Raw genomic sequence first — 72,089 nt, 5'->3', positions numbered from 1 at the left:
GATTAGTGTAGTTCAGTTGCTCAGTCTGGCAGTCAGTTGCTTGAAAATTGGTATTAACTTTAAGGACACTACAGAACTTTAAAACTTTTTTTTCTCTGAACAATTCACAGTGGAACCAAATAAAGTGTACTGAAGGCCATCAAATGTTTCTTATTGAGATGATGTATGATTTCACGAAACTGGTGATGATTTCAGCCAGGTAACAGTTAGTGTAAGATTACTGTGGTTTACATTTTGGAACCTGTGATTTGTTCATCCCAAGAGAATAGTTATTAGTAGATTAGGTAACATTTTAGTCAAAATATTAGTAGCCATAAGCTTAACAGTCAGGAATTCCTTACAGCCTAGTGACACATCCAGGCATTTCTGCAGTTGCATCCTAGTGACATCTCTAATCATAAATATTCTTGTTCATATTTGCATTAATAATTTGAAAACAATATGGCATGCACGGTATTAAAAGATTTCATCTTAAAGCTTGTACAGTGGCAAAGACAACTGTATTGATGTCTTACTTCTGTCTAGTGCAGATAAAGAGCTGTTAAATATTATTTGTATACTATTTATTTGCATTGCAATAATTTTCATATTTGTCTAAATATCACAACAATCAAGTGACACAGACAGAATTACTTTGCCTCATATGAAAGATCTCAGCTGTATGAGAAAAATGCTGCTGTCAGTCTGTGTGTTACTTGAATGGTTGTTGAGATTTTTGTAAGCTGTTCATACAACATCTTACAAAATTCCTATGAGGTGAGGTTATTTTCATTGGCAGATGGTAACCTCAAAGCAAGGAGAGGAGGCTGCAAAAAGCAGCTGAATTGAGAGATGGCTGACTAGAATGGGGTGGGACTCTATTACAGCAGGTCAATGACCATTACGTATGATAAAACAACATAGGAATATAGGATGATAGGAAGTTACTAGGCTATTGACCGTGAGGCCCTTACAAGCCTAGCCAAGAATTTAGCCCATGTTCTGACAAGTCAGCACCTGATGCCCCTGTCCAGCAGGAACACAAGTGGAATCCCAGGGGTGTATTTTCTGATCCCCATCCAGTTATCCAGGGTGCACTTAAAAAGGGTTAATGAGATACTCTGCTTGACATGGAGTGGGAGTCTATTCCACAGAAGAAAGAGTCTCTGGGACACAAATCTGTCCCGCCAACAAGACCTGTTGATGTCACAGACCAAGTTGAGGTCGCGAGTACACATTACTCGAGTAGAGCTTGACTTACGAATATGCAGCAGTCCCATCAAGGCAGGGTCTGAGATTGCTTTCTATGCCAGACAGATGTCACCTCTGAGGCGTCTGTAGGAGACTGAGTAGAGGGACAGGTCATTTAGCCTATGTAGGGTAGATGTTTGAGGCCCTGGATGACATACATGCTGAAAGGGGCATTGTACTCAATAATCGGTCTTATAAGGGAAGAATACAGGAATGTTATGACCTCCATGTCCCTGGATGAGATATCCTTACTAATGAGGTGGGTCATGTAGAAAGCTTTTTGTACAATGGAGGCAACATGGTGGTTAAAAGTCAGTTTGCTATCAATCTGGTTGCCCAAGTCCTTCAAAACTGACCACATGCTTAGGACCTTGTTATTAATGTGATAATTTGTATGGATGTTACTCTCCCCAAAGGGGATGATGATGATTTTTGGCATTCAGTTTCAGGCCATGTTTCTGGCACCAGTCATTTGTTTGGATGAGACCTCTTGGAGGATGCCCACATCACTAGGGCAATTGATGACAGCACCCAGCTTGCAATCATCTGCAAATCTGGTCAGCCATAGCTCACTGGATTTGGTATGCACCTCAGAAAAGTATATCTCAAACAAAAGAGGCCCTAAGACCGATCTCTGGGGTGTACCACTCATTACGAGTCTACTGCTTGAGGTGGCTTCCCATATTTTGGCAGCAGTTTGCTAGCCATCTGGTAACATACGGATTGATACCTAGATGAGAGAGTTTGTCTATTATACCCGAGTGGGGAATAGTATTGAAGGCTTTGGCCAGTCAAGGTAGTTGGTGTGCACCACTTTCCCCTCGTCCAAGGCTTTGGTGACTGTCTCAAAGAAGTTGACTAAGTTTAACAGGCATGACCTCCTTAGGTCCGCAGATTGTGGCCAACAGCGGTTTATGTTGGGGGCTGACCATTTCGCCAAGGATGACTCTGAAATCTCCAGTTTGATCTCACTGCTCTTTCACTACTAGCATAAAGTCTAGTTGAGTTACATATTGACCAGTCTTCTATATGATCTTGTGAACATTATCTTGGTGAACCATGTGCTGTTTTTTCTTAAACCATTTAATTAAGCCATTTGCCAGACAGAAGTCTAGAATGGTGAATGGTGTCCGCTTCATTTGACCTGTTGGCCCAATCATGTGGTTCCTGCTAATCCTCATATCCTGTTCTGTTTACCCCAGTCTGAGTATTCATATCCCCCATTATCAAGAACAGCTCATTTTCTTTCACTTTGCTGCCTGAATTCTTTCTTTTCCTTACCATTGAAACCTAGCTATGGACTGGTCTATGTTTATAATTTACTCATTAAATGTTTTAAAAATATTGAGTGGAGTTATTTTGTTGTTGTACAATATGGCAATATTTATAATTTATGTATATAAGCTTTGTTTGACAGAGCAAGGATTCGTACCCATCATAAGACAAGTATAAATGAAGTAAAGATGAAAAAAGAATGAAACATCAAATGAATTTAATCACAGCTGAAGGAAATACTTCTGAAATATTTAAAATCTAGTGTGGCACTAAGTATTCTGTTGGATGCAGTTGTTACAGTGATGTGTCATGAATTAAGTATAATTCCTGGAGGAGTTAAGTGGAGTTCTAGACTAAGAAAAAACTGTGGTAGTAGGTATTAACAAGACATTGCAAGTGGCACTGCATAACAGGTTAGTGACTAGAGTAGAAATCTTTGCAACTGGACTTTAATATTCATAGGTTAGGAGGGTGGAATAATGGTTAAGGTGTTTGACTTACAAACCCAAGGTGCAGCGTTTGAGTCTCACAAGGGATAATTTGCTAGGCTTAAAATGGCTCGCAAGGGCAGTTAGCCTAGTACTAACCTATGAACCTATGAACCTAAATATTAGCTAGGCAATGAAACATACAGTGAAAATAAAAAGGGTCACATGAATGAAACGATAATGACAAGTGGAGTGTCAGTGGGGCAGCAGTGGTGGCAGATTCTTCAGTATCTTTGTAAGAAACATTGCAGATGGTCTGGAAGGCAACATTTTTCTTTTGCTAGGAACACAAGTTTATTCATCATTTTCTATGGGCAAGAAGAAACAGAAAATTGAGAAAAGCCATGGCAACTTTCTATTGAAGGTTTTTACCACAGCATTTTACATTCAGCTAAAATACAAAAACAAAAAGAAAAAAAAAACAATACAAATGAAAGAAAAAAATCTTCATCTTGTGATTCCTAATCTAAACATTTTTAGTCTGTAGTAAAAAAACAAAAACCTTGACATGAAGCATATTCTTGAGCTAGGTAAGAAGTGGCGTTTGTAGTAGAAAGTAACTTTAGCAACCTGAAAAGACAGCTGAAGACTCACCATCAGGACACAGAAATAATTGAAAGGATAAAAACAAACATAAAGCATATCTGCAGTAGAAGACATGAAAAGATGAATTAAAAGCTTACCATGACAGAAATGGAAACAATAGAAATGTTTAGTAACTTACGAGAATCCTTAATAATCAGCGAGGGTGCCATTTAAAAGAAAATGGTGCTTGACATCACTGTACTATCGGAAGTTGCTGTGTAGATAACTTTGTAATGATAAGTGTAATCATTATTTTGCAGAGAAGTGTATGGCTGGAGCAGTCTTTTAGAAAAGGCTATAAAGATAAAACAGTAATATCACACAAGAATACATAGTCCAGGTAAAAGACAATTGTTGTGGGGGAGCAACACAAAAAGAAGTAAGCTGGTCAGTAGGTGAACTTTTATATTGAAATTCCAGGTGCATATATTTCAAATATCAAAATACTAACTGGAAAAGAATAAACCCAGCAATAGTAATGCCAAAATTGATAAATATGGATCAATGTGATTTTATGGAGGGGAAGCAAACATTCAACTACATTAACAGAATGTTAATGAGCCAGAGGGGAGCAGGATACAATAAAATATCACCGTTGTTGGTAGGTATTGATGCTGAGAAAGCATTTGACTGAGTAAGCTGGGACTTTATGAGCAGGGCAATGGAAGCATTTGCATTTACTAAAAAAAATTATAAGGATGATTAGGAGGATATATGAGGGATCGGAGGCAAAAATTAAAGTGGGTGGGGTCCTCTCTGATAATTTTTGCTTGAGCAGAGGAACCAGGCAGGGGTGTCTTCTTTCCCCCTTTGTTATTTGCATTATATTTGGAACCACTGGCAAAGAAAATAAGGGACTCAGAAATTCAAGAATATAATTGGTATGGTAGTCAAGAAAGCTGGCTCTGTTTGCAGCTGATATTATTTTATACCTGACAAAACCACAACGTGATATTTCAGTGTTGTGAAACATTTTGAGACAGTTTCATATCTTTTCAGGATACAACATTCATTTAGCTAAAACAAAGGCAATTGCTGTAAATTATGTACCCACACATGAATTGGTTCAGCAATATCCATATTTATGGGGACATAATAAAATGACGTATTTAGGAGTATGGATTACAATTATTCTGGTGTGGCAGCTAATGATATGTTTATCAGAGACTAAACAAAAGATAATACAAAAACTGAGAAAATGGAAACTTTATTATATGGATATGGATAGTAAGATACAGGCAGTCAAAATGTTTTTAGTCCCTTTAGTCTTATACACAGGTCAGGCATATTTTTATCACCAAGAGGAGAAGTTGTGGAGAGAAATTAATAAAGAGCTGAATGACTTCATTTGCGGGGAGAAGATGGCAAGAGTCAAGTGGAATAAGCTGATTCTTAAAGTACAACAAGCAGATTCAGATTATCCAATTTGAAGGCGAATTTCAGAGTTAAACAGTTAAGGCTCCTATACATAGCACAAGCAGAAAACTATAATTCAAAGTGGAAAGGGATGATGTTGAAACAGGGGGAAGCTCAAGAAATAAGGAGAGACTGGTATTCTGGATGCAGGCCTTTAAGGAGAATAACAATAATCATACAGAATATTATATGCATAAAGTAGCAGAAAGTATTCTAAGAACTAAGCCAACACGGGAATGGAGAAAGGAGATTCTACCAACAGGGATGACTGCAATTAGGGATATAGACAATACGCAAGAGCAGGCTGGAAGTTATTGGAGAAAACTGGAAAAGGAACCAAGGTATTGGGAGCAAATAACTAGAGAGGGAAATGTAATAGAATGGGAAGAGGCCAAGAATTTATTTGGACTGCAGGTTAGAGATTGTCTTCCCTATCAAGGATTGATATCAGAGTATAGGCAAACAGAAAGAAATAGGGGGGTCCTAAATGAAAGACCAGCACTAGAAGAGTTTTTAGTAGAATTTAGAACAGAAGTTGCCATTTAAAAAAGGAATAATTAGTAGAGCATATCAAATATTGTATGATAACTACAAGAATCAATCAGAGGAGGTTAGAAAGGATTGGGAAGCGAGATTGGATAAGGAATTCACAATGAAACAATGGGAGGATATATGTATGTCTCTCAAATATGCAACAGCATCTAAAAGATTTAGGATTTTTGCTTGGAAATGTTTTCATAGATATTTTTATACTCCATGTAGATGCTAGACAATTTTTCCTCAGGTAGACAACAAATGTTGGAGGTGTGACGTGGAAGAAAGCAATACGTGGGAACATATTAGAAACAACCTATCTTACTATCTAGCCTTCCAATGGTACAAAAATAGAACCAGTTAATCAAATTAAACTTCTAGGTGTGACAATAGATGACTGTCTAAAATTTGACATACACATATCACTAACAATCAAAAAAGTTCACATTAAACTCAGCTCACTCTATAGAGCCAAACCTTTCCTAATTATGCCAGACTTTCCCCTGCCAGATCCCACCTACTTTTCACCCTTCTTTATTGCTCACAAATCTTCACCAATGTGTGTAAGACTGACCTAAACAACCTTTAGAGCTGTTATAACAAAATAGGCAAGTTTGCCATAAACCAGCCCCATAAATCACACCAATGTACTGCACTTCGCCAACTCAACTGGCTTGAACTACCCAACCTACTAACTCTAAACCAAGTTGCCATAGCATATAATATCATCCACAAACCCTCTTGTTAACCTAGTTGAACCAAATACTAACCTCAGGTGCCTGAGATCTTTTGATAAAGTACTTCTTGAGGTAAAAAACTCCCAAAACTGCTATGGTGATTGTCTTTATACTAATAAAATATCCAAATCCTGGAACCTACTGCCCCAGCAAATACATACAAATCTTGACAATTGTAAATTTAAACTACCCTTAAAAGAAAACCTTACGAACCACTGGCTATACTCCTGCACACACCCAGGCTAAATCCTTCAGCCTAACTTACTTCTACTCTAACATTCCAACTATCCCAACCCCAACTTTATACTTCTCTTCTCCTTTCTATCATATCAACCATTTGAGAACTTTCATCATGTAATATACCTATTCTGTTATCCCTTACCTCTTACCCATTACAAAAAAAAAGAATGAGAAAACAGTATATTTTCACATCACCTACCTATACTCAGATATTGTATTTTACCTCTTTTACTTGTACATTTCTACTTCACTTATCTGCACTCTGAATTTGTATCTTACCTCTTTCATGTATGTAATTTGTTTATCTTTTTTATTCCTATGTTTTTTGTTAGCCACTAGTCTTGGAGCTTTTCTTCCCGGGTCTCTGCTGAAAATAGGCCCCTGGCCCAGTCGGATACTACCCAGTAAACAAATGTAAATAAATAAATAAATAAATATTTTCTGAGCATGCAGTGGGTTGGTGGACTTTAAGGATTCCCTGCAGGATGCACTGTTGGATATGCTGGGTGGCTGGATTGATGGGATGAGGGAGATGATTTTTCAGAGCTGTGATACAGAATTGGAATTGCCTAGACATGGTAACTTGCTGTATCCAATTATGCTGGCTGCCAAAGAAAGCAATTTCTAGAAAATGGAAGTCAAAATCTAAATTAACTATATTAGAAGTAGTGAATATAGTGACAGAGGTAAAATAACTGTAATTGAGATCTTTAGAAATAAGTAAGAACAAATTACATAGGAAAAAATGGGAATTGTGGGAACAATACATATAGCAGAGGAATGAGGTTTAAAAGAAGGCAGGACTTAAATGAGCTATGTAATGTTTGACTGAAAATGATTGGGTAGATTATAAGTGATATATAGTGTTTGCAGCTTGGAGTGTGTCAGTATGGTTTGTGATGTAAAATGCTTGCAACTAGTATTGTGTCAGTATGGTTTGTTTTCATTTATATAAATGTATGAATGCTTATGTTGTAAGTGATGGTTTAATAAAGTAGTTTTTTGTTTAAACAAAACAAAAAAAGAATAAAACCAGCAGTGATCAAATGCAACTAATCCAGAAGCTCAAAATACCACCCATATTGTATACTCCATCAGTATTGTTGTTATGCGGTTTATATCACACCCCTCTCTCTCTATATGTATATATATCTATATATATATAGTATACTCACTTTTTTAAGTTACCCTTAAATTGACCATCCAAGCACTGATGGCAAGTGCTCAACAAACTGAATGTCGACACACTACCATGCATGAGCCTATAAACTCAGCACATGCAATTTTTTGCACTAAATATAAAAAAAAAATTTGTTTTATGCGGGGGTGGGGGCAAGGCACACTTCACCCCACACCCCCTGCTAATTCTCTGTACTAATTCCGAGATCACACAATATCGAGGAAAGGGCATATTCACCAACCCTGAAGAGTTGTGTGATCTTGCACACCTGTCGAGCATCTGTTTATTCAGCCAACTGCAACTGACTAAGCAGATGTCACATAAAGATAATTTAGATCAAAGTGAGTCCACCTATTAAATATTCTGTCACCAACCTCATAATATGTTTGAAGTAAGCGATTTGTGTTATCACCTCACAGCAAGAGATTTTCTGGTTTGATTCTTGGCTGGTGTGCCTTCTCTGTGGAGTCTGGATGTCCTCCCTGCATTCATGTGGTTTTCTCTGGGTGCTCTGGTTTCCTAACATGTTATAAAGACATGCACCTGGAGCATTTCTCCCCAGGCATCCTCTGAAAATTGGCAGTAAACAAATGTTAAATAAATAAACATTTTTAGATTTGGGTTTTGTTTCTTTCGGGAGATATTATTTATTTAACAGTTGTTAACCAGGAAAATCCAACTTTGAACACAGCCAGTGTTCAGCAGAGGCCCAGGGAGAAGCACTCCAGTTACATGTCTTTGTAACATAGGAGAAAACTGGAGCACCAGAGAAAACTCACATGAACACAGGGAGGACATCCAGACTCCATAAAGAAGGCACCCCAGCCAAGAATCAAACCAGGCAATAACACTACCGCTGCATCACTGTGCCATCCAATTTACTGTTTCCTTTTAATATTTTGTTATTAAACATTTATTTTCAATTTTGTCTTTGTAGCATGACCTAAGTTCTACCTATAGCCACAGCATTCTCAACCTCTAAGCTCAAGAATCAAGGACAAAGCCTACAACTAAATAGGGACAAAGGCTAAAAAATCAGGAACAGATTTTTAACATTACTTTAGTATACTTAGGATTTTTTTACTACAGAAAATACAGACGTTTAATGAAGAAAATAAAGTATCTTTACTTAATGACATAATCCTTAACAATTTGCCAAAAATCACCTCTGGTTTCTTGAGGGATAGACCAAAGATATGAGGCAAAATCAAGAACATTTTACAAAATTGAAGAATGCTGTGAGGTATGCCTACAACTTTCTCAGTCAATAAAGAAATGAAAAATATGGTGAATTAGTCCTGTTTTGTTCTTATATTCTATGTACATCTGTAATTTTTTTTAATATGAGAGGTGAGACAATGAGGCATCTCAGAAAACTCACTACATGGCAGAGATAAGTGGAATCCCAAACAAAAAGAACCATAAATTCTGCCCATAAAGTATAATCAAACCATGGGAGTCATGAATTTCACAGATAATCACAAACAACCTAAGCAGATTTTAAACTAGTGGAAAAACAAGAAACAGGCTGGCAGCAATGAAGAACTCACTTTATTACAGGATTAGATTAATCTCTTTCATCTACAAATGTCAGAGACCTCACCAAAATAACCAAAATATACACCAACACCTCCTTTTATACACAGAAACACTTCCCCTTTCCCCAATCATGTGACTAATTAATTAACTGATAATTTTTTAACAAGATAACACTCACTTTAAAACTATGTTCTAGAATTGTAAAAACACCACAAGTCCCACTGTCAGCCCATCAACTGAATTAATTTTCACACAACTTACAGCATTGAATAACATGTTTTTTTAAAAACAAAAAAATAGCACACACTTTTTTATAACATGAACATAGTTTTTAACCTTAGGGCACTACTGATAGAAATAACATCATTAAGAGCCAGGAATTCAGATGCTTGGCACCTTAATTGCCATTTCATTTCTTTGAATTCCAAAAAGGCAAAAAGGTGTCAGAAGGTTCACCCCTAGGTCCCAGATCCTCATGACCAATAATACAAAATTGAAAAGTGTGGGACACATTCTCGCTAATGTGCTTACACAGGGCATTGTTTCCATCATTTTCTTGATACTATATATATATATGTTGATAGATTCTCTTCCTAAAACTCCTATTGGTCTTGCCAGTATAAAATCCTTCACATGACTGACACTTCGCAACGTAAACTACTCCTTTTGTACCACAATGATATTTACATGTGAACTTAATGTTAACCTCCTGGTTCACCCTAATACTGGTACTCTCCATTATAAATTTACACTGCCCACAGTGCCCACATTTCACCATGCAACCTACAACATGTTTAACTATTGGTCTTTCTATACAAGTGTTAAGTCATATGTCCTTCTTGTAAACTATAGTGGGTATCCCCCCCCCCATCTTTTTGTAATTTTCCTTGTTGACCACAAATATAATCCAATGTCTTTTGATGCCTATTCTAATTTGCTCAAAATGTAAATTGTAGGGCAACACCATGGCCTTATTGTACAAGGTAGGTTTCTCCCTCATCTGATGGTTCCCATTGTTCACAGGTGCATTGTTTATAGTTCCTAACAAAGGGATAAAATTCCTTGCTTTCTTTTGTTTCTAACGTCGCAGAAACACTCCTCTTTTTCCCCAAGTCATGTGACCAGTTAATTAATTGATAAAAATTTGGTCACAAGATTGGAGGAAAAAAGGGGAGTGTTTCTGTGCATAAAAGGAGTGTTGGTGTACATTTTGGTTATTCTGATGAAGTCTCTGACATTTGTAGATGAAAGCGCTTAATCTAATTATGTAATAAAGTGAGTTCTTCATTGCTGACAGCCTGTTTCTTGTTTTTCCATTAGTTTGTGGAGTTTGCGCTTTTGCTAATGTGTTTTTGATATGGAAACAGGTGCCGGACTTGAGCATTAAGTTCACATGTAAATATCATTGTGGTACAAAAGGAGTAGTTTACATTGTGAAGTGTCAGTCATATGAAGGATTTTATACTGGCAAGACCACTAGGAGTTTTAGGGAGACAATCTATCAACATATATATAGTATCAAGAAAAATTATGAAAACAATACCCTGTGTAGGCACATTAGAGAGAATGTGTCCCACACATTTAAGTTTAGTATTATTGATCACGTGGACCTGGGACTTAGGGGTGGACCTTCTGACACCTTTTTGGAATTCAAAGAAATGAAATGGTAATTAAGGTGCCAGGAATCTGAGTTACCGGCTCTTAATGATGTCATTTCTATCAGTAGTGCCCTAAGTTTAAAAGCTATGTTCATGTTATAAAACAGTGCATGCTATTTTTCTGTTTTTTAAAAAAAATATTTTATCCAATGCTATAAGTTGTGTGGAAATTAATTGAATTGATGGGCTGAGAGTGGGACTTGTGGTGTTTTTACAATTCTAGAACACAGTTTTAAAGTGGGTGTTATCTTGTTAAAAAAATATCAATTAACTGGTCACGTGATTGTGGGAACAAAGGGGAGTGTTTCTTTGTATAAAAAGAGTGTTGGTGTACATTTGGTTATTCTGATGAAGTCTCTAACATTTGTAGATGAAAGTGCTTAATGTAATCCTGTAATAGGTTCATAGGTTTATAGGCAAGTACTAGGCTATCTGCCAGAGGGCATCTATAAGCCTAGCCAGAATATGTTCACTTTCGCCACCCCCTTATATTAGTTCCCTGTGCCTCTGTCCAGCAGAGCCACTGCAGTGATCCCCGGGGTAAATTTTCTGTTTCCCATCCACTCATCAAGGTGTCTCTTGAAGAGTGTTAGTTTGGTTCTCTGCCTAATGTAGATTGTAATCCTGTTCCAAAGCATAGGGGAGTCTCTGGGACAGGAATCTATCCCTCCAGCATGTCCTATTTATCGTTGTGGTGAGGTTTAGATCCCTAGAGTGTGTGGCTCTTGGGGATTTGTTTTTTTTTAGGTGGAGCATGTCCATCAGTTCTGGGTTGGACATGGCCTTGTATGTCAGGCAGAGATCACCTCTGAGTAAGCAGTATACAACCAAGTACAGCTGGAGTTTCTTCATTCGGGATGCATAGGGCATCTGTTTGAGGCCATTAATCCTCTTGGTGAGGTATTTCTGTGGTCTTTCCAGCTGTTGCAGGTGTCTTGTAAGGTATATCCCAAATGGGGCATTGTACTCTATGATGGGTCTGATGAGTGATGAGTAGAGGGGCACAATAACCTCTTTTGTTCTAGATGTGAACCCTTTTGTGATTAGGTGGGCCATATAGAAGGATTTTCCAACCACCTTGGCAATATGATTATCAAAGGAGATATTACTATCTACTTGCATCCCCAGATCCCTTATTACATTTTCTGTATTTAGGGGACTACCACGTATATGGTAGTTCATGGGTACTTTGCTTTTTCCAAAGGGGATGACTATGCACTTTTTGGCATTTAGCTTGAGGCCATGATTTTGACACCAGGTATCCGTCTCAGTGAGACCCTTCTGGAGGATGTCTGTGTCAGCCAGAGGGTCAATTATGGCCCCCAGTTTGCAGTCATCTATGAACTTGGTCAGCCATAGTCCGCCTGTGCTTGCCTGTACCACTGAGTATATACCAAACAGGAAGGGTCCCAGGACTGAGCCCTGGAGGACGCCACTTGTAAACGGTTTAAGAATTGGACCTAGAGCCTGCAACTCTCACCATGTGGGTTCTATTTGTGAGCCAATTGGCAACCCATCTCGTGACATAGGGGGTTATGTTCAGGCTGGTGAGTTTGTGTATAATACCAGAATGGGGAATAGTGTCGAAAGACTTTGCGAGGTCTAGGTAGGCTGTGTGGACCTCCATTCCCTCATCTAAAGCCTTGGTAACTGTCTCAAAGAAGTCCATCAGGTTTAGGAGGCATGATCTGCCCTTAACAAAGCCAAACTGGGTAGGGTCCAATGTTTGGAGGTTCCCAGTGTCTCTGTTAATGAGTTCCATGATGATGCGCTCCATAGCCTTGCAGACCAGGCTAGTCAGGCTTATAGGGCAATAGCTCCCGGGTCTGTTGTGGCTCCACCTTTGTGGAGCAGGATTAACTGTTGCTGTGCACCACTCTATGGGTATGTAGGCTGTAGAGAGGCTGAGTTTGAACAGTGTGTTTAGATGAGGGCTTAGTTCATTTTGGAGCTCATGTAAGACACAGCCTGGAACACTGTCCGCTCCCATTGAAGCTGTGTTTTTGGCTTTGGATAGGGCTGTTTTAACCTGTGTGTCAGTGATTGCCGGGGCTCTACATTCTTCTGGTATGGTTATGGGCCCTTTAGGGGGTGAGAGGGGGATGAAGTTTGCACTAAACCTGTCTGACAAAATGTTGGCAATATCAGTCGGTTTAGTGTATTTTGTGCCATTCTGCACTAACTCAGAGCAGATCTGAGAGTTTACACTTAGGTTCTTGACATAGATAAAGAACACTTTGTGGTTATTTTTGGAGTCCTTGGCAATTTTTCTTTCGAAGCTAGCCTTGGATGATTTTATGAAAGATCATAGTTTCTTGCTGATACTGATCAGGGATTTCTTTCTTTTTTGGGATTTTACTCTTTTCTGTACTAGGTTCCTCCTTCTATTGTATAGCTTGTTTATGACAGGGGTCCACCAGACTGGTTTTCTTTTCTTGGAAGAGTGAGTCTTGATTTTGCTTGGGATAGCATGATCCATGCATTCTTGCAGGTGCTCATAGAGTGCCTTTGTAAGGGATTCAGCAGCTTGGACAGCATTGTCCTTTAGCATGGGGGCTGTGAACCTTTCCATCTCAGTCTTAAGTAATGTGAAGTTTGCTTTTGAAAAGTTTTTCATGGTGGTTTCCTTGATTGGGGGTGAGGGAGGGATATCCAGAGTGATTAGTCTATCGTCTGATCTAACCAGCATGGGGTTGACCTCCAGTGTGAACACCGGTCGCCCATGTGGTGATGACCAGGTCCAATATGTTGTCACCTCTGGTAAGGGTGTTGATCAGTTGATCCAGGGCATTCAAGTTTATAAATTCTTGGAAGCATTGGGCAAGGGAGTTAGTACTTGAGTAGTTCTCCCAGTTAACGTTTGGATAACTGAAATCACCCAATATTAAGGTGTTTGGTAGGACCTTCATATATTGAGTTCTTTGTTGCTGGCAGCCTGTTTCTTTTTTTTTCATTAGTTTGTGGAGTTTGTCCTTTTACATTTTACACTACTATTGGTATTTCTTAGTCAGGGATACATTGCCATCATCTGAATTGTTCTACATACCTTCACAGGCCTTGAAAAATGCAACAGATAACATATCATGGGCAATTATTAGCCCAGAGAAGTGAAAGCAGCAGGTATTACACATTTTCTGATAGCAACTGCACATTACATATCAGCAGTATTACCCTTAATGCCTTTGCATTTCTAGCTGCCTGAATAAATATCAGTAATTAGAAATTAATATTAGAGACACTATTCATAGTGCTGTTACTTCCATAAAGCAGTTTGTTTGATGGGCAGTAATCCAACTGTCATCATCTAGTGCTGTGTCGGCATTTGTTTAATATCTGTGTGACTTAAGGACTCCTCAGAGAATAAGACCTAAGTTAAGAGTAATACATTTTGACATAAGTAGTCAAAACAGGGAATAATGTTGCTATTACAGCTGAAGTGAAACACCACTGGATTGGAATCTGTCATCATTGCCTGTTTTATTTTCATCAGTGTATTAATAGTCCTGCATTACCTTTGATGTTTACAAGTTATGCATTTAGTTACTATGAGGCAAAGGCATTGCTTATGCCTGCATAAAATCACTAGGGTAATATGAGTGACATATACACTTCTAACAAGGACTGTAAGAGGTAACAAAACATTCTGTCTTACCCTTTGACATCCATGTACTTCCACTCAATAACTGTTCTATCTAATTCAAAAAATATCACATGCATTAAATCAAATAATGTATTACAATAAAGAATGGAATTGGCTCAGGAGGGGTTACAGGCCAAGCTAAAGTATATGAAGTGTGTCCATGACCACAGCTACTTTGATATTTGATTCACACATGCATGTGACAAAAAGAGTATGCATGAGATTTATTCAGTGATACTGCATTTTGCTTCTTGATTTTATTTCCTCTAAATTATTGTAAAGCATTAGTGCATCATGCAAAACTGACAATGATTTCACAGCATATAGAGCAGACTTTTTCATTAATAGCTATTATGATATGCAGTCTATAACAACATAATGCCAACTGTTTAAATTATAAGGCTGAACTTTAAAGATTATTGTGTGCTCACTGACTTGTCTTGCATAGATTAAGGTGGGTAATGGACTACATAATTAAATTGAATTTCTCATAGATGGTGAGGGCGGTGGATAAAAAAATATCTCAGGATATTGCCTGTAGAAGCAATGAAAGCACCCTAACAGGGATACTAAGTATGTAATAAAGCATGAGATGGTATGTACGCCAAAATATATATTACCACATGCTAAGGGATTATAAGGCATTCACCCAATAATCCCTGGTCATACAGTAATATATGTAAGATAAACACTCCCAAGTATATTTCTGTATTAGGAAAATGGGCAATTATATTTTTGTGTACCATAAATTTTACATTTAGCAGTTTATGTATGATGATTATATATTTGGTAATGTATTTTAAAGTAAAATGTCTGCTCTGCCTGTTTTAACTAATTGATTACTGTGTATGTTATAACTTTTTTAATTGTGTGGAATTTTAGTATGGAATTTTTACCTACTTATTTAAAGGACACATTGGCAAAATGTTGCATGCAATTGCATAGTTCTTTTCATAAACAGGTGCCAGTTCTACACAACACTCCAGCAGCAGATTGTCTTGTACTACTAAAACACTAAACATTTTGGAGTAAACCTTAACTCATCATGATATCATTCACCATTCATTTTCAGTATAACATGATGTTTGCTGTGCAAAGTAGTCACAGAAGCCCTATATCTATAAATCATTGTGTCTTTGCTAGAAGAATTCATGCATATAATTTGGATCTAAGCACGGCACTTAAAGTTACTGTGACCAATCTGTGTAACTGAGTGCTGCCTGGTGAATGAGTCCAGATGAGGAGGCTTAGCTCAATGCTTCAGAACCATGTATACTGTGATTTAGAAAACACAGCCTCAAATACTACACCAAAATGACCTTAAAAATGGAAAAGCTAACTAGGATATCTAGCAATAACACTAAATCTACATATTTGATGCAAAAACACGTTATCATCTCTAGCAAACCTAAAAGTTGCAGGAAAGAAATAAAGCAAGTATGACAGACAGGACAGAGACACTTACAAATTCTGCTCTATCAGTGAAACACTGTTATCAAAATCTCAACTTAAGCGAAGACTCCAGGTTCTTCCTTATCTCTGTAATACAACAATTAACTGACAAGGTTCCTTCCTCTGCAGATATGCAGTAACTATTACTCTCTAACAGCTACACACACTGGATGAATATTCCATGGAATTCCATTTTCCAAAATTGCTAGTCAAAGAAACCAAAGTTCTATTGAAAAGCCTAATTTCCTCATTTGCCAAGTACATCAAGTTACTTCCCACTTTCTTTAAAAATGCAGCTAAATAAAATTGCAACACCTCTTATACAAATATTTAACTTGTCCCACACATCTAGAATCTGACACTTGCCTTCAAACAATGCATTATTATCCTACTCCCAAAGTACCCTCTCTCACTAAGTTCAAGGACAACAGACATATCTTAATTTCAGTCTTACTGCAAAAATCTTCAAAATAAAATTGTAAAAGAGTTATTTGAGAACATGAATAAAAATGGCCTACATTCTGGAGGTTGGTATGGCTTTGGTAATGTCTTCACCACTACAACAGCCTAATTGACTGATGTAGATGCAGTTTACATTGATATCAATGAATACCACATTACCAATGATTCATTTGCAGACATGACAAAAGCATTTCGGACAATTAATAACAATATACTTCCCAGCATATTACTAAAATTTTAATTTTGAAAATTACAAAATCAAATGGTTTCAATACATCTTCAAAAATAAACCTTCCAAGTTAACACCAATAACTCTTTTTCAAAAACTATGACCCTCAATACTGGAGACCTTGTCTTAGGCACACTTCTATTTTATCCCTTTATTAATGCCTTTACTTCTGAGTTATATTCACTTGATGTTATCATATATGCAGATGAAGTATTGCTAACTGACTTTGGTAAATCTGATTCAGTAGTACAAGCAAACTTACAAAAAAGCTTCATCAATCTCTGCCTATGGCCTTTGTCCAAGAGACATTAATCAACCATTCAAAAAATGAAAATAATGCCATTATCTATAACACTTGAAGTAGCAAACCTACTATGCCTGCTCATTGAAGACACCCAGGAGAATATCATTCTTAATGTCACTGAATGCAATTACATGCAACCTTCTTTAATATACACCATCCATACTAACAGTGTAACTAGCAAAATTATATGCCAGCTAAAACTTTGCTACCAGATTTCTCACATTCTTTCTCCTATTGCTCAGACAACTAAAGAAAAATTCAAAGAGCGCAAATAGATGTAAATTAAATGCACAGATTCATGATAGCAGTCACTGCAAGCATCACCACTGTGATCTCAAAAAGAGCCTTAAATTGTTTCCAGTTTCACCATTTTTTTGGAATCTCATGCTAGTCTGGCTTCATTTCATCAGAGAAAAAGTGTCTCTAGGATAGGGCCCGCAACATGCAACCAGCCCTCGAATGAAGCAAGAAAACAACACTTACAGAATACCTTCATGATAATGGCTCAAAAGGCAAACATGTGTGTGTGTGTGTGTGTGTGTGTGTGTGTGTGTGTGTGTGTGTGTGTGTGTGTGTGTACATGCATGCATACCAAGCTTAGAGTTGCAGACTTTCTGTTTTCTGTTGTTATGGGGGCTGCTAGTCTTAGCTTCACATTATTCAATTTCTATCAGTTCCTATACTTCATTTCCTGTTTGTTGGATACTGCTTTTGTCATTTCTTTGATTAATTTTTTTCTGTTCCCAATTAGGTTATATGCTCAAAGTTGAGTTTTTTGGTGTTTTCATTCATTATATGTATTTTATTACTAACAAAATTAGGCTACTTAGATCTCACTTTCAGTCAGATAGCCCCTCCATTGCAGATTTCAAATGCAAACAAAATGCTGCCATTTCAAATATCCATTTAGCAGGAACAACAACTGAACATAGAAATACAAAATGGACAAGGAGCATTGACTAATCAGAGTGCTAGGTGCCTGTGCATCAGATTTGTGCTGTTATATGGAAGAACATCTTTTTTCCGTTTAATTAAACCATTTTGTTGAAGAGGTAACTAACAAGTTGATTGTTTAATGCTCCTTGCCCATATTTAAATGTTATTAAATATATTTTGTTATTATTAATGTAGGAATGGCATCATCTAATATATGTAAGATATATATATATATATATATATATATATATATATATATATATATATATATATATATATATATATATATATATATATATATATATATATATATATATAAACATAGATATAGATAGATAACAAGGATCTACTTCATAACACTGAAATTTCATAACATTGAATTTCATTACATTGAGAACATAACATAAAAAATTTAAAACATTGAAAACTCAGAACATTGAAAGTGTGCTTCATAAAAATTGAAAACTACATTGAACAAGTAAATAATATCATAATAATATAATATCATCAACAATACCTACCTACCTAACAAACACACTTTCTACTACTTTCTACTAGTTTTCTGCAGGGGGGGCAAGCCCCCCCTGCACCTTTCATGGGGCCCCAAGCACCCTCATTATGGGAGGCTCTGCCCCCCACACCCCCATAAATTAAATAATACCAACTCCAAGATCGCACTACAGTGGAAAAAAGTTAATTTCCTAACCTCAGTGTATGATACAGTGAGGTTAGGAAATTTACTTTTTCCACTGTAGTGCGATCTTGGAGATGGTATATTTAATTTACAAGAGTGTGGGGGAGTGCAGAGAGGCTTGCCCCCCTGCAGAAACATAGTAGAAAGTGTGTTTGTTAGTTAGGTGTTGTAGGAGGAGAGGATGTTATTTACATATGCATTGTAGTTTTCACTGTTATGAAGCACACTTTCAGTGTTCTGAGTTTTCAATGTGATGGGTTTTCAATGTTTTGGGGATTTGGATGTTATGGTCTCAATGTTTTGAAATTTAACGTTATGAAATTTCAATGTTATGAAGTAGACCTATATATATAATATATATATAGATATATATATATATCTATATATATATATATATATATATATATATATATATATATATATATATATATATAAAAGATAAAGATAGATGGATTTACTTAATAAAGTCACAACATCAATATGATGACAAGTAAAAGGATACATAGAGTAAGCTAGGTAGTAAGAAAGCGCATGTTGTAATTATGTGTCTATGGTGGATAAGGTAGGGTTTTTCTCTGTATGAAAGTCTTTCTTATAGTTATTTATGTACTGCACATATACATGATAATGAAACATTAAGTTTTGATGAATCTACTTGTGAATAGTCATTCTCTAAACATACTTCAGCTTGGTGGAACTCTCTTCCTGAACCTATCAAGCCAGCTGAAAATCTTATCACTTTCAAGAAGATTCTTTATTCACATTTGCTAGAGGATGACAAAGGTAGGCACTTCAGAGATTCTGGCTAATGCAGGTCTTCTATATTACATATAACACCCCTCATATCTATTTATCCTCCTCTTTTTATAACTGTGAATTACAATTGAGCATACTTATACTCATGCAAGCACAATGTAACAAGTGTCATGGCTACATAATTACGACACAACAGTCCTGCACATATGTGGCAAGGGACACTAAACAAATGAATGTGCAGAAAGAAGGTCACATGATACAGTGACAAAGGTCATGTGGCACACATATTGCATTATGTTGTCTTAAAGTGGCCTGGCCTACACAATATTGTCTGAAAAAAACTGAATGTGTCCTGCAACTTTATGCAGTGGTAAATCCAATAACTTTTTTCAGCTGGTACAAGCGGTACATATCCAAATGTAACACTGCAACTCATGCATAAGCCAGGGTGCATGGACCCTAATGAGACTCCATAAAGATGATGAGTGCAGCAGTGTTGAGCAATGATACAATTGCTACCCATGTGGTCACTAGGCCTACACACAGACATGACTATGTGTCTACTACATGCAGTTGTTACATAAAACTGTGAACAAGAAAGCTGAATCTGAATATATGATCAAGTACACCAGAGTCACAAGCATGCACATAAAGTACAGGAGAGTAGGACAGATGCACATAAAATGGTGGACATGTCACTCATACACAGCATATGCTTAGTACTACAGCAGTACCATCTGATGTCCATGTGATACATTTGTTTATTTATGTGTTTTTCTTTTGTTAATCAGGTGGGTCAGGTGGTCTACTAACCCCTTTCATTCATGACTTGGGTGGAAATACAAGTAATAAACAGTGAATTCATTACAATTAAAATTATGTATAATAATATACAGAATAAATGTGCACTTGAATAAAGTGACATTTGAATGTTGACAATATAGAAATTACTTCAAAGACTACGTAGTACTAACCACATGGAGAGATAGCATTTACAACAGATATAAATAGGGTGAGAGTTCAAGCTGCCCACAATATTAAACGTTTCCATATTGCCAGCCAAAACAACAATTGATGCTAGCAAATCTGACAGTGTCTTAAAAGCAGCTACACACAGCTTCTTTTTGCAGGAGTGCTTTTAAAGCTTTTTTGAATTGCAAGAATGACTGACTTTTTTATATCAGTGGTGAGGTAATTCCATGTGGCTGGTTCTGTTTGTGAAAAAGACTTTTCACCAATTACTGTCTTAAATCTTGAAACAAGGTCTTATTAACATGATAGTTTCCACATGGGAATGTGAAAGACAGTAATTTGGCTCTTTGATGAGTAATGTGCACTTTAAGTGTGGACAATAACCTGAGCTTAGAATTTTAAGAGAACCAAGAAGGAGAGAGTCATGAATGGGAATAGGTAGCCATCTGAATTTCTGTAGAACAAGATAGTGATGCATGCATTGGTCTGCTAGAAGTACAAATCAGCCTGTTTTACTTTCAGTTCTTTGAAGGTTGTGAGTATTAAGGAATGGCAACATATAATCAGGAACCCATATTCTAGCTTGGGAGTAAGGATATTTATAGTAATAGCTGCCACAGCTATGGGAGGAAGGAGGTGGGATATCCTGTTCCAGAGGATAAGATGGGGTAACACTTTTTTGGTGACTAGGTCTGTGTGAATATGAAAGTTTAGGGATGGGTCAAGGATGAGCCCTAAATATTTTTGTTTGATTATATTAGGGATGAGAGTGTTATTGTTATCTTTTAAAATAAATTGTTGCAGAAAGAGAATTTTGCATGGGGAGGAAAACAGTACGAAACTTGTTTTATTAGAGATAATTAAAAGTTTATCAGTGAACCATGTACATATATGAGAGAAATTTATTTTAGGATTTATCTCTAGGTTGGCTGCTGTTTTAGTGCTTTCTTTGAGGAGAATGTCATCTCCATACATGATTAAATTAAGGTTGGTAAGGTATAAAGTGATATGGTTTATGAACAGAGAGAAAAGAGCAGATGATCCTTGTGGAACTCATTCTCTGCACAAAATGAAGATACTCATCAAACATGGACCATTCAGAGCATCACAGCTGCACAGGGTAGATTGAGATTAACAAACTGAAGGTGAATACACCTGCACAGATTGTGTTATATAAGCTGTGATTAAAGGAGATCCTTCCAGCACAGCTAACTGGAATTTTGTAAACAATTATATGTCATTTGTAAATATCAAACTAATTTATAGAAAGTGCTAGTGTTGCAAATGTATTAGAACTGTATGCCATGTGTATATCAAACTGCTTTGTACAGATGTGTGTGTGTGTGTTGAAAAGGAATTTGTAAAGTACTTTGTTTGAAATGTAACCAAAGTGTGCCCTACTGGAAGAGAACAGAAATGTACATGCACTATTTTAACTGTTTAAATGCATATATTTTAACAGTTGAAACTGGAATACAGAAGGTTAACCTCAGTCCAGCAAATGTTAGAAAATTATCTGAAATTAAATTACTTCATTGGCTAGGCCACAAAAGATGGTATCTTTCAGTTTTCAGTGCAGATAGAGATACAAAGTCTGTACCAGGAAGCTTTCTGTATTGTATTGAGAGTGAATTAATTGCTACTTTTGAAGCATGAAGGAATGCAATTGTTTTATGAGTTCCAGCATCAGCCAAAGATCTGAGCAAGCCCTTGTCTGTATATTTTTACAGATAGATGCTAAATGCTGCCAGTTTCTAGTAATGGGGGTTTCACCTTTGAACTGGAAGTCAGATGAAAAGAAAATATGTCATTCTGCAAGATATCCCAGCAGTAATACTTTAGATATTAATTTCAGAAGTCTCTTAGTGAGACAGAGCATTCTGTATTCTGTCTCGGACCTGACAATAAGCAGACCCATTGACCACATCTGCCTTGCTCTAATTAAGTAAGTTGCTAGAACAGTATAATTCTCTTAGATATAGTAAGGAATATAGCAAAGCTTAGTTTAGATATTTTTCTTTATTTATTTGAGACTGTCCTGCAATGTTATTTTAAATATTTCCTGTGATTTTGAACTCTGATGTCACTGTGAATATATATTTACTGTTGTCTTGTTCTTTTATTATTTATTATTAAATATATCTAAACCTTTTATTGTGGCTGATGTAGAGATATTTAAGTTTTGAGAGTACTTGCATATTTATTTGGTGACACTCTGTGAGCCACTCCTAATAACCTTGCTCTTGGTCAAACTACCATTTGTGTTAATATTAATATTACACAGTAAGACTGAACATCCTTTGTTAAGGGCCCTAAAGTAGCTGATAAGGAGTGACTGGTGAAAGTGAAAACTACCTTATAGTCTGAGTGGAAGGGGCATAGCAATTAAACTGTGCCAGTCTTTGTGTGTGTGTGTGTGTGTGTGTGTGTGTGTGTGTGTGTGTGTGTGTGTGTGTGTGTGTGTGTGTGTGTGTGTGTGTGTGTGTGTGTGTGTGTGTGTGTGTGTGTGTGTGTGTGTGTGTAAATCAAACCTCAAAGAGTGTGTGTGTCAGCTACTTGGGCAGGGACACAAAGCACTGACTGGACAGAGAGGGTGCTGGAGGTCTTGGCTTGGTCACTCAGCTGAGATCTCAACTCTATAGATCTGACAGTGGGGAGTCTTAATGAGGATCTCGAGAAAGAGTGAGAAAGCTGCTCCAGACTGACTATGGTCTCTGAGTGCTCTTAAGAGAAACTGCACTTGATGCAGACAGCTGCATCTGGAAATACTGTATGTGTACCTGTAATCCTGTCAGTGAATGCCCCCTACTGTTGCCAGTGATGAGGACTGAGGATCCTTGATTACTGGTCCAGTGGAGGTCATCACATTTAGTGGGCAGAGGTGGTATATCCACATCACATTTGGTGGGCAATGCTGAGATATCCACATCACATTTTGTGAACAGTGGTGGGATCACCACATCACATATTTGTATTCAGTGGTGTGGATATTGAACTCCTGTATCCTGTATACAGTGGTCACTAAAGAAGGTATATAACTCTCAAGCAGCCACATGGTAGACATTCAGAGTTTCATATCACAATAGTTTTATTTATTTTTTGTTAATTTAGTTAGTCAAGGAGACCAGGCAAGGATTTCAGCAGAGGATTATGGCAACCTGACAAGGAGCCAGTTGGCTGAGATGTGCCTAGCCAGAGGACTGGTGCATGCCATCCTGACTAAAGTGGAAATGGTTGCATCCTTAATCACAGCTGTATCACAGACCATCAACCAGGAAGACAACCAGACTGGTCTTGGGATGTGCAACTCTCAGAAAATGGACAGTTCAACTTTGCCTCAGAGAACTTAAAAATCCATCTGGAGTTAAAAAGGCTTGAACTGGAACCATAACATTTGAAACTAGAATCAGCAGATAGACTGCAGCATTTGGAGGTCAAAGCAGAATCAGCAGAGGGACTGCACCATTTGGAATTAGAATCAGCAGAGAGACGGAGACATCTGGAAGCCAAAGAAAATGAGAGGCAGAGGTAACATGAAAAGGAGATGCTGACTCTTTTCCAGGGTCATGGAGGTAATAGGGAAGGGAATAACTGAACCACTGAAGCAATAAAGGTAAGTAAATTTCTTCCACAATTTCCAGAGGGTGATAATTTCTATAGTTGTATTCATATGTTTGAAAGGATTTGTAAAATAGTATAATGTTGCCCAAGGGCTCTAGGTACGGTTCCTGACCACCTTACTCCATGGTAAAGCTGTTACTGTAGTTTCTAAATTGACTGATACTGATTGCTTAAATTATAATGCCATTAAAAATTGTTTATTAAAGTGCTTTAAGCTAACACCTGAAGCTTATAGAAAAAACTTTTGTGAGCATAGATGCAAGGCAGATGAAAGTGTGTGTGAATATATAGCTGAGTTAAGGACTTATTTTCATAAGTGGGTGAGTGGGTGTTAAGTCACCACTTTTGAAGGGCTGGAAGACCTTTTGGTGAAGGAACAAGCCCTTAGCACTTTGCCTGAGGACATGAGAATCTGGTTGGCAGATAGAGAATGCAACACCGCTGATGAGTTGGGGCAAAAAGGAGACCTATACCTGGCAAGCAGAGCATCACTGCACAAGAAAGGGATACCCAGTGTTGCTAATGGGTCTAAGGGAACCCGTGGTGGGCAGCCTAAATTGCCCCAACAAAGTATGCCATTAACAGGGCATGCCACTAGCATAGGTGCATGGCCAGGATCAGGGAGAAATGTTTTAAATGTAACTAGAAGGGCCCTGTAGTATATAGATGTTCATGGAGGCAAAATGGGGAACAAAAGGTGGGGTAGCCAGTAAGTAGGAATGACAAAATGCCAGTGGGTAAGTTATCTGGAGACAACAAGGATACCAAACTACCACAAGAGGTTATATCCAATCTTAGTAGATGAGAAAAAGGCCACTGCTAAGAGAGACACAGCCTCTGACCTAACCATTGTGAGACTGCAGTGGTTAAAGATGAGCACTACTTGCTTGGGGAGTCTACTCCAGGCAGAGATTTAGGAGGGACCCTATTCCAAATATCTTTGACTAGGGTTCTCCTTGACTGGGATAGTGGAAAAGGAAGTAAGCAAGTAGGTGTGTTTGAGGATATCCCCTGCAGATGTCCTGACAGGGAATGATTTTGGTAATGCAGTACCTTGTGTCTATGCAGTTACATGCAGTCAGGCTTGGAGACAAGGATGTCAGTCTGGTAATCTTGAAGGGGCCCAGATAGACCTCACACATGAAGCCAGGACTGGTGATGTGGCTACTTCAGTGAGGGAGCTACCCTGTCACAGTGAGACTGAAGCTGAGCCACAGCTGCTGGTGGGTACTGATGTTCCCTTGGACAAAGTAACTGCAAGAGCAGAGGCGAGTAGTAGTACCCAGGCTGACAGTGAGGCACTGCTGTCAGAGGATACCAGACTTCCTATGGAAGGGGAGCTGGGAAAGGTTTCAAAGAGAGTTGCAACAGGTTCATCTCTCAGACCCTACATTACAAGGCTTGAGGGAGGCAGCTAGGGAGGCACCTGATTCTCAAAGAAAGGGGGAATCTGTATATTGGGACAGAGGGTTAATGTATAGAGAGTGGACCCCTGAGAGAGGTCAAGAGGGTGACAGAATACAACAGTTGGTAGCTCCCAGAGCCTACCATCTGGTACTTCTCATCATAGCCCATGACATTTCCTTTGCAGGATATATGGGTATAAAGCATACAACAAGATGTATTATGCAGAACTTTTATTAGCCTGGGATTTCCAGGGCTGCAACAGGGTACTGCAGGACTTGTGAGCAGTGCCAAAATGTAGACAAGGCAGGAGACCAGGTCAAAGCTCCCTTAATGCCTTTGCCTGTGATCGAGGAGCCATTTCAGAGGGTAGATATGGATATTATGGGGCCTCTGAGTACCCTAAGTTCTACAGGGAAGAATATATATATATATATATATATATATATATATATATATATATATATATATATATATATATATATATATCCTAGTATTAGTAGATTATGCTGCCAGATACACTGAGGCAGTGGTTCTGTCCTCTATTGAGACAGAAAAGGTGGCAAATGCTTTGTTAGAGATTTTCAGGAGGGTAGCTTTACAAAAAGAAATACTGATTGACAGAAGTACCAGTTTCATGGGAAACATAAAGGTCCTACCAAACACTCTGATATTGGGTGATTTCAATTACCAAAATGTTAACTGGGAGAACTACTCAAGTACAAACTCCCTTGCCCAACATTTCTTAGAATTTATAAACTCAAACACCCTGGATCAATTGTTCAACACCCCCACCAGAGGTGATAACATATTGGATCTGGTTATCACCAACATCGGCAACTGGTGTTCCACACCGGAGGTCACCCCCTTGCTAGTTAGATATGACCATAAACTAATCACTCTGGATATCCTCATTCATCCACCACCCCCAGTAAGAAGAAACCACTGTGAAAAACTTTTCAAAAGCAAACTTCACATTACTTAAGACCAAGGTGGGAAGTTTCAAACCACCATGCTAAAGGATAATGCTGTCCAAGCTGCAAAATCCTTTACTAATACACTCTATGGGCACCTATAAGAATGCATGGATTGTGCTATCCCAAACAAAACCAAGACTCACTCCTCCAAGAAAAGGAAACCAGTCTGGTGGACCCCTGCCATAAACAAGCTATACAATAGAAAGAGGAAACTAGTACAGAAAAGAGTAAAATCCCAAGAAGGGAAGACATCCCTGATCAGTATCAGCAAGAAACTACATTCCCTCATAAAATCATCCAAGGCTAGCTTCGAAAGAAAAATTGCCATGGACTCCAATAACCACAAGGCATTCCTTAACTAGGTCATGAATCTAAGTGGCAATTCTCAGATCTGCTTGGAGTTAGAGCAGAATGGCACAAAATTCAGTGAACTGACCAATATAGCCAACATCCTGGTGGACAGGTTCAGTGCAAATTCACCCCCTCTCACCCCCAAAAGGGCACATAACCATACCAGAAGAATGCAGTGCCCCTGAAATCACAGACACTCAGGTTAAAACAGCCCTCTTCAAAGCCAAAAACGCAGCATCAATGGGACCGGATGGTGTCCCAGGCTGCATCCTACATGAGCTCAAAGATGAACTAACCCCTCACCTAAACACACTGTTTAAACTCAGGTTCTCCACAGGCTACATGCCCACAGAGTGGCGCACAGCAACGGTTATTCCACTCCACAAAGGTGGAGCCACAACGGACTCCAGGAACTATTGCCCTATAAGCCTGACTAGCTTGGTCTGCAAAGCAATGGAATGCATTATCATGGATCTCATTAACAGAGACACTGGGAACCTCCAAACACTGGACCCTACCCAGTTTGGCTTTGTTAAGGGTAGATCATGCCTCCTAAACCTGGTGGACTTCTTTGGGACAGTTACCAAGGCTATAGATGAGGGAAAGGTGGTCCACACTGCCTACCTAGACCTCGCAAAGGCCTTCGACAACATTCCCCACTCAGGTATTATAGACAAGCTCACCAGCCTGAACATAAACCCCTACATCATGAGATGGGCTGCCATCTGGCTCACGGATAGAACCCACATGGTAAGAGTTGCGAGAGCTAGGTCTGACTATAAACCAGTTACAAGTGGCATTCCCCAGGGCTCAGTTCTAGGACCCCTCCTTTTTGGAATATACTTCTCAGAGATACAAGCAAGCACAGGAGGACTATGGCTGACCAAGTTCGCAGATAACTGCAAACTACGGGCTATAACTGACTCTCTGGCTGACACAGACATCCTCCAAAAGGGTCTCATTGAGACAGATACCTGGTGTCAAAACCATGGCTTCAAGCTAAATGCCAAAAAGTGCATAGTCATCCCCTTTGGAAAAAACAAAGTACCCACAAACTACCACATTGGTGGTAGCCCCCTAAATACGGAAGACGTAATGAGAGATTTGGGGACCCAAGTAGATAGTAACCTTTCCTTTGATAATCACATTGCCAAAGTGGTTAGAAAATCCTTCTATGTGGCCCACCTAATCACAAAAGGGTTTGCATCCAGATCGAAAGAGGTCATTGGGCCCCTCTATGCATCACTCATCAGACCCATCATAGAGTACAATGCACCATTTGGGATGTACCTTGCAACAACTAGAAAGACCACAGAAGTACCTCACCAAGAGGATCACTGGCCTCAAACAGATGCCCTATGCAGCTCGACTGAAGAAACTCCACCTGTACTCAGTTGCATACCGCCTACTCAGAGGTGATCTCTGCCTGACATACAAGGCCATGTCCAACCCAGAATTGATTGACATGCTCCACCTAAAGAAAACCATATCCCCTCGAGCCACATCTCCAGGGATCTAAACCTCTCCACAACAATAAATAGGACATGCTGGAGGACTAGATTCCTGTCCCAGAGACTTCCCATGCTCTGGAACAAGATTCCAATCTATATTAGGCAGAGCTCCTCGCTAACCCTCTTCAAGAAAAACCTTGACGAGTGGATGGGAAACAGAAAGTTTATCCCAGGGATCACTTCAATGGCTCTGCTGGACAGAGGCAAAGGGAACTAATCTAAGGAGGCAGCGACAGCTAACACATTCTGGTTAGGCTTATAAATGCCTTCAGGCAGATAGCCTAGTACCTACCTATGAATCAATGAACATATGTCATACCTGCTGGCTTGTCTGTGGAAGCATTGTGGGGTGAAGCACCTAAAGACCACCGCTACCATCCCCAGACTAATGGTTTTGTGGAGAGATTAAACTCTACACTAAAGACCATGCTACAGGCATTTGCAGACCAGTTTAAGAGGGAGTGGAACAAATATTTGCCCCATTAGTTGTCTGCTTACAGAGAGGTGCCCCAAGAATCCACAGGTTTCTCACCTTTTGAGTTGCTGTATAGGCATAAGGTGAGGGTATCTCTAGATTTCATTCGCAATGAGTGGGAGGGTGAGTGAATCCCACAAGGAGTCTGCTGTGGCATGTATCCTAAACCTCAGGACAAGGCTCAGGAGAATCTGACAGGAGCCTAAAAGCAGAAAAAGGTCAGGTATGACAGGAATGCTCAAGCTAGAGAGTATGCTGTGGGGTAGCAGGTTATGGTTTTCATTCCTGTCAGGCATGACAAGCTGCAGGCAGCTTGGGAGGGACCCTTCAAAGTTGTAAGGAAGGTCAGTGCTGTTAACTACATAGTAGAACTGCTAGGTAGGAGGCAGGGTCACAAGCTGTGCCATGTTAACACCATGAAACCTTACAATGATAGGAAGGCCCTGGTGCTAAGTATTTACAGTAGAAGGCAGGAGGAGTCTGAGAGGGATCTATGGCTGCAGCAAACCAGCCAGCAAAATCCAAAATTACTATGGTGGAGCCTAGTGTTGCAGGCATATGATATGACAGTGCAGCACTGTACTGGGGTCAGCAATGCCAAAGCAGCTGGGATCTCAAGACAGGGGATGGGGTAATGTATTCTCAGATATACTCATCCATCTCAAGCAACGTTTCTCAAGGGTCACTTGAAAAAGTACCTTGAGTCTTTGAAGGGGGGAAAAGTGTAATGAAAGGAGGTATTGCCAGCACAGCTAGCTGGAAGTTTGTAAGTAATTGTACGTCATTTGTGAATATCAAACTTATTTATATAAGATGCTTGTGCTATAAATGTATTAGAACTGTATACCATGTGTATATCAAACTGTATTGTACAGATGTGTGTGTTGAAAAGTTATTTGTAAAGTACTGTGTTTGAAATGTAACCACAGTGTGCTCTACTGGAAGAGAACAGAAATGTACATGCACTATTGTAACTGTTTAAATCTATACATTTTAATAGTGGAAACTAGAACACAGGAGGTTAACCTCAGTCCAGCAAACTTTAGAACATTATCTGAAATTAAACTACTTTATAGGCTAGGCCATAAAAGATGTTATGTTTCAATTTTCAATGCAGCTAGAGACACAAAGTCTGTACCAGGTAGCTTTCTATATTGTCTTCAACGTGAACTAATTGCTATTTTCGAAGCATGAAGGAATACAATTGTTTTATGACTTCCAGCATCTGCCAAAGATCTGAGCAAGCCCTTGTCTGTATATTTTTACAGGTAGATGGTAAATGCTGCCAGCTTCTAGCAATGGGGGTTTCACCTGGGAACAAGAAGTCAGATGACAAGAAATGATGTCATTCTGCAAGCTATCCCAGCAGTAATACTTTAGATATTAATTTGAGAAGTCTCTTAGTGAGACAGAGCATTCTGTACCCTGTCTTGGACCTGACAAGAAGACCCATTCACCACATATGCCTTGCTCTAACTAAGTTGCTAGAACAGTATAATTCCCTTAGATATAGTCAGGAATATAGTGAAGCTTAGTTTAGATATTTTTCTTTATTTATTTGAGACTGTCCTGTAATGTTATTTTAAATATTTACTGTGATTTTGAACTCTGATGTCACTGTGAATATATATTTACTATTGTCTTGTTATTTTATTATTTATTATTAAATATATCTAAACCTTTTATTGTGGCTGATCAGTGTAGAGGAATTTAAGATTTGAGAGTACTTGCATATTTATTTTTATGACATGGGTAGGCCACTCCTAATAACCTTGCTCTTGGTCAAACTACCATTTGTGTTAATATTAGTATTGCATGGTAAGATTGGACACTGTTTGTTAAGGATCCTAAAGTAACTGATAACGACTGACTGGTGGAAGTGAAAACCACCTTATTGTCTGGACAGAAGGGGGCATAGCTAGTAAACATCTGCCAGCCTTTCTCATGTATATGTGTGTCTAAATCAAACCTCAAAGAGTGTGTGTCAGCTACTTGGGCAGGGACACGAAGCACTGGTTGGACAAAGAGGGTGCTGGAGTTCTTGGCTTGGTCACTTAGCTGAGATCTCAACTCTATAGCTGTGCTAGTGGGGAGTGTTTTGGGGGATCTGGAGAAAAAGTGAGAAACTAACCCCGGACTGACTGCGGTCTCTGTGTGCTCTTAAGGGAAATTGCACTTGATGCAGAGAGCTGCACTCAGAAATACTGTGAGTATACCTGTAATCATCTCAGTGAACATCTCCCACTGTTGCCAGTGGTGAGGATTGATGCTCCTTGATTACTGGTCCAGTGGATGGTCATCACACAAGCTGAGGCACTGCAGATGTAGACCCCATCCTGCCTACATTGTCATTCAACAGATTCCATTCTACCACTGATATGACAGGAATTTTGAAGACACAAATTGATTCAGGATAGAATTTTCAGAACTTGTGCAAAGTGACCCCAGTGGTCATCAGCACAGATGTAATAGAAAGTCATGCAGAAGATGGAAAACTGTACTGAATCTTTGGAAACCACTGCTGTTGGACTGCACATATCCAATATACTTTTCTTGCCTTGTGAAATAGTGGCAAGATATGTTTCCCCCAACAACTTGTGATCATTATCACACAAATGTGATTCATGAATGCAATGAATTTCTCCAAATGAACTATACAGACAAACTGCTGGAATACCACAGGTAATGTTGGGGCACATGTCATGTAGCTCACAATGCCACATGGCAAAGGATATAATAGGGGGACCTCCTGTGGTATTGCAATGCAAGCATTTCAAGAAGATCATGACTGTTACATGGTAGAAGCTGCACAGATTTTTGGCCATACTCCTATAATGATAAGCTACGTAGTTAACACATACAGGCTAAATGACACATTCAAGGAGCACAAATACTATACTTACTCCTGAGAGAGACCTTCATGGTGGAGCCAAAGCTCACAGGTGAGCTCAAGTATGATCTCCTGGAAGGAGTCACTCATTGCATAGGCCATGTCACCAAAGAATGGCCAAATCATGAGCTGTATCTGCTCATGAAAAACATTATATACTACCTCCTGCATCTAATCTCAAAAGTCATCACTTCTTGGTGGGCCACACTGTTGCTGCTTGGTTGAGATGACAGCATAGGAAGTTCCAGGTTCCCCAGCCTGGTCTGCCTCCTCCATAACAGACTCCAACTACTCAGGCAGCAGATGGGCTATTCTTATCCATTGATGCCCATCATGTGGTGGGCTAGCTTAGGGTGGACAATCTGTTATATTAAAAGTAAAAAAAAAAGCAAGAACAATGCCATGGTTTTTGCCTTTAGTAATAGTGAATGCAAGAATATACATGCAGAGAAGAAAATAAAACTAATAAATACAAAAAATGCATCGTCAAAAATATTTAAAGAAAAGCACAAGAAAATACATCCACATATTACAAATTTTATATTAATAAAAGAACACAAAAGTGCAATGTTATTGAAAGTAAGAAGTTTAGCAAGGCAGAAGATAAACAAATAAAAACTGAAGTGACAGACCATCTCTGAAGTGAAAGATTCAGTATGGAACAGGGAATATCGCAACCCAATGGGCCAATGAGTCCCTATTTGATGGAGCAGCAGATGGAGTAGGATGCATCTGAAGAAGAAATGCTACAAGGTGATATTCTGGAATCTTCTATAGGAGATGCACATGAAAGTTTGGTTAGAATTGAATAACAAGTAAAAGAACAGGAAACAATGAAAAATCTGGCAGATGTAATATTTTAACCTGATAGGCTAATGAGGCCTCAGATGGAGAAACAGCAGGTGGAGCAGGATATATCTGAAGAAAATATACCATAGGCAGTGTTTTGGAACTTTCCATAGAAGACTCGGATGAAAGTCCAGCTAGAATTGCACAGCAAGGGAAAGAACTGGAAACAACAAACAGAATGCTCTCAGTCCAGATAAAAATGACCTAAGGGAAGGAGTGCTTGATTTAATAGACATAAGCAGACATATTAAGATAGATGCAAGAAATATATTGCAAATAGAAAATAAGACACAAAATGTTAGACGACTGCTAAAACAGATGAGCACTACAACTGGCTCTACTAAGAGAAATACATGTGATATAAGAAATATAAATAGGATGTATTACTAGTAAGCACAAACAATAACCAATAATGTGTAAGCACAAACAATAACCGATAAAGTGTTACCAGAAAACAAAGAGCAATAACAGAAAAGAATGGAACAAACAGAAAGCTACAATGGAGGCAATGAATAGATAAAAACTATACAGGAACTAAGGCAAAAAGTATCATTGTTAAAAGAATTCAGAAAAGGAATCACCAAAGATTCTTAGAAAGTTTGAAGTGGTAAAAGGAACACAAAACAGGAAAACAGACCAGGATTTATCATACACTCTTTCCAATAATAAACTAAAAAATATCTGCACAAGCAGAAAAGCTTAGAAGTTATGTAGAAAAGTACAAAGCACACAGTTCATTGAAGACCAAAAAATTGTTTTATAGAGAACTTGAAACAAAGCAAAAGCAATTTGAGAAGTATTTATGAAGTCCATGTTGAACATAACAAAGATGTTGAATGGGTAGGGGAATTAAAGTCAAAAGTAAGGAACTGTACTGTAGAGGATATAAAATGGGATATAAAATGGGATGATGTAACAGCTAGAGAAACAGAAACAAAATTAAGAAAAACTCCTAAATGGAAAATGGTCAAGATGCATTACCTAATTTCTGGCTAAAAATATTAACATCTTTACTAAGATTTAGCCCTGAGTAAAAATTATTTACATGCATATCCTAGACAGACACCACAGGAAAAAAACATCCATAAATGTGAACCTAAAGGCCATCCTAAGAACTATAGACCAGTAACTTGCCTTCCAACAACATATAAAGAAGTTATGGAATTGATGCAGACAGAGTTTATAACCATCTAGAAAAAAATCAGTCATGGCAACATACTTCTCAACTGTACAGATTTTCACAGAATGTCCAGATTTGTGCCTCATATTTTTGGTCTGTTCCTCATGAAATTTGTGGTTTTCTGGCAAATCACTGAGTATTGATGTTACTAGATAATGGCATACATTTGTGTTTCAGACTCCATATCCTTCAGAAAATGCATGGTAGCTCAAACCCAATTATTCTAGCAACTTTCTGAATGAACAATATTTAAAATCGGTCCCTATTTTTGGGCCTTTGTCTCCCCATTACTTTAACCTTTGGTCAGATTTCCTACACTAAGACGTTGAGAGGTTTCCATGGCAATAAAACAAAACGTTAATAAAAAAAGTCATACAGAGCAAAAGATTATTGTTTACAAAGTCATAACAGAGGTTTGTAAAAAGGGGAAGAATCTACGTATGGCATGGATAGAGTACAAAAAAGCTTTTGACAGTATCCCATATTATGGAATGCTCACAGATGTGTAAGACACACCCGACATTGATAATTATGTTGCAGTGACTATGAAACAAATCACTTTGCAGCAAGCTCTGATAAACAGAAGTTATCTCATGGATAAAAATTCCAAGATGGATATTACAGGGTGATTCTTTGTCACAATGCCTGTTTTGTCGTACCCTTTAACCATTCATAGGTTCATAGGTTCATAGGTTCATACTAGGCCATCTGCCCTAGGGCATTTATAAGCCTAGCCAGAATGTGTTTGGCTTTCGCCACCCATTTTAAATTTATTTTGCTATGCCCTTTTAAGAGGTTAGTATACTGTGCCTCTGTCTAACAGTGACACAGAAGTGATACCTGGGTAAAACCCTCGATCTCCCATCCACTCATCAAAATTCCTCTTGAAGAGAGTCAATGAGGGACTCTGCCTAACCTGGACTGGGATTTTATTCCAGAGTGAAGGGAGCCTCTGGGTTATGAATCTGTCCCTCCAGCATGTCCTATTTATTTCAGTGCTGAGGTTCAAGTCTCTCAAGCGCGTAGCTCGATGGGATTTGGATTTTCTGAGGTGCAGCATGTCCATTAATTCCGGGTTGGACATGGCTTTATACGTCAGGCACAGATCGCCTCTGAACAGGTGGTATGCCACTGAGTAGAGCTGGAGTTTCTTTAACCGGGCAGCATATGGCATCTGTTTGAGCCCTTTGATTCTCTTGGTGAGGTACTTTTGGGGTCTTTCCAGTTGCTGCTGGTGTCTGGTAAGGTACATCCCAAAAGGGGCATTGTACTCAATTATGGGCCTGATGAGGGATGAGTAAAGAGGCACGATGACCTCCCCTGATCTAGATGTGAATCCCTTCATGATTAGGTGGGCTATATAAAATGTTTTTCTAACCACTTTGGCCACGTGGTTGTCAAATGAGAGATTGCTATCAACTTGGGTCCCCAGGTCCCTAATTACTTCTTCTGTACTTAATGGATTACCACTTGTGTGGTAATTTGTGGGCACTTTGTTTTTGCCAAAGGGGATGACTATACACTTTTTGGCATTTAGCTTGAGGCCATGGCTCTGGCACCAGTTGTCTGTTTCTATGAGGCCCTTTTGGAGGATGTTGTGTTGGCTGGAGAGTCGATTATGGTGCCCAGTTTGGAGTCATCTGCGAACTTGGTCAGCCACAGTCCTTCCGTGTTGGCCTGTACCTCCAAGAAATATATACCGAACAAGAGAGGTCCCAGGACTGAGCCTTGTAGGACCCCACTTGTAACTGGTTTGGAGTCTGACATAGCTCCAGCAATTCTAACCATGTGGGTTCTGTCCTTGAGCCAGTTTGCAATCCATCTAGTGACATAGGGGTTTATATTTAAGCTGGTGAGCTTATCTATAATGCCTGAGTGGGGTATTGTTTCGAAGGCTTTTGTGAGGTCCAGGTAGGCTGTGTGGACCACCTTCCCCCATCATTAATCTGTTTACTTAATAAATTATACTATGGTTACAACTTAACCTCAAATACACCAATGAGACCCATACTGGATGGAGAGGGTCAATCACCAGTGGTTGTGCTAAATTTTTAGTCACTTCCTTGAAAAACCTGTTAGAAAAAGAATGACAGATATGTAGAGATGCCTGGGCTTTTTGGGAGAAAATAAATAATTTGGAATTTCATGAAGAAGACATACTTGTTTTCATGGACAATAAAGACCTTTATACTGTCATCCCACAACTTGGGTTTAAGATGGTTTAGAGAATTTTTAGAAGAAAAAAATACTGATGGGGACAGACTAAACATATATGAAGAATTCCTTGAACTTATCCTAAAAAATAATTTCATTTACTTTGAGGGAAAATATTATCTATAGGTAAAAGGGGTTGCCATGGGCTCTAACTATGGCTTGTTATTTGCCAATTTAGTTATTGTTTCTTGGGAAAAGCAGTAAAGTAAATGTTGGAAGGTGAATATAAGGAGTCTTTTAGATTCTACATGAGGTACTTGGATGACATCTTTTTTTGTGGAGGAACACTAAGGACAGACTGAGGGACTTCATATATTACATTAACAACACACCGATTTCCTAACCTTTACATCAGAGGTGGATGATGGGGCAATCCCCTTTCTTGACATTTTTCTGGAAAAAGACTTTGATAACATAATCTACATTTCAAAATTTATAGAAAACCCAACAACTCAAATACACTTTTACATGTTTCTAGTCCTCACCTGATATCGCCAAAAAACAGCCATAGTTATGGGTCAGTTTGTAAGGGCAGCTAGAATGGGATCTAGAGATAGTGATATTTTTGAGGAATGTAGGCTTGTGTAAGCTATGTTCCTAAAGATAGGCTACCCAAGAGTAGTGACTAGAAGCCTTATGGAAGAGGTGGCTGAAAAAAGAAGGATTTTATTAGCTGATAATGAGGAAACAAGAAGAAAAAGTAAAGATAATGAGTGCAACAGTTGTCCTTACAAATATTCTTTAATAACTACATTTAAATTGGAAAGGGAAATAATTAGGTGGGTAATAAAAAGAACTGGGCAATTCTAAAGGATGACACCAATGTTAATATAAAGTTAGGTGAGAAAATGATTATAGTGTATATAAAAGGAATTAGTTTAAAGAACTTGCTTGAGAAACCCCCCAAGTAAAAAGAGTGGGATGGGCAGTATGAAAAGAAGTGGACATTGCCATTACTGCAGTTTCATAAAAGTGGGTGAGCAACATGAAATAAAAGGGCAGACTTTTAAAATTCAAGGAAACTATAATTGTTTTATCAAAGGCGTAGTATATGCAGCATTGTGCCAAAGCTGCCAATGTTTTTACAGAGGCAAAACGGAATGTGTCATAAAGATCACATTTATGAGCACACTTATGACATTAAAAAATAAATAAATAAATAAATAAATAAATAATAAATGCATTGGCTAAACAGGCAACGAACTACCCAGAACATGATTTTAAATTTGTTGTGATAGAGTAAGTTAGACCGAATATAAGAGGAGGACCCTGGATGCTACACCTTTAAATGAGGGAACTGTTTTAGCAACTCTTCCTCAATGCCAACAGTTGGCCAGGAATAAATAAACACTGCTCCACTTCTTGTTTGCAAAAAAAATTAAAGCTTTAAAAAGATAAATGTTTTATTTTAACTATTTATTTCTAATTAGATACTTAATGTTTTAAATATTCTTGTTGAGCTATGAAGTTTTTAAGACTGTTACACTGACATGGGATTTTATATTGTCATGTGACTGTGAGTGGGATATTTAAATGGAACTGTATTCCTGTTGCTTCTTCTGATGAAGTCCTGTGGGTAACAGGATGAAAGAGCTTGTCATTTCATTATTTTATTGTTTTTCTAAAAACCATTAAAACTTTTTTGAAGGATTTTTACAGCTACACCAACATCCATACATGACTTAAAATTAACTTCAAAGGGCTAAAACTTTCTCAGATGATAGAAGAATGACACTTGGTCTTGATAGGTGTACAAATGCAATATTTATAAAAGAAAACTACAGCACCAAGAAAATAAAAACCTGGAACTGGAATGTGATACAAAGGAACTTGAACAAGAGGAGGGTGCAAATATTTGGAAATAGATGAAAGGGTGGCAAAAAACATGAACGAATGAGAACAAAGCTTAGTAATGAATAATTCAGAAGACTAAAGCCAATGATAAAAGTTGCCTTGGCATCTAGGAATAAAGTCCAAGTTATAAATCAGTTTACTCATCTTGTTCTAAATTTGGAATAATTCACTGATCTCACAGAGCACTGAATCAGTTCATACACACACACACACACACACACACACACACACACACACACACACACACACACACACACACACACACACACACACAAATGCATTCTAGTCAGTTGCTGCTTAAATTATTCTGATGGCAGATACATAAAATTATTGTATTTTAAGGTAGCACACATATGTCTGTGTTAATACATGCATGCACTCATATATGTATATGTGTATCTGTATATTTATGTATGTATAAATAAAATATAAATATATATAAATATATTGAGAGATAGATTTTTTATTCATTTTCAGGATAACATAAGAATGTGAATGTTCAAATACCCACTGTTGCTGATATATAACATTATTGAAAAAATACACAACATACATTTACAAGACTAGATTAAAATGTTGTAGATGCCAAATATTAATCCATTTACTGCAGTCGTATGTTTATCTATGGCAATCCACACTTATGCAGATTATGCTATAAAATAAATGATTAGGCAGTACAAGTAAACAAACTACACTATCAGGAATGTGTACTTTTTGAATGAAATACAGTGAAAATGATTAGTACTTCACCTCCATTATTTGCAGAATTTCAATGGAATCTCCAGCATACCTTAGATTAACTGAATTGCATCACAGGCATGAATAGCATAGTGGACTTGGACATAACTTAGAAATGCTATGCATTATACTGATACTAATTTAATGACTCATTTGTAAATCAAAGCATATTTCCTCTGCAATGTCTGTAAGGCCAGAAATAATACAAACAGCTAAGCAGGGACATGAACCTACAGCAAAAAAACATGCACATTGCATTACGAGTTCTGTCTAGTGAGTTACTTAGGTTATATACTATCCACACTCACTTTACACAGATGTTTTTATTTATTTAGTTGATGTCACTCTGAGCACATTATTATTGATAGGCACATGTATTCCATGAAATATATTGCATGTCTTAAATATATCTGCAGCCAATGTGCAGTATAAAATAAATACCAGTAGTGTCCTAATTCATACATGGGCATGGCTTTATGTGGTACCCATATACTCAGATAAGTATTGACTGTTGTCTGCACATCACACTGCAGTGAAAAAGCAAAATGTTGAGTCAGTCAGGTTCATTAATCCTATACATTTCAGTTGCAGCGGGTCCATTCCATTAGCTTAGTAAAGTACACAAAGTGTGAATCTCTTTAAAGAAAAGCACTTTTACATTAGGTGTTATAGATGGATAATGGAATTATATAAAATATCATAAGACAATTGAAAAGTATCTCAGCATATATTAAAAACAAAACATACATTAATAAGTTGTTAAGGTGGGGAACCTATCACTTGCTTTGGGGCTCTAGCTGGGTCTGTTGGACCTCTCGGATCCAATTCTGTAGCTGCTGGGGCATCCTCTGATGAAGACTGCATAGCAAAGACAGACCTGCACAACTGTCCTATAGAGTCCAGTCCTGGTGCGATCCTCCTGGGTGACGGGGTTCTAAACTTTGACCATGGTGAATGTTTGCTTGTGGGTTCACACCATTCTTTCATGTGCAACATACACACGAAAGAGTTTCAAGTTTTCTTGAATAGTTAGTTTGGTGCTCAGAAATGCAACAGTCAACTATAAGTAGCCATAATGTCCTGTAGTAATGCAGTTCACTTAGTTAGCAAACAGGAATGCAATGAAATGGAACACACAGTATTACTTTTTAAATTTGACGCAGTCTAGGGATTGAGTGTTATTTGTATGCATCAGGGATGCACTGCTGACCCTCAGGGTATTGGCAGGTGCACCTTATTTATACCAAAGTTCAGACTTATATTCCAGGATCCACACGTCGAAGCATGGCAATGCAGTTCTGAAATATTCAGTGTTAATGAATCTCATTAATTATGTTGGGTGAAAACTGTATTAAAGCAGAATGCTAAGTCCATTGTGACCTTGGCATTCTTCAGAAGAATCACACTTTGTAAACATTTTCCCAGGTATATTACTGAAGTGCTCTTTCATTCAAAGCTGTAGCTATTCATGTAGCATTTCTACCAACATCTTATGGAATGCTGATGGTTCAACTGAATCCACCAGTTCATTTTGGTACAATTTTTATGCTGCATGCCTTTACATTTTCCTTAATACAAATCTAGTACTGTGAACATGGCCTTAGTAACTTCTGTGTGTATTTCTTATGTCTGTGAGTAGGCAGGCATTTTCATACAATTATATGTATGGAACTGTACTTCAGTCACTTGCATCTTTATCCCTAAAAGTGCTCAGACGAAGTGCCTTCATTGTAGACATTTAATATGGATACGCAAGTTGTAACCTGACATCCTGCTACATGTGTTATGTGTCCAAAATAGACCAGGCTACACATAGCATTTCCTTTCTGCATGTTACAGTTGTCCTTACATGTGTGAGCATAATTTGTACTGAAGAAAACATGCTATGTGCTGTATTTGCATTTATATCGCTCTGTCATACCGTTATGTGTTACTTGAAATGATTCACTGCTTACTGTCACAGTATGTTGATCTACATCTATCAAGAAGCACATGTATATGCTTTAGAGGTATTGTTCTGCAGTCTAGCATCTGATTCCCACAGGTTACATTTATGTGAGGGATTAGCTGAACGTTTACCTTTAGGTACCGGCTCATATGTTGATTACTACTAATATCCTTTTCCCTTGCCATGCCTAAACAGATATCAGAATTGGGATAATCCTTACAAGTATGTCCACATATATTCATCCTACAATGTATGTCTGAACTCACTTAATGACAACGTATGCACTGCTACTGATTAGCATAGCAGGTGTTGATAATCTGTACACCTACATGTATGTTTTTTGTAGATGACTGTATCACACATACAAAATGAGAATTTAAACTTCATGAGAATGAAGTAATAATATTTGATATTCATGTACATGGCAGCAATCTCCTTGGCAGATATTTTGGTATAGTATAGCAGAATAAAAACTGGGAGAACATAGACTGCAGTGATAGTGTTGTTGGTGGGCACAGGAAGACACTCAGGTTTTGTCATGATCAGTGCACAGACATGGTTCTTCATGCTGATTCACATGTGAATGGGATGCCACTGGAGGTGAACCAGAGATACCAGCCACAAGAGAAACAGGAGTTCCTAGCCTCTAACCACTGCTACAGTTCACATCATCATATCCAAGGTGGTGGCATTCAGGTTGGCATCCCTACATACAAAGGTATGCCATAGTTTAATGTTCATTATTTCAGAAAATCAGTAAGCACAGTTCTCTTTATTAGCATGTGCATTCTGCAATTTCTACCACTGTAACATGACCTAACAGAGCATCTGAGGAATCAGCAAACAACATACCAGGTATGCATTTAAATATGTTATACCAGTTTACACATATTTCCACGTTTGGCTTGATGCTCACTTGTTCCTCTTTACAGAGTCTTCTGGTGTCATGACATTGACATGAAGACCAGGCATGCATAACATTAAAGTGATATTTAGTATACAGTTTAACTTCATGTTCATTTTTTTTTGCATTCCTGTTTTTAAGTGCATGTGTATAACATGTGTTTCTATGTATCTGTCTAGCATTGCAACTGGTCCACCTCTTGAATCCCCCCAGGCATCTTCCATTGATCCTGATACAAGGCATGATGCAGAAGATGTAGACAACACAGCCACTGACGCACAAGACTCTTCACTGGGAGTTACTTTCTCCAGCTCTGTTGCTGACAGTCCTTTGTCCCAAGATATGTCCTCTAACCCAGAGGACAGTGAATACAGGCAGTATGCTGGTAGTTGAGCATTAGCTAGGAGTCATGAAGACAATCTAGGCTAAGTGTCTTCACATGGCTCCAGCAGTGATAGTGACATAATCTGTGTCACTCTTTGTTTCTTAAATGTGTTTCTGAGTAGTAAGCCACATTGCTACTGGAAGAGAGAATAGTTATGTATTATCTGGTATTCAAATTGTATACTAATTAAATACCCAGATATTTAGCTGGACGTTATGATTGTTCAAAGGCCTTTTTCCTATTTTCAATGTCTGCAGTTTGAGAAATATGTTCACAATGTGTTCACAATGTATTCCCAAAGTAATACTTCTTATAACAATAAGTAAATTAATGAATTCACAATAGTATGACACAGCATAGAGACACACCCCATTATAATTTGTAGGACAACATTTGATGGTGGATTCCATTACTAAAACCACCTGTATACTTCAGTGGAAAGATAAAACCAGAAATCAAATATGACTAGTTATTTCCTTTTCCTTGACATCAGTCTGTCTACCCTGCAGGGGTTGGGATGTTCTTTTCAGAGAGAGGAAGCATAAGAGAGAGAGAAAGAGTGTGTGTGTGTGTGTGTGTGTGTGTGTGTGTGTGTGTGTGTGTGTGTGTGTGTGTGTCTGTGTGTGTGTGCACGTGTGCATGTTTGGTTGTGAAAAGAATATACATGTGTTCATTGTTTGGGGTTAGAAAGATATTAGGATTCCACATTTCTTGTCCAGCAACTTTAAATAAAAAGATGCAGCTTTGGATAACATTGTAATATTTATAACCAATTTATGTGAGTGAAGTGAAAGCACTTTCAGTACTCTAATTTACATGATGATGAAATATTGCTGTGGTAGCTAAGATATAGAGAAATCTGTAACTCATTCTAAAAAATCATGCTAGACATGCTGGTGATTCCCCACCTACCTGTTATAAAGACATGAATTTAAAGAATGGCTAATAGAAATTATTCAAGACTGTTATAAAAGAGAAATTTCTTCAGAAAGTATAGCTAGTGAGTGGGATAAAATGAAAGTGGAGTTTAAAATAAAAGAAAAGGAAATATGGACAAGAAGTAACAGAGATTATTTAGAGGGGCTAACAAAGGTTGAAGCATTGCAAAATAAGGGAATCTCCCAGAACAAGAAGAGGCACAACTGCAGAGTGATAAACAGAAAATAAAGTATGTGGGTAATATACATGAACTTAGAAAGATTGCTGTTAAGCAACTGTTTTTTCGTAATAACTCCAGAGTACAAAATATTTTTAGCACAACAGCTTAGGCAACAGAAAGTAGAAAGGCTTGCTGCCAAACTTAGGAAGACTTTAACAAGCAAAATCACCACAGAGCTGTAGAGTCTTTGAAGACATTTTGGAAATGTTATGAAAAATTATATAAAGCAGAGAAAAGTGGAAATCAAGAAAAATCATAACTGGAAATATTTATGAAAGACTTAAATATTTCAAGGTCAGAGGTACTATAGATGAACCTTAAAAATTAACAGTTAAGATAGGAGGAGAGGAGATAAAAACTGTAATGTATAATTAATCTTCTGGAAAATCTCCAGGAATAAATTATATTCCTGTGGAAGTTTGGAAGCTAAGAGGGAAGAATGTGATAAAGATCTAAAAGTTTGTTTTAAACAGTATTGTAAAAGGAGGGAAGCACCAACATCCTGCAAGAAACCTGTGGGGGCTGTAATACCAAGAGATGGTAAAGAGCCATCAGACCCAGCTTCATATTTTCATTTCAATTTTAAACCATGGTTATAATGTGTTTATTTCCATAATAGTTAACAGAATGGCTAAGGTGTTGCCAAAATTAATAGATATGGACCAATGTGGTTTTGCGGAGGGGAGACAAACATTTGGCAAAATTAATTGAACAATGATGATCCAGAGGGAAGCATTATGTAAGAAAATATGACTGTTGATGGTGGATCTTGATATAGAGAAAGCATTCAACAGAGTAAGATGGGATTGTATGAGAAAGACAATGAAAACATTTGCAATACCTGTTACAATATTAAGGTTAATTAGAAGAATATACGAGGGACTGGTGACAAAAACTATGACTGACATGTATTATTGTTCCCTGTCCTGTGAAAGGTATATGGCATGCATAAGCAATGCTCTGTGTAGTCACTTTTATGTGTTGCAATCTCATAATAATAAGCATGTCATACATGTACAGAAGAAACTGACAGATTAAAATAACATTTATGGTCCTCATGTTGCATGCAGATTGACAAAGTGCAGCAGTGGCAGACATAATTTGGTAAAATGATAAATGACATTTAACAACTCATGGCAAAAACTGAATAGAAATCTGTCGGCCATGCTAAATATGTGCTGATCATCACATGAGTACACCAGTGCAGTGTACAAGCACCTGTACAACTGCATGGACTCAGCCATACCCAACAGAAGTAAAACCTGCTCCTCAAGGAAACACAAACCTATTTGGTGGACATGCTCTATCAACAGACTTTACAACAAAAGGAAGAAACTGTTGTCCAAGGATAAAAAGGAACAAATTCCAAATTGGAAAAACTCCCTCCTTAGCCTCAACAAGCAAATTAGATCACTAGTGAAAACCTTCAAATCCAATTATGAATTGATACTAGCCTCAAAAAAAAAGGGAAACCACAAAGCCTTCTTCATCTACGACAGGAACCTCCATGGCAAAGACCAGGTTTGCTCTGAATTAGTACTTAATAGTGATACTTACACTGACCCTGTAGATTTAGCCAACCTACTAGCAGATGGGTTCAGAGCAAACTTCACATCCCCAAAGGCCCTTTCAACATCCCCGATACTTGTACCACACCTCACATCTCCAGAGATCAAATGTTAAATGCCCTATCCAAGGCAAAGGACACAGCTTCCATGGGACCTGATAGTGTCCCAGGCTGTATTCTGCACCATCTTCAGCAAGAACTAGCTTTACCATTGAGCACCCTATTCAACCACAGCCTAAGTACAGCCTTCCTTCCAGCAGAGTGTAGAACTTCCACTGTCATCCCCTTGCACAAAGGTGGTGCCACTACTCACCTTGGAAACTAGCTTGACAAGTTTAATCTGTAAAGCCATGCAGCATACTATTATGGATCTATACAAACAAGGACATAGGCAATCTCCAAACACTTGACCCCACCCAGTTCGGATTCTGAAAAGACAGATCTTGCCTGGTGAATCTGGTTGAATTCTTTGAGACTGTCACCAAGGCCCTGGATGAGGGAAAGTCAGCACATACAGCTTACCTTGACTTGGTCAAGGCCTTTGACACAATCCCCCATGCGGGGATTATTGAAAAGCTAACACAACTTGGAGTAAATCCCTATCTCATCAAGTAGGTGGCCAACTGGCTTACTGACAGGAACCTTAAGGTCAAAATGGGTGACTTCACCCCCAATAGCAGACCTGTCACTAGTGCAGTTTCCCAGGGATCTGTCTTGGGACCCCTACTGTTTGGCATCTACTTCTCAGAGGTCCAGGCAAAGACAAAAGGCATGTGGCTAACCAAGTTTGTGGACAACTGTAAGTTGGGTGCCATCACTGACTCACTAAATGATGTTAACATACCGCAAGAGGGTCTCACAGCAACTAGTGACTGGTGCCAAAGTCATGGCCTCAACTAAACACACAAAAATGTATCATCACATGATTCAGCAAAAACACAGTCCCTACTGATTACCACATCAACAGCAACCTCCTAAACACAAAACCTGTGGTGAGAGACCTGGGTACTTAGGTTGATAATCTCACATTCGACCATTATGTAGTGCCAATGTTCAGAAAATCCTTTTACTTGGTTCATCTCTTAAGTAAAGGGATTGCATTCAGAAAAAAAGAGGTTATTACCTCTCAATACTCTTCCGTCATTAGACCAATAATTGGGTATAAGGCCCCATTTGGTATGTACCTCTCCAAACATCTGCACCAATTGGGAAGGCTCACAAACCAAATGCATAGCCTCTGACACCTGTCCTATGCGGACAGGCTCAAATCACTATCACTCTTCTCGGTATTGTACAGATTGCTCAGAGGTGATCTGTGTCTTGCCTACAAGGCAATCTCACACCCCGCCCTACTAAAGATGCTCTAGTTTTTAAGTCTAACTCCTCATGCATTACCCACTTGAAAGGCTTGAATCTAATATGCGACAGCAACAAAACCTGCTAGAAAAACAGGTTTGTCTCCCAGTGGCTGCCCTGTCTCTGGAACAGACTTCCCATTAAATGTCAAACAGAGTACCATGCTGACCAGCTTCAAGCAAAACCTTGATGAATGGGTGGGAAACCATAAATTTGTCCCAGGGGTTCCACCTCTGCCTCTCATTGACAGGAGCAACAGGTGCTGACTGAGTTTTTTTTTTTGGGGGGGGGGTGAACTCTTGGCTAGGCTTGTAAGGGCCATTAGCGTAGTAACCTCCAATGATCCTATGAGTGATTTTACACTCAACGACTCTACTTTTCCTTTATGTTTCTCTGGGACTCCACCCCAACATCCAAGAGACTGTGTGTACTCCTTAAGATGGTAGATAAACACATTCTGGCACTCAGTCTTCTCAAAGCTATTGCTTGGCATTTCATCATCACCTGGAGAGCACAATCAAAAGCCCAGTAAATATCATCACATCCAAACAAATTAATTTTTCTTGTGGACTTGCCCTAAATAAGGTTCAAAAGACAGCATAGTTTGACCATAAAAGAGGTACAGAAACCCTTCCTGGCACTCTCCCTTACTGAAGCTATCACTCAGCATTTCATCACCTGGAGAGCAGAATCAAAAGACCAGTTATCACCTCACATCCAAGCAAACTAATTTTTTCTGTGGACTTGCGTCAAATAAGGTTCAAAAGGCATCATAGTCTAACCATAACTGTATGTCTTTATGTCCATTAATCCAGTTAAAATCCTACTGAGGTATATATTTAATTTTATCTAAAACAATATTGTATAATATAAAATTATCTATTTAAAATTTTTAATAGGTTTGCATACAGTAAAGGGATGTCAGCTATAAACTACTGACCTTTTCCCTGCCTATATATTTCATCATTCAACAAATACCCCAGTTAACTCTACATAATTCCCTCCAAATGAAATATTCACTTGATAAAATATATATATTTTTTTACTTTTTAGTACTGCTCCTGAATATAACACATGCCCTTAAACTAAGTTCCTTCATCAGGAAATAATCCATTCTACTAGCCACAGCATACATTAAACACTGTAACTGTTTTTCTTGACTATTAAATGCAAACGTAGCAACTTCACTGATAGTTTTTTTCGCTATCCTTCTTTCCTGTCTCTCACTCTTACCTTGCAGAGTGGCTTACATATCACTTCCACCTTATGATACTACACTTACTGTTAATGTAATCCGACCTATAATTCTTTGCATCATTTAAAATCAGCATTCCCTTTGATTAGTGCCATTTTCCCTACTCTACTTTTCCTCCTTGCCCCCCCCCCCCTCCTTGAAATCACAGAGACTGCATGTACTTTCTTAAGGTAAATTTACTAGTTTATTATCTTTTTTATGTACTTTAATAATACTGCCATTTCTTCTTCCATGGCATAGGAAAAATACTTTGTTGTTAAGAACAATTATCCATTTGAATAAGAGTTATTTTTGTTTTTTCTGATTGCATATCTGTAACAGAGAAACTGCCTAACAGTGTCAGTTATGCTATTTGTCTTTCTTAGCTTATAATATTGCATTGTATAAGAACTCATACTGCTACTAATATTGCTTAGCTTAGGTCATAGCTGGCCTTAGGCATAGGCCAACTAGGCGCTGTTCTAGCAGGGGCGCTTTTCCAATACTTATTTGGTGTAGGCAGACCAGGATGGGGGCACCAGGTGGTGTGGTGGGGGGGTGCCATGGAGCCCTTTTGCATAGGGCACCAGTAGACCTAAGGTCGCTCCTGGCTCAGCTACAGTATACCCTGTGCATGTATATGGTACTTAACATGACATTCCAGACTAAATTATTATTTGTTATTGCCCTCTTATCATTAATCAATCCCTATAAATTTGAATTATATTATTTTTGGCACATACTTCACTGCTATATTTTTTACGATGTGCTCTCCACTTAGCATTTGGAATGTAGCTTGGTGCGTGCATGTGGTAAATGCCATTCTAAAGCCTCAGCATTAGTATAGGTTTCAAATAAGATATTTAATAATTTGCTTACTGTCGGTGAATCTACCTAACTAATTTACAAAAACAAAATCGCCACTGATTCTAAAGACAACCACAAAGCATTCTATAGCTATGTCAAGAGTCTCAATGGCAACACTCAGATCTGCTCTGAGTTACAGCACAATGACACTAAATATACAGAACCAACTGATACTGCCAACATCCTGGCAGATAGTTTCAGTGCTAACTTTACCCCCCTCTCATCCCCTAAAGGGCCCATCTCTATACCGGAAGAATGCAAAGTTCCTGTAATCATGGCTGCACTGGTAAAAATCACTCTCCAAAGCCAAGAACACAGCATCCATGGGACCTGACAACATCCTAGGCTGCATTCTACAAGAACCACAGAACGAACTGGCACCCCACCTAAGTACCACGTTCAATCATAACCTCACCTCAGGCTTTGTGCCCAGTGAAAGGCACACAGCAATGGTTATTCCACTTCACAAAGGGGGAGCCACCACGGACCCTGGGAACTACCGCCCCATTAGCCTGATGAGCCTGGTCTGCAAGACCATGGAACGTATCATCGTGGAACCTATAAACAAAGACATTGGTAATGTACAAACTCTGGACCCCACCCAGTTCAGGTTTGTAAAAAGCAGATCATGTCTCCAAAACCTGATAGACTTCTTTGAAGCAGTCACCAAAGCTATAGATGAGGGTAAGGTGGTTCACACAGCCTATCCAGATCTTGCCAAGGCTTTAGACACCATCCCCCACTCTGGAATTATAGATAAACTTACTAAACTCGATATAAATACCTATGTCACAAGACTGTCTGCCAACTGGCTCATTGACAAAACCCACACTGTGAAAGTAGCAGACTCCAAATCCAACTTCAGACCAGTGACAAGTGGAGTACCACAGGGTTCAGTCCTGGGTCCTCCCTGTGTGGTATCTACTTCTCAGAAGTACAGGCTAACACAGAAGGTCTTTGGCTAATGAAGTTCGTAGATGACTGCAAACTGGGAGCCATAATCGAAACTCCTAATGATGTGGACATCCTACAAAAGGGCCTCACTGAGACAGATGCCTGGTGTCAAAACCATGGCCTCAAGCTCAATGCCAAAAAGTGCATTGTCATCTCCTTTGGTAAAAACTCTGTACCCATGAACTACCACATAAGCGGTAGTCTACTTAACACCGAAAATATGATGAGACCTTGGGACACAGGTGGACAGTAGTCTCTCCTTTGATAATCACATTGCCACAGTAGTCAGGAAATCCTTCTACGTGGCACACCTCATCACAAAAGGTTTCTCATCCAGGAAAAAAGAGGTCATTGTTCCCCTCTACTCGTCACTCATTAGACCCATTATAGAGTACAATGCTCCTTTTGGTATGTACCTCACAAGACATCTACAACAACTAGAAAGGCTGCAGAAGTACCTCACAAAGAGGATTACAAGCCTCAAATAGATGCCCTACGCAGACCGTCTCAAAAAACTCCAGCTTTACTCCATTGCATATCGCCTACTCAGAAGTGATCTCTGCCTAACATACAAAGCTATGTCAAACTCAGAGCTGTTGGACATGCTTCACTTAAAGAAATCCCAATCCCTCCGAGCTATACGCTCTAGGGACCTAAACCCTGTCACCACAATAAACAGAACATGCTGGAGGGATAGATTCCTGTCCCATACTCTGGAACAAACTACCTATCTATATCAAACAAAGCTCCTCATTAGCACTGTTCAAGAAAAATCTTGATGATTGGATGGGAAATAGGAAATTCAACCCGGGGATCACCTGTGTGGCTCTGCTCAACAGGGGCACAGGAAAATAATTTTCTTGGGTGGGAAAGCCAGGGTACCTTTTTGGGTAGGCTTATATAGGCCCTAGGGCCAATAGCCTAGTACCTACCTATGGACCCATTTGAACTGCTCAAAATCTGCAAGGCTGATGTAGCAAATATATCAGGCTTATACCATACAGCTTCTGTTGTACTATTTAGAAGTATGCTTGAATGTAACTGTATCAGAGTTCTACATTACCTAGTTGAAGGAGTGGTCACATAATTCTCATACAGTTTTACTTATAACTCATTACTCGTACTGAGCAGCATAGCATATGTTTTAGTCTTATTTTTCCTTTCCTTTGTGCTCACATAGAACAGGTCAGCCACTTATGCATAATTAATGAATATGGAAATTGAAATGCCAGTCTGCAATCAGTGTTTGTTTAATAATCAGATTAAGCTACTTTTTGGCATAGTGTTGACTGAAGTTTAATAATTCTGCATTTATGTTACTCAATGAAATCCTGCATTTATGTTGTTCAATGAAATCCTGCTTAATTTGTGATTTTGCAATTGATAGCCAACTCACTTGCTCCACAGCATACATTTTAAATACTAATATCAGAGTTACTCTCAGATAAGTGGCTTTCAGGAAAAGATTCAAAAACGAGAGACATAGAAACATGTATACATCAAATCAATTACCTAAGACCTTCCTGGAAATGTGACCATATACAATGAAAAAAAAAAAAACATCTAAAAAACTGAAATGCAGACAAAGCAAATCAGCACGTGAGATTTTTTTTTAAGAAAAGTAATGACTTAATGTATCTCAAACAGGCTGAACAGTATGGATAAAGCGGCTTTAGCGCTTCCGCCTTTGTGGTTGCTGTTGTATAGGAATTGAGTAAACAAGCGGTTAGTACATTGCCACACCTTTTCTGGTATATACACACATATATATATATATATATATATATATATATATATATATATATATATATATATTGTTTTTTTTTTTACTTTTTCAGAAAATCTTGACCAATGACATTAATTTGCAGCTTGTAAGGTATTTGAAGCAATGACAGCAGAAATAGTAATGCTAAGAGTAGCAAAAGCAGCCACTGCGAAGTACTAGCAGAAACAGTAAGCTACTACTAATGCTTTTCACGCTTGCACTAGTCAGACAAGCAATGACAAAATCAGAAATAATAACAGTGGTGATGGCAGCCCGGGAGACAGTTTTGATAGATACTGTACCTTTTAATCAGCCATTTAAAATCTACACACATTACATCCCGACCTAAGTGAGTCTGCAAACATTACAAAACACATAAAGTAATGCCTTTTTGCAGGTTTCAAGCCTATCGGCACACTACAGTGTGCAGATCCAGGAATTTGAAGGGGGGGGGTGCAGTCTGGAAAGTAGACCAGCGAGATAGGGTGGTGGGGGATGGCAAATAGAAGGTTGAGGGCTGTGGACAAATCATCTTAAACTGCTCTGACAACATGTAAGAAAGACAGCAATATAAATACAGATGCATATCATTGTGATGTGGCTGTGATGGAAGAGACAGGTAATTCCTTCCCCGGACACAGAATATTTATAGGCAGTACCAACTATTTCAAGGCATTCTTAGATGAGATATTTGGTTACCCATGCCAAATCACAGTCTTCTTTTAATGGCATAGCTCATATATACATTATGATAACCTAGCAATGACTCCCACTGAAGTTGATATCACCACAGCAATTACAACATTAAATGTTAGTGGGTTTTGCAAGTAAATACTGATTTCTTGAAAACAATGAGGTTTAACTAATAGCGCAGCAAGTAAATCCCAAAAAGTAAATACTCAGTTCAGTTATACACAGTGTGACATCTGACACATACATAATCTCACCTCTTCAGAATCTGAGATTAGAATTCATTGCTCTTACTTATGTCTTCATTGTATTCAACTTGGAAGCTGAGAACATACCAAAGTTATCTAACAAAAATTGATCTAAACACTTAAATAAATTATCTGACTTTATCAGATAATTTGTCAGCAAACAATGAAATCTATTTTTTATACCATACCATAGCATCATCATCACCACCACCACCCCTTTCCCATTTCCTACATGAGATTGGGCTGTGTAAATTTTCAGCATCTCTCTGCATTCAGTGACATTTTTCCGTCTTCTTCAACAATAATGCCTAACAGTCACAGGTCACCTGTCACACAGTCCATCCATCTCTTTACTGGATGCATTCATCTCCTTTTCTCTTGCTTTCTTGTCGGTCCCAAACCTTCTTTACCAGAATGTCTTCTGGTTTCCTGTACATGTGCCTGAATCATAAGTATAGTCATGATATCAACATTGTGTGAACAACTGTCAAGGTACTTGTTACAAGAAAGTATCTTCTTGGTCATTAAAGGGGGATAAACATCATGGGGGATCTGGAAGGGTCATGTGCCCAGACCACACAATAACAGAGCTAATGTAACTTCTAAATGGGAATAATGGGTGATATCACTATATTTGCATTGAACGTAAATGGGATGACTACCCCTTTCAAGAAGGAGAAGGTTATAACTGTCCTAAAAAAGGAAGGTACAAATATAGCAGCATTGACAGAAACCCATTTAGGTCATCAACAGCATACAAAGCTAGTGAGATGTGGCTAAGGTCTGCTGGCAAGATTTATGTATGAGGGAGCCCAAATGAGGAGCACAGTAATTTTAACTTCTGGTTCTATTCTGTACAAAATCATAAGTAGGTTAAATGATAAAAATGGTCACATAATACAGAAAAAGTGGTATGCAACTGTAAAGTGCTCTTTATTAGGTCGTGATCACCATAATTTCCATATGAATCCAAGATATATATTTACTAACTTGTCATTTCATAGGAAGTAAAAATCATATATATTTATCTTGAATAAGGAAGCATTTTTGTTACTGCATTTATGATCGCCTTCCCCAAATTTGCACTAATATGCTATGAAATATTTCAGGCATGGCAATAATGCCCCTCAAGACAGCTAATTTACCAAAACAGTCATTCCCTATAATAATTGTCCAAACTGTTCTTAAAAATGTCTTTGCTTTAATATAATTTGGTGGTCTATTTCAGGCTTCAGTTACTCTGTTAGAGAACCAGTTAGTGCATCTGTTATTCCTGTACAATCTCATGTATAGGTTGTGTGATGCTTTCTACTGCACTTTGATAACCCAAAACATTCCCAGAGGTAATTGTGTGTAAACATTCTGTATACTTGAATCAGCTCTTCTACTAAATATCTATCTGTCTGAGTCACTGTATGTGTGTACAACTTCAGAACGTTTCATATTTCATAATAACTTGACTTTCACATCCACAGATGCCTTTGGCATATTTCCTCTGTACCCTTTCTAATTTAATCATATTGTTTTTCTTAATAATTGTCCATACTGTTAAGTTTAGGTCTAGCCATCTTATCAGAAATATATTAATACTTACTTAACCCAGTTTATTGATCAGTGTTTTGTATATGACCCTATCAAATGTTGAAGGTATGGCTATAGAAATTACATCACAACACAGTTTCTCATGCATAACTATTATTATAATATGATTACAGAAGACCATATTACAAATATTTAAAAGCATATCATCTACATATGCATGGTGATATACAGTTTTGAGTCCTACGATTTCAAATTCTGACAATAATGTATCCAAAATAATATTCTCCACAAGAATGTTTGGGCGTGCGTGTGTGTGTGTGTGTGTGTGTGTGTGTGTGTGTGTGTGTGTGTGTGTGCGTGTGTGTGTGTGTGCGTGTGTGTGTGTGTGTGTATAATATCTTTATACTGGGAATCAACAACTAAGTCTACTCCTTTACTGAAAAGTCATTGTATATTACTTTGAGGAATTTGTTAAAAGGTTTAAAACAGTTTCACAGGTGTGATCTTATATTGATTGAAGTTACCACCAGTTATCCTGTATAACCATTTGAGTGCTCTTTTTGCAAGTAGTTTCCTAACAAACCTCTGATGATGGCACTGGTGTGTGTGTGTGTGTGTGTGTGTGTGTGTGTGTGTGTGTGTGTGTGTGTGTGTGTGTGTGTGTGTGTGTGTGTGTGCGCTCTGTGAGCAACTACAGCAGAGCTATCAAGCCACTGATGGGAGGAAGTGAGGGTACTTTGTGCCAACACTTAAACAAATCTCAGGCCAGAATATCTATTTGAAATCAACTAACTTTTAACATTTTCAAAACAGTCAGTTGAAAGTATGAAAAATAAAGTATGAAGTCCTAGCCAGCGTACACATATTAAAAAAATATCCAAGACATGAAATTATAGTGTTTTTCTGACTTTACACCTAAAGTAATATAAAAAGACATTTTGTATATTAATGTAATATTTTTATTGCTATACTGTACTGTGGTATAAAAATGACATAAAATATTTTGGATTACAATTTAAGATGTAGCTACTTATTTGCTTTTAAGACAGGCAGTGTGGTCTAAGGTTATTTTATGGGTAATTATGCCTGTACATTTCCATAAAATTCCAAATATGAAAGTGTCAACCAATTTTAGAGATACTAGCATTTTATACAAGGAGTGAAATAGCCATTTGTTAATTCATTTTGAAACCACATTTCCATGTGTGAGAAAGGTGATAGCAAATTGTCAAGATAGACAAGACTTTATCTCCAGCAGAAATCTCCATCTTATCCTGTCTACAGTTCATCATGTGAGATCTGACATTCCTGTACAGACTAAGAGATATCCTCTCTCCGACCTGACTTTGGTATATCACATGGCTTCCTTCCAGTGGGCTATGCCAAGTTCACCTCCTGTGGGAGACCCAAGAAGCTGCCTACCCCCAACATGGAGGAGAGTGTCTACTCACAGACTAATGAACTTCTCACATTGCTGCAAAGATTACTCCAACTACACGGCAATAAAACCCAATGTTTCCAAATGATATCCACAATCTCTTTCTCTTAGTTGCTACTCGGCATTCATTGCCATAGGTATAGCTTGCAGGTATGGGTTTTTGTCATATCTACTTCATACAGAGCAGTAAATTACTCCAATTTATTCTGAAGATAAGTCACTGCAGGTAAAAAGAACTTAATCTGCAAACAACAAAAATGCCACCCCCACATCCACAAACTGGGCCATTTCTAGGTACTGGCTGACTGGATGGCCTGTACATGAAAATCTCAAGCAAGTGAGGAGGCAAGGTAAAATTCTGTCAGTGCTATACTCACCTTGGTCACTACTGACTTAATGCCAAGACTGTAAGTAAAACTTTCATTCCTAAAATACATTGACCAACAGCATGTATCAGGACCTATGAAAACCTGTAATGCTGCAGTTCTTTCCATAATCCAGCCTGTGGTATGTAGTCATATGTTTTCTCTGAGTCATTAACCACATATGGATATTATTGGCAAACTCCTATAACTTTTCATTTATATGCCATGAAGTTTTTGAACAGATTATTTACAAAGTCTGTTTATTCACACACACACATACACACACACATACACTTTCTCATACAGAACAAACAGTTTAAATTGCGCGAGCGCACGCGTGCGCGCACACACACATGCACACACACACACACACACACACTTACCTTCTCTCACAATCAAATGGCCATAATCGCACAGGCGCGTCACACACACGCACTTGCCTTCTCTCTTAAAAGAACCGCTATCGTGTACTTTCGCTACTTTTGGTACATTTACGCATCCAATCCTACCTACGTGTGTGTGTAAACTCTCAAAATGTCACTCTATACCACCCATTAAACTGGGCTTAAAGTAACATCTATTATCTCTTAATGTTTCTGTATTGCCAAGATATCTTTCTTCTTTAGCTTTTCATTGAAGTTCCTGGTGATCTCAGAAAACCAAAAGCCTGCTTTTTTTCCCCCTGTTGGAATGAGGAGCTGGTCAAAAGCAGATTTCACTAGTTCACATTATTGTGAACAGCACACAGCGTAAACAAAAAAGTAATGCATGTACTTACGCTGGCCAAGTATTCTATTTAAATGAGCAATAATAGGACCACAGTGCTTATAATATCCCATTCCATTGTCCACTCCTGGTAATATACAAATAAATACTGTTTATTTAAAATTCCATGTGCGAGTACAGAAAGTATTTAAATACGCATTGGTGTATGTGCATGCGAAGGAGAAAAGGCTTTCACCATGGAGTGAAGAGAGTTTTTTTTAAATTATTGAAGCCTCCTGGCCAACCTGTACCTGCATAAGAGGGAGGGCGTTTGCCTTCCATATGGTACCAATGCCTTTGGACACATTTAGAGGAACTAATCAGGATATGAGGATCAGGTCACCTGATTGGCACCACTACTTTTCTGTAACTTAACGAAAGACAACTTTGGCAGTGTAGTTTTATATTTCCAATTTCTCAAAAGAAAAAAAAAAGCTTATTTTTTCTGATGACAGGCTGTGTGGGTTAACAAATAGAGGGAGGAACGCGCCCCTGTGCCAAGGTCTAAATCCGTCAATTCAGAATACATTATACTCCTGACCGCTATGTACACACAAGCTCGGAGGAAAGGAAAAGGTAGAAAAAAAAATTAAATCTTACATTTTCCCTGTTTTGAGTCCTACTCCTCACATGCTCTGCTAATTGAGTAATCAAGCCATTAGTACATCGCCACAATTTTTATTTATTTTTTTCAACTTTTTCAGAAAATCTGGGAAATCTTTATGTGACCCCACCCCTCAACCCTGGCATCAGTCTTACCCCAGTGCTGAAGTTATAACTAGATTCTTTTTTTCCATAAAAAAGCAATGTGAACTTTAGCCTGTGCCCACCATCTCAACCCAAATGAAAACTGACAGGAACGGAAAAGTAAACCAAAGTTGACACAGGGAAGCAAAGTGGGATTGGAACTGAACGCATACAGGATATCTATGAGAAAATTGAGATTGTGGGTGGGAATGTGAGTGACGCGATTACATGGGCGTTACTTTGGTCAGCAGAAATGCAGACCTGAATTTTAAACACTGGGATTGTCCCTATAAAGACAACGTATGCACTGCTACTGATTAGCATAGCAGGTGGTGATAATCTATGCACCTAAATGTATGTTTTCTGTAGATGACTGTATCACACACACAAAATGAGAATTTAAACTTCATGAGAATGAAATAATAATATTTGATATTCATGTACATGGCAGCAATCTCCTTGGCAGACATTTTGGTATAGTATAGCAGAATAAAAACTGTGAGAACACAGACTGCAGTGTTAGTGCTGTTGGTGGACACAAGAAGACACTCAGGTTTTGTCATGATCAGTGCACAGACATGGTTCTTCATGCTGATTCACATGTGAATGGGATGCCACTGGAGGTGAACCAGAGATACCAGCCACAACATAAACAGGAGTTCCTAGCCTCTAACCACTGCTACAGTTCACATCATCATATCCAAGGTGGTGGCATTGAGGTTGGCATCCCTACATACAAAGGTATGCCATATTTTAATGTTCATTATTTCAGAAAATCAGTAAGCACAGTTTTCTTTATTAACATGTGCATTCTGTAATTTCTACCACTGTAACATGACCTAACAGAGCATCTGAGGAATCAGCAAACAACATACCAGGTATGCATTTAGATATGTTATACCAGTTTACACATATTTCCACGTTTGGCTTGATGCTCACTTGTTCTTCTTTACAGAGTCTTCTGGTGTCATGACACTGACATGAAGACCAGGCATGCATAACATTAAAGTGATATTTAGTATACTGTTTAACTTCATGTTCATTTTTTTTTTGCATTCCTGTTTTTAAGTGCATGTGTATAACATGTGTTTCTATGTATCTGTCTAGCATTGCAACTGGTCCACCTCTTGAATCCCCCCAGGCATCTTCCATTGATCCTGATACAAGGCATCATGCAGAAGATGTCGACAGCACAGCCACTGATGCACAAGACTCTTCACTGGGAGTTACTTTCTCCAGCTCTGTTGCTGACAGTCCTTTGTCCCAAGATATGTCCTCTAACCCAGAGGACAGTGAATACAGGCAGTATGCTGGTAGTTGAGCATTAGCTAGGAGTCATGAAGACAATCTAGGCTAAGTGTCTTCACATGGCTCCAGCAGTGATAGTGACACAGCTCTGCAGTGGACAGTGGTCATCTGTGAAACAGCATAAACCCAGGTTGTGGAGTAGCACCTTCTGTTACAAGCTCATAGTGAGTCACACCACTGTCATGTCACAAAATTGCATCCACTTCTAAGGCAACTGATAACTTTGCACACCACATATGGTTATTGCATGAGAGCCAGGAGTGCAGGCATGTCAAGGTCATGATAGCACTTGCTCACCATAGGGGCATAGTGGCACCAAATGAATGCTCTGTTGAAAACTTTGTCTCAGCTGCTCTTGAGAAGTGTCATAATACTACCCATACCACATGTGCCCTGACCCATATTATTAATATCCCACCATTAGTTAGAATGAGATCTCCTCTTTAGCAACCTGTCAATGTCACTCGGGCATCCACAGTACCTGTGCTGAAAGCTGCATGTATAGCTGTTTTAGATTACCATTCTGAGACAAATTCTGATGGTTCATGAAGCACAGTATGTTCATAGGTTCATTGGTAGGTACTAGGCTATTGGCCCTAGGGCCTATATAAGCCTAGCCAAAAGGTACAAAAGGTACCTTGGCTTTTGCTACCCAAGAAAATTATTTTCCTGTGCCACTGTCGAGCAAAGGCACAGAAGTGATCCCCAGGGTGAATTTCCTATCTCCCATCCAATCACCAAGATTTTTCTTGAAGAGTGCTAATGAGGAGCTTTGTTTGATATAGATAGATAGTTTGTTCCAGAGTATGGGAAGTGTCTGGGACAGGAATCTATCCTTCCAGCATGTTCTGTTTATTGTGATGACAAGGTTTAGGTCCCTAGAGCGTGTAGCTCGGAGGGACTGGGATTTCTTTAAGTGGAGCATGTCCCAAAGCTCTGAGTTTGATATAGCTTTGTATGTTAGGCAGAGATTGCCTCTGAGTAGGTGATATGCGAAGGAGTAAAGCTGCATTTTTTTAGATGGTCTGCATAGGACATCTGTTTGAGGCTAGTAATCCTCTTTGTGAGGTATTTCTGTGGCCTTTCCAGTTGTTGTAGATGTCTTGTGAGGTGCATACCAAAAGGGGCATTCCACTCTGTAAAGGGTCTAATGAGTGAATAGTAGAGGGGAATAATTACATCTTTTTTCCTGGATGAGAAACCCTTTGTGATGAGGTGTGCCACGTAGAAGGATTTCCTGACTACTGTAGCGATGTGATTATCAAAGGAGAGACTACTGTCCACCTGTGTCCCAAGGTCTCTTATCACACTTTCAGTGTTAAGTAGACTACCGCCTATGTGGTAGTTCATGGGTACAGAGTTTTTACCAAAAGGGGTGACAATGCACTTTTTGGCACTGAGCTTGAGGCCATGGCTTTGACAACAGGTATCTATCTCCACGAGGCCCTTTTGTATGATGTCCACATTGTTTGGAGTTTTGATCATGGCTTCTAATTTGCAGACATCTGTGAACTTTGCTAGCCAAAGACCTTCTGTGTTAGCCTGTACTTCAGAGAAGTAGATACCAAACAAGAGAGGTCCCAGGACTGAACCCTGTGGCACTCCACTTGTCACTGGTCTGAAGTTGGATTTGGAGTCTGCTACTTTCACAGTGTGGGTTCTGTCAGTGAGCCAGTTGGCAACCCATCTTCTGACATAGGGATTTATACCTGGTTTAGTGAGTTTATCTATAATTCCAGAGTGGGGGATGGTGTTGAATGCCTTGGCGAGATCTAGATAGGCTGTGTGAACCACCTTACCCTCATCTACGGCTTTGGTGACTGCTTCAAAGAAGTCTATCAGGATTAGGAGACATGATCTGCCTTTTACAAACCCAAACTGGGTGGTGTCCAGAGTTTGGAGATTACCAGAGTCATTGTTTATAAGTTCCATGATGATACATTCCATAGCCTTGCAGACCAGGCTCGTCAGGCTAATGGGGCGGTAGTTCCTAGGGTCCGTGGTGGCTGCCGCTTTGTGGAGTGGGATAACGATCACTGTGCGCCATTTAGTGGGCACATAGCCTGAGGTGAGGCTATGATTGAACATGGTACTTAGGTGGGGTAACAGTTCATTCTGTAGTTTATGTAGAACGCAGCCTGGGATGTTGTCAGGTCCCATGGATGCTGTGTTCTTGGCTTTTTAGAGTGTGGTTTTTACCTGTGCAGCCATGATTACAGGAACTTTGCATTCTTCCGGTATAGAGATGGGCCCTTTAGGGGATGAGAGGGGGGTAAAGTTAGCACTGAACCTATCTGCCAGGATGTTGGCAATATCAGTTGGTTCTGTATATTTAGTGCCATTGTGCTGTAACTCAGATCTGAGTATCGCCATTGAGATTCTTGACATAGCTATGGAATGCTTTGTGGTTGTCTTTAGAGTCAGTGGCGATTTTGTTTTCGTATCTAGCTTTGGAGGATTTTATGAGGGATCTCAGCTTCTTACTGAGGCTGACCAGGGACTTCCTCCAATCATGGGATTTAATTCTTTTTTGCAACATTATCTTTCTTCTGTTGAAGAGTTTAATTATGGCAGGGGACCACCAAATTGGCTTCCTTTTTTTGGAGGATAGCATCATGGTTCTGTTAGGTCCATGCACTCATGTAAGTGCTTATAAAGTGCATTTGTGTAGGATTAAGCAGTCATACCTCTCTTGTCCGTTAGCATGGGTGTCGTGAAGTGTGCCACTTCTGTCTTAAGAAGCATGACGTTGGCTTTGGAGAAATTTTTATGGTTGTTTCCCTAATGGGGGGTGGGGGCGGGATGTGGATGTGTAGGGTGATTAGATTGTGGTCAGATCTGACCAATGAGGAATTGACCTCTGGTATGGAGCACCGATTGCCCATGTTGGTAATGACCAGGTCTAGTATATTGCTGCCCCTGGTGGGGGTGTGGATAAGGTGATTTAAGGCATTGGCATTTATGAATTCCAGAAAACGTTGAGCAAAAGAGTTGGTACATGAGTAGTTTTTCCAGTTAATGGTGGGGTAGTTGAAATCACCCATTATTAGGGTGTTAGGTTGTACCCTAATATTTTCCAGTGTATCAAGAAATGAGGAGTGGGAATCCTGGGGCATTGTTTTGGGTTGCAGTCTTGTCCAGAGTTAGTTGCACTTGGATAATCTCAGATGCATTATGCTGAGCACCTAGCCTGGAGGTGTGGATATCCTTAATGAATATGGACACACCTCCACCTTTAGTGTTTCGGTCCAGGTTAGGTGGCCGAAAGGTGTGGTATGAATTATAGCCTAGTAATGCAGGGGTACTCTCTGGAGCCTTGAACCAGGTCTCTGTCACTGCACAGATGTCAATGTTCTCCATTTTAAGGAGTGCCTCGAGTGAGTACAGTTTGAGGTTTAGACTTCTAGCACTGAGTAGCAATACCCTCAGATTTTGCTTGCTTGTACCTGTTATGGTGATTAATTTGTGATTCGAACCTTCCGTAAAAAAGGCACTATAGGGGTGGCTAGAGCCTTAGTCAGTATCTGGAATCCCAGGGGCAACAGGTGCCAGCTGTCTCTGTTAAAGCATCTTAGTTTGTCGATCATGTCATCCCAGGCAGACAGATACTGGATCCCCTCAGAATGACACCAGAAGCTTAGCCAATTGTTGAAGTCAATAATTGTGTCCTTGTACTGTGGTATTATTCTGGGTGATGGCAGGATGCTACTCAGGGCTAGGGTAATACCTGCCTGGCCTACAAGATCGGACAGCTCCTCCATGTCCCTTTTCATGTAGTTCAGGGAGGTATGTCTCAGGTCATTCACACCAACATGGACAATGACAGAATCATATTTGTATTTGTTGTGGAGTGACCTGAGTGCATACATTATGTGGTGGATCCTGGCACCTGACAGGCAGCTGTTAGTAACTTTCTCCTTGTTTAGCCTGGTGAGTGGAACATCAGTGTGCCTGACTATAGAGTCACCTATGACTAGAGTGTTGGGCACATTATGCCTTATGGGCTGTGGTTGAGTGGCACACTGAGTTTGTGGGCTATGTGTCATTTTGGTTGTGTTGGGGAGGGGAGGTTGCTTGCGTTGATGCTTTGGAGGTCTCTGTTGCTTGGGCAGGTTTTTACTGAGAGCCTCCGCGAATGTAGGTGTGTGTTTTGTGTTTCTATGTGTGTGTTTTGGTGGTGTAATTTTTGAGGTACTATGTGCTGAGTCTGGTGTAAGTGTTTACCTTCTCCTCTTAACTGTCTAGTCCAGTCTTGGGTGAAGAGAGCTTTGCTTCCAGTTTGGCTATATAAGTGCATCTCTCACAGGTTGTAGTGTTGGGTGGTAGGAGGAGGGGGTTGTGTGTGTACATGAGGCAATTGCTGCATTACCCCATGATGCCCAGATTCATCAGATAGGAGAAAATGTGCATGTGTATGTGCAGTGCACAGAACCCCAATGCATCCTGCCCTACACAGGGCACCACCACCTCATCTATGCTATAACATTATAGGGCTGAGGTTTCATCATGTGACAGGGGCAGGCAAGATCATAGCATGAACTGTCAGCATGGGCAACCTCATTTATCTTTGTGCTACCATGGCAAGTATCCCAGTGTGTCTGTTTTGTTGTGTTTTCCTTCACCTGTAGCAATGATGACCACAGCACACTGGTCATACTTGTGATCTATCACAAGTCTTATGCTACAGAAGTAATAATGTTATACTGTGCTCATCAAAGCATGGTACTGTTTACTATCCTAGCTGTCACATAAAATTATTCACAGATATGATATGATGACGTAGTAATAATAATTTGTCCCGGTATTTTAATAAATAAAAGATGTAATGTGGTATTAGTGATTTACTGAATATCATGATTCATGCACCACTGCAGCTGCAGTACTGCCATACATCTAGTCATGCATATCCGTATCGTATTTGTGAAGATAAGTCAGAGCACAAGTATACAATAGTATGGCACATGGGCATTTGCTATTATGTACCATTTTCCTGTATGTATTGCCAATGAGCTGAGCAATCTTCATATCAACAAAACACGATTCCAATATGTAACATCACATACAGTAATTATTCTTCTGTTATTGTGACATACACATAATGCCACATTCGTATGTGGGATCCATTATATGTCCCACCCTATATTCACCTAAATACACAGTGTCCTGTAGTTCCTGGTTTGTGTGTCACTCCTCATAGTCAAAGTGCAGGATATTTATGGACATTGCTTGTGTATATGTACTCAGCTAGTCAAAGTCAAAACGTCAAAGTAAACTTTATGTCATTTAGAGCTACGCACGTGTACCCTAAATTAAATTTTGTGCATAAGCTTAATTGTTGAGATTCCAAAGGAAAGTGAAACAACACATACAAATAGAGGAATAAACATAACTAACAAATAGAATATTACTCCCAATACACACAAAAAAGAGCAGAGACATTTACCAACACTGATATATGAAAATATTACCCTCCCCTGAGTTAATTTAACTACCCCATTTAAAGTAAAACAAAACACACTACAGATTGAAATGCCAAAGTTATTTGTCTAATGTTGCACTTGAGTTAAATAATACTGACTCTAGATATAATAATAATAAATAAATAAATAAATAAATAAATAAATAAATAAATAAATATTGCACTTACTTGGAATATATGTAAGTATGCATTGCACAAATAAATAAAAATTGACTTGTTATGTGTCCAGACCCCTGAAACTAGTGCCCGAGTTCAGAAGTCTAATCACTGTAAGGTAGAAACTGTTACTGAATCTTGTATTCCTGCAGCAGCTGCTGTGATATCTCCTGCCCAATGCCAGATGCTTAAACAGTCCAAGTGCAGGATGTGTGCTGTCCTGTATTATTTTGGTGGCCTTTTGGATGCTTCTCGCAGAATAAAGATGTTGTATCGGTGGAAGACTGGAACCTGTTGCATACTCTGCAACCCTCATCACTTTTTGTAGTGCCTTTCATTCTATAACTGTGCAGCTTCCAAACCACACTGGGATGTTGCAGATGAGTACGCTCTCTGTTGTACCTCTATAGAAGATGGAGAGAATATGAGGAGGAAGCTTAGCTTTTTTCAGCAGTCTTAAAATGTGGAGATGTTGGTACACTTTCTTGACCAGGTGTCTGGTGTTTCCTGACCACGAGAGATCCTCTGATATGTGTACACCCAGGAATTTTGTACTCTTAACCCTCTTCACACTCTCACCATTAATCCTGAGCATTGGGTGGTTTGTTCTCCTTTTTCTGAAGTCAATGATAATCTCTTTGATCTTGCTTACATTCAGGTCAAGGTTGTTCCCCTTGCACCAATTGATCAGAGATGCCACCTCCTCTCTGTATACCCTATCATCCTCGTTTGTGATGAGCCCCACGACTGTGGTGTCATCAGCAAACTTGATGATATGGTTGGACTTGCATGGGTCAGGAAGGTGAAACCAGTGAGCTGACAGCATATCTCTGTGGAACCCCCATGTTAATCGTGGTGCACTTTGATGTGTTCTTACATGTGTTTACTACACACTCATTTATCTTGACATGCAGCCACATCTCAGTAATCAAAAATAAACAAGTATTTCTCACCTTGTTCTTGTTGGAGAGTTCCAGTCTCAAGTAGTCTATCTTGCTATCCAATGATCTCACATTAGCTAGCAGTATAGTTGGTAGTAGAGGCCTGTAGGGGGTTTGCTTTTAACTTTACATCAATACCTGCTCTGCAGCCTCTTTTCCTTGTTCTCTGACACCCTTTCTCTTTTTATTTTTGTCCAGCATATTCCAGATACCTGTTCTACCAGTTTCAGGCACTTTTGAGTATGAAGACTTAAAATACCCAGCTGTGGTAGCTCTGTGCAAGCAGTAGGCCCCAGATAATCTGCAGACTTCAAGGCATCCTACCAGCAACATGTTGATGTTGACTGTTTAATTTCTAGTAATTTCCATCTACTATAAGTTATTGTACCTTCAATCGGAAGTGCAGAAACTCATTTTTTCCTGATTTTCTGGTTGGAGAGTGAGTGTCTGTGCTTAACGTACCTGATTAGTCTGGTTGCTATTTGAGGCATCTACCAATAAAAGGCTACAAGCCTGCAAACCCTTGCATCATTTGGGACAAGACTGTGGATCACAAAACAGGCCGTGGCCTGCTTCTCTTCTTGGGATTGGTACTAAAATTTTGCTTCTGTTGAGAGAAGAAGCAAAGGAGTATTGTATCCCAACAGAGTGAAGCTGTGCTGAGATCAGCATTAGTAGTAGCCAGGCAGTAGCCATTCATGTGTTGTCTTGCCTGTAACAGTGTTTTCACTTATACCATGGCTATTGTATAATGTTAGATGTAAACTGTTTGTAGTAAACCATTTTCTTGTCTTTCCTAACTCTAGTGATATGAATTTGACTGCTTCTAAGTGATTAGCTAAGTATTTTGCCTAACTATTTTGTAGTGTGCCATCTAATACATTTTTGTCTCTCTCTTGTCTTTCTCCCCTTCTCTCTTGTTCCTGTTTTGATACATATCTGCTTTCACCTCTTCAGCCTGCCTACCCTCCACTAGGAGATTATTATCCACCAGGGACCTAAGGACCCACCCCAATCATCCAGCTGTAACATCACTTCATAAGTGTAAACTGGTGTTCTTACACGAAAAGTGATAAGAGAGTATGTGCAATTTGTAAGTCTGGCTTTATAGCTAAATCATTTCACTGCTTTAATCCTTGTTGTTGTTTATTGTAAGCCTCACAGCCTGAACACCCAGTAGCCATACCCCCCCCCCTTAAATCCAGTAGTCTACGAATAATCCCTCTCATACTCCTAGTTTTATTAACCCATTCACTTAGATTGTCTTTCTAGCCCTAGTCTAGCCTTGCCCGATTTTTTTCCTCACATCTGTGGTTATAAACCTGACTGCCCACTAGGTGGCACCCTCCTATCTGCTCCTTTCTTGTAGCCCCTCATCCTCATAAGGCTCTCTTCTTTTTAAACTCCTTTTTAGCATTCTTACAATTGACCCTACCTATTACCTGCTCTGCTATACTTTCCCACCTTCTGCCTTTACAAATCACGTATACTACTTCTTACTCTTCTACACAGATCACAAACCTACTTACCCCTGCAGCCACTCCTCCACAATCAGAATTCCACTGATTGTTCACCTCGACTGTCTCACTCAACTGTCCCAACCCGCAATTCCTACCCACCCCCAGGGGTCCTCAATTTATTTTCACTAAACCACACCCCCATTTTACCTATACCAATCAATTAGTTCTCCTTATTACCACTCCCCACCAAACTTATTCACTTACCTCTCCTAGCTATATCATATATCCACCCCACCTTTACAGTTTCAACTACCCAGCTGCTATTACTACATACCCCTATCTATCTTCACATCTTATACCAAGATCATGGCCAATGTTTCCTACCTAACTCAACTAAAATTCATAGCCTTTGTTTCGCTCCTACCTCCTCTAATAACTATTTACACATTAACCTCTTATGAACAACCACTTCACCCAAACCTTCTACTGCCCTCCAGGCTCACTTCCACACCACTACTACCTATCTCTCTTTACAGCTTTAACACCACAATTTGTCCCTGCCACCTGCAAGCCAAATATCACAGACTAACCCATATAAAATATAGTACTCTCCATGCAAGAAAAACACTTTTTTATTTCATTAAATTTAACAACCCCACATATAAAATACTCCACCTAGCCCTGCTAGATGGAGACATTCATCCTAATCCTGGCCCAAACAATATTCCTGACACTGTACAAATCACCTCTAACATAACTCTTGCATATACACCTAATAAGCCTCCAAACTCTCTTTCAATAGCACATCTTAACATTCGAAGCATTAAAAACAAGACTGCCCATCTTCATGCCCTACTAGAATTCTACCAATTTGATTTCCTATGTCTATCAGAAACATGGCTAAAACCATCCATTAATGACAATGAACTTACCCCACCTGCCTACAGTATCCTAAGAATGGACCGTATTAACAAAAAGGGAGGGGGTGTTGCAGTCCTCTATAAAAATAATCTACAAGTCACCACATCTAACATAAATCTACCTATATTTAATAACTCTGAAATCCTTGTCACTAAACTTCAAATCAACAAATTCAAATCCATTAACATCGCTTGTATTTATCTTCCCCCTGGTAATAACATTAATATCCTTGAAAGCATTCTTAACTGGATATCTATCAATCTTCCACAAGACACTTTAGTACTTGGGGACTTTAACATCGATTGGAAGTCCTGCAGTACCCCTCATCCCATCACCCACATTAATCTTTATGGCTTCTCACAAGTCATTACCTCCCCTACAAGAATTAATAAAACCAACAACAAAGAAAGTACGTTAGATTGGATTCTTACAAACTCTCCACATCTCACATACAAAGCAGGAACCCTCCCTGATGATCTAAGTGATCACTCACTCACTTATATTATCAGACACAAAACTAACATACCTAACCCTACTAATCATCGTACAATCCGGACTAAAAATTCTTCAACCCTGAACTTTTCCAGCTAGTACTCAAACACTGCGATTGGTCACCACTAAAAACACTCCCCCTAGATAAAGCTGTTGACTACTTTAATTCCACATTCTTATCCATCCTTGACCAACATGCCCCTGTACGCTCTATTAGAAGTAACACTAAACCTGCCCCATGGCTCACCAAAGCAACTAGACAGAAAATTCTCCTCAGAAACAAATCTTGGTCAAAATGGCACACTACCAGGAATTCAACAGACCACCAAACCTTTAGACAACTTAGAAATACTACTAAAAAGCTATCCTGCTAGATAAAAAAAAACGTTTATATCCAACTACAACAAACTAACCAAAGAAATCCACAAAAATTTTGGTCCAGCATCAACAAACTCCTACACCCAGGCCAAACTATTACACCTATCCCACAAGGCTCTAACCAAGATAATCCAACACAAACTGCCAATGCCTTTAATTCTTTCTTTACAGATACCATTCAAACACTAGCTAAGCAATTATCTCCAACTTCCCCTAATCTAACCACCTCTCCAACTTACCCAATTCCATTATTTCAGCTAAAACCTGTTCCTACATCCTTCATTTGCTCTCTTCTAGAAAAACTGAAACCTACTACCCCCTCTGCTGACCATCTACCTGCTGAATACCTGCAAAAAGGTGCCAAAGACATAGCCCTTCCCATTTCCATACTTATAAACAGAACTATAACCGAAGGAAATATCCCATCTATCTGGAAAATCTCACACATCATCCCCCTACATAAAGGTGGTAACTCCATTGACATTTCAAACTATAGACCAATAGCCTTACTCTCTCCACTGGCAAAAATAATGGAAAAATGTGTCCATAAGCAACTACTCACCCATCTAATTTATAATAACTTACTTTCCAACTGTCAACATGGATTTAGACCTAACCACAGCACCACCACAGCCCTACTCTCCTTCACAGACTATAAATTCTAACCGTAATAACAATACCCTTTCCTCTTCTGTCTTCATTGATTTATCTAAGGCTTTTGATATGGTTAACCACCAGCTCCTTATTGAAATACTTAAATCTCTTTCTCTTGATACTCTAGCATTACAATGGTTCAAATCCTACTTAGAGAATAGACAACAAGCAGTACTATGGGAAAGCAACCTATCTTCTCACCTCCCTATTTCCCTTGGTGTCCCCCAGGGCTCCATTTTAGGCCCATTGTTATTTTCCATTTTCATTAATGACCTCCACCTAGCAATTCCACATGCAACCTGCATTCAATATGCAGATGACTCCACCATTATTTGCTCAGCTAATACTCCTACCGAGCTACAATCCCTTACACAAAATGCATTTAATACAGTTGAACAATGGTTTTTAAACCGTTGCCTTCTACTTAATCCAAAAAAAAACTAAACTCCTACTTTTTACTCCTACTCGTAGGTCTGCCCCTCTTCACTTCACTCTTACATCCAACAATGGGACTCTCATATCTCCTGACACAACCACCAAACTTCTTGGAATAACCATAGATAATAATCTAAACGTTGACACTCATACTAACATCACTATAAAAACAGTAAATAATAAACTGGGATCCCTTTACAGAATCAAACCCTTCCTTACTCCTTCAACCAAAATCGCTATAGCTAGAACTCATTTAATCACTACCTTACTCTATGCTTCACCCATATACACCAATCTCTCAAAAAACAACCTAAACAAACTTGCTACTACCTATCACAGCATTACTAGATTTGCCACAGGATCTCCTTTTAGAACACATCACTGCAACAACCTAAAACAACTAGGATGGCTAGAGTTTCATAACCAGATACTATCTCAACAACGCACTATTATCCATAAGAGCTTGTACTACCCCACCTACACACCTATACTGACTACTCTCATTACCCCCTACAACAATCTTAAGAACCTACGCTCCTCTAATAAGCCACTTATTACTATCAACAAATCCAACAACTCAGCTGGAGATTCACTGTTCTCTAACTCTGTAGGCAAACACTGGAACAGGCTTCCCTCTGAACTCCTATCTCTGTCCTCCATAAGACTCTTTAAACTAAAAATAAAACAATTTCTCAGTACTCACTGGCTTTGTCCTTGTACTAACCCTGACTAACTGTCTTCTCTGCTCCTAACAAGAGTATATTCTACCTACTTACATCCTCTTGCTGCTTCCTATATATCTTTATTTCACTGTATCATATGATACATTTGTATAATTAATCAACTGTATATACTTTTTTATCCTGCTTGCAATTGAAAACAACTATTTTGTTTTTTTATGTATTGCATTGCATATCACCTCATCATGAGCTAGGTATGCTTGTAATGACAACTGTACCTAATCTGTATGTCTGTAATCTGTTTAGACCCTTTTTAACTACCGTTATAATTCTTTGAATTTGAGATAATTATTACAGTTATATATTGTGTCTGTGTATGGCTGTAACTGTTTAGAGCTATTTTACTACTGTATACTTCTTTGAACTTGTGATTATTTTTTACTGTATAAAATTGTCTGTGTTGGAGCTTTTCTCCCCGGGCCTCTACTGAAAATGGATTTTATTCCAGTTAGACTAGCCCGGTCAACAAATGCGAAATAAATAAATAAATAAATATGCCTCCCCTCTTTTCATTATTCTTGACAATCTAATTCTTTATTTTTCAGTAAGTACTGCTTGATTTGTTTCTAACTTCAGAATATCTGCCTAAATACTTCATCCTTAAATTTCAGGGTCTATGTATTAGTTGCTCCTCAAGTGTTTGGCAGTGCTCTGTACAGACTCAGACACCTTGATTGACATTTTTCCTGTAAAAGGAATATATAAGGAAACTGATCCAGTACTTAGTAATAATGACCATCCCTCCTGGCATGTCTAAAGGTCAGTTCCCTGCGCTTTCTCCTATTAACCTGGTGCACTTGGGCAGTCTGAAGCAGTGTAGCAATTACCTCATGTACACAGACAACCCTCTACTCTTACCTCTCAACACTCAGACTTGTGAGAGATGTACTTATATATCCAAATTGGAAGCCATGCACTCTCAAGCCAAGACCACAATTGCTGGTCAAGAGGAGATGGTCAACACCTGCACCACACCACATGCAACACATAGCCCAACAGAACACCCACCATGACAGCTCTCACATAAAAACACAAACCACACACCTGCCTTCATGGAGTCTCTATATAGAAATATACCCAAACAGCAGAGACCTCCAAGGCAGAAATGCACTTGACCACTACAACACAGCAGAAACCACAAGACACATAGCTCACCTACACAGTGTGCCCCTCATCCTAAGCCTCTAAGGCAAAACAGCTTGCCTAATACACTAATCATAGGTGACTCGATAGTGAGGTACAGTGATGTCCCACTCACTAGTTTAAATAAGGAGAAGATAACAGTCAGCTGCAGAATCCGCCCCATAACACATGGACTCAGGTTACTCCACAACAAGTACAAGTATGACTCTGCCACTGTGCATGTGGGTGTGAATGACCTGAGACACACCTCTCTGGACTACATGAAAAGAGACATGGAGGAACTGTTGGATTATGTGGCCCAGGCAGGTATGCCCTAGCTCTGAGCAGCATCCTAGCATCCTACCATCACCTAGAATGATACAGCTGTACAAGCAGAAAATGATTGACTTCAACAATTGGCTAAGTTTCTGGTGTCATTCTAAGGGGATCCAGCATCTGTCTGCTTGGGATGACATGATTGACAGACCTCGATGCTTTGCCAGAGATGGCCTGCATCTGTCACCCTTGGGTTTCCGGATACTGGCTAAGGCTCTTGCCACCTCTATAGTGCCTTTTTTAGGTGATGTTACAAAGACCAAATTACTACTGTAACAGCTATATATAAATGCAATCTTAGGGTCATGCTGCTTAATGCTAGAAGTCTAAATCTCAAGATGCACTTGCTCGAAACACTCCTCAAAATGGAGAATATCGACATTTGTGCTATAATGGAGATCTGCTTTAAAGCAGCAGAAAGCACCCCATACACTACCATGTTATAACTCATTCCACACCTTTCAGCCCTAGAACATGGACTGAAGCTCCAAAGGTGGGGGTGTCTCCATATTCTTAAAGGATATGCACACCTCCAGATTAGTAGCCCAGCATAACGCATCTGAGATACTTCAGGTACAACTACCATTGGGTAAAATGGCGATTCAGGTCATAGCCTGCTATAGGTCTCCAACCATGTCCCAAGTCTCTCACTCCATGTTCCTAAGCACCCTGGTAACTATTAGGGTCCAACCCAACACTCTCATACTAGGTGACTTCAACTACCCCTTCATCAACTGGGAAAACTACTCATGCACCAATACACTGGCCCAACGCTTCCTGGAATTCATTGATTCCAATTCTCTGGACCAGTTCATTCTTACCCGCACTAGAGGAAGCAACATCCTTCACCTGGTTATTACTAACATGGGCAACCATTGCTCTACACCAATAGTCAGTTCTTCCCTGGTTAGATCTGACCACAAACTAATCGCCATGGAATCCACATTGCACCCACACCCCCTGCGAATGTAACCACTATGAAAACCTTCGCCAAAGCTGAATTTGGGCTCCTTAAACCAGAAGTGGCTAACTTCATGGCATCAATGTCAATGTAAAATAGATGCATGACTGCTGAATCATACACCAATGCACTGTACGAACACGTACATAAATGCATGGAACTAGCCATACCCATCAGAACCAAGATGCTGTCCTGCAAAAAAGGAAGCCAATCTGGAGGTCCCCTGCCATTAATAAACTTTACAAAAGAAGGAAGAAGCTGTTGCAAAAAAAGATGAAATCCCAAGACTGGAAAAACTCCCTTATTAGCCTCAACAAAAAGTTGAAATCCCTCATCAAAACCTCTAAAGCCAGCTATGAAGGCAGAATTGCAGCAGACACT

Source organism: Protopterus annectens, chromosome 1.part1, assembly GCF_019279795.1.
Source record: "Protopterus annectens isolate FY-2018-M chromosome 1.part1, PAN1.0, whole genome shotgun sequence".
NCBI lineage: Eukaryota > Metazoa > Chordata > Ceratodontiformes > Protopteridae > Protopterus > Protopterus annectens.
This window is presented reverse-complemented; position numbering follows the sequence as displayed.